Source organism: Tachypleus tridentatus, chromosome 3, assembly GCF_004210375.1.
Source record: "Tachypleus tridentatus isolate NWPU-2018 chromosome 3, ASM421037v1, whole genome shotgun sequence".
NCBI classification, from domain to species: domain Eukaryota; kingdom Metazoa; phylum Arthropoda; class Merostomata; order Xiphosura; family Limulidae; genus Tachypleus; species Tachypleus tridentatus.
This window is the reverse complement of record NC_134827.1, coordinates 101854147-101919652: the sequence shown is the minus strand read 5'-3', so window position 1 is coordinate 101919652 and position 65506 is coordinate 101854147. Positions and strand designations below refer to the sequence as shown.

General features: G+C 33.4%; 2 protein-coding genes across 2 annotated transcripts; both read right to left on the bottom strand.

The window, feature by feature from the left end:
• Nucleotides 1-4797: 4797 nt before the first annotated feature.
• On the bottom strand, nucleotides 4798-32958 carry LOC143247625 (protein GPR107-like). The gene is made up of 16 exons (XM_076495966.1): nucleotides 32633-32958; nucleotides 30249-30359; nucleotides 29513-29563; nucleotides 28724-28818; nucleotides 27756-27916; nucleotides 26678-27027; nucleotides 25982-26089; nucleotides 19224-19357; nucleotides 16314-16389; nucleotides 15692-15765; nucleotides 15052-15169; nucleotides 14280-14410; nucleotides 13329-13422; nucleotides 11117-11164; nucleotides 7674-7831; nucleotides 4798-5976 (listed from the first exon to the last, which is right to left on the bottom strand). Exons 1-16 carry the CDS (start codon nucleotides 32729-32731, stop codon nucleotides 5868-5870), a joined length of 1917 nt encoding a protein of 638 aa, XP_076352081.1. The 5' UTR covers nucleotides 32732-32958; the 3' UTR covers nucleotides 4798-5867.
• A 4568-nt stretch (nucleotides 32959-37526) lies between these two features.
• Nucleotides 37527-53989, bottom strand: LOC143247623 (uncharacterized). The gene is made up of 7 exons (XM_076495964.1): nucleotides 53762-53989; nucleotides 52725-52749; nucleotides 48280-48328; nucleotides 46138-46227; nucleotides 43708-43786; nucleotides 40323-40489; nucleotides 37527-40103 (listed from the first exon to the last, which is right to left on the bottom strand). The coding sequence occupies exons 1-7, from the start codon at nucleotides 53856-53858 to the stop codon at nucleotides 39975-39977; spliced, it is 636 nt and encodes a 211-aa protein (XP_076352079.1). The 5' UTR covers nucleotides 53859-53989; the 3' UTR covers nucleotides 37527-39974.
• Nucleotides 53990-65506: the final 11517 nt, after the last annotated feature.

Below are 65506 nucleotides of genomic sequence, written 5' to 3'. Positions count from 1 at the left end.
AGGGTATACATCCCCCCTTCATTTTAGGTGGGGGGTATGGTGCATACAATCCCCCCCTACAGTTTGGTCTGTTGAATTGTTTTATTGCATCACAGGCCTACAAATTGTGTGTTTGTTTTTGCGTTTCTCGTGTTCTTATCAATCGAATTACATAATTAGGCTTAGATGTAGGCTTTTTCAGTAGCCGAAATGTACATCTTTTATATCGGCGTGCTCTAAGCTTTTCGATCTAAGCAATAGTTCGTAAGTATCAGTCAGTAAGCCTAAGTATACATGCAAGTATCGTGGCAACAAGATTACTCTGTGACTGCATGTTTACAGCTTTCAGGTTCACATAATCAGAGATTACCAATTTGCAAATTGAACAGTCCACACAAGTGGTTGCATAAATCATCCCCTCCCATCGGGTGTAAAAAATCTACGCCCCTGATACGTAGTTAATTGATTGTTTTGAATTTTCGCGCAAAGCTGCATGAGAATAATGTCTCATAACTACCGCAATTTTTCTAAGTACGTAACAAAAGCGTTTACAAATGAATCCAAACTATTCAATGCGCCTCCCGCGAGAACGAAGCTTGTACTGATAGAACAATTAACATTTTTCTGTACAAAAACAAACAAGGTTATGTAATATGCCATTTAACAGATGAAAACATTGACTTCCTATTGGTTGAAAATGTGGTATTAAAAGTGAGAGAAGTTTTGTCATATTTTGAAACAGAGAACGTGACAAGAGAAGTGTGATTTTTAAACAGAGAACGTGACAAGAGAAGTGTGATTTTTAAATAGAGAACGTGACAAGAGAAGTGTGATTTTTAAACAGAGAACGTGACAAGAGAAGTGTGATTTTTTATTTGATGGCTCTCTAATGGACAAAATTGATGGATATGAAAGTTATGCTTTATCTGAACGAATGACAACATTATATAATACATAATTTATGTTATATTTCGTACTTCTTGGAGAGGTGATAAATAGAGAAAATGTTGAGAGAAAAAAATGTAACGTTTCTCATCCTGGGAGAAATTAAAGATTTTTTTTTTTTTAATATTGTCTTCTAAAATTAAACTTGTATACAACTAAAATATGGGTTATTAGTTACGACTTTATGATATACTAATTGATATTATGTGAAAAACCAAAAAATAGTTTACTTAAATTTTGAATGTAACTCGCTTTAAATCTCGTGACGTGCACAGTAAAGAATGGCCGGGTAATTACTGCTATAAAGGTACCAGATATTTGTCTCTTAAAAAAAACAACAAAAAACCATGTTGTGAAGAAAATTATGAGGTCTCACCAAAACGAAAAACACTAGATTAATTTGAAAAACGAAGTGTAGTGACCCTGTTCAGTTGCATTATTTTCTGACATCCGAGTTGTTTGGTATTTCTTGCACTTGAAGTTTCAGTGTATATACCAGGAACTATTTTGTTCAGGAAATGCCATGTATGGTACAATTAAGTGTTAGGGCTTGAAGCTGAATAATAGCGATATCAGAACAAAAACATACCATTTGCCTCATTTTCATTAGTGGATGTCTTTACAAAGAGTTAGGACTTTTAGTGCTGAATTTAGTTGCCGTTAAAAAGATTCTAACCAATATTTGCTCATCAAATTAAGTATTGGTTAGCTGCGTTTGCTAATCAGATCCACCAAGCTATTTTCTCTCCTGTTTAAAGAATAAGGCATGCCTATCATGAACTAACCTTCGTGATTCTCAGTCTTAAATAACAAGGCTTCAAATATAGTGATAAAACTAACGATAATTGAAATCGAAATCTGGCAAAACAATGCAAAAGTGAGATAAAATAATTCATGTACACTCACAGACACATGTATACATAGTTCAAGGGCCTATATGTTAGTTCATTTCGGCTATAAAATCCAATAACTACCCTTTAACTTAAAAAATATAATACTCAAAGCCAGCACTTACCATTCAACCATTTCTCAGGCCTTTCCATAAACTCCTTTAAATTTAAAAGTTAAACTACTAGCATCCACCATATTTGAAAGCAACTCATTCAAAGGGCTAACAACGACTCTCGTAGAAAAATAAAGCTGAAGTTGATTCTCACTCTGCCAAAATGCGTTTGCGTCCCCTACCTAACCTTACCATCCTCACTGTTTAATTACGGTTAAGTGCGGGGAAAAATGATGCATCTTCACTATCAAGTTCCTCAACACTCTTGAATTTAAACACCTCAATCAGGTTTTCTCTAACTCCTAAAATGTGTAAAAAAAATTAAATTACAAAAACTTGCAGTTATTTATTTAAATATGTATTACTAGTCCAGAGCACAGGCACTGTTGACAAAACCACTCTGCAAACCTTTCGTTTATTAAACTCAATAAAAATTATAAACTATTACCACAACATTTTTTGTTGTCGGAAAACCACGTAACGCTACACAAAGTTTATCCTTTCTTTATCTTCTTGAATTGGTTTGTTATGAACTTCGCACAAAGCTACTCGAGGGCTATCTGCGCTAGCCGTCCCTAATTTAGAAGTGTAAGACTAGAGGGAAGGCAGCAAGTCATCACCACCCACCACCAACTCTTAGGCTACTCTTTTACCAACGAGTAGTGGGACTGATCGTCACATTATAACGCCCCCACGTCTGAAAGGGCGAGCATGTTTGGTGTGATGGGGATTCGAACCCGCGACCCTCGGATTACGATTCGAGTGTTTTAACCACCTGGTGGTAGTAAAACGAAACTTACTTTATACTTTTATCAAACACCCCCATTTATTTTATTTTTTTACCCATCAATTTATTGAGCACACGTTCCATAGCACACGTTCAAAATAAGTTATGCTAAGACTTGCAAAGTAATAGATAACATATTTTAAATAAATAAATGACAAAATATACTATAGGTTGTCTCAGCACCAAAAATCTACACTGTGAAAAGCTAACACTGTTTTTCAAATACCAACCACATACATAGTTAACCACAAAAGTTTTTGGCACACCAAACTCACTCCAGTTTGAGCAACTTTTACATTTTTCTGCATCATGTAGGGTAAATCAAGCCAATGAGAAACTATTTTAACTTCTTAGAGAACACTTGAAAATGTACATCATAAGAAAACAACAGCAAAGCTTTACACTTTATGACAAACGACTGGAAAAAATATAAACGTCAGATTTAGTGAAGAACTCTTTCAAAGTTTATCTTATTTGATGATTCAGTTATCGGTAAGAATCACTGTCATTTGATGAGTCAGTTTTTGGTCAGAATCAGTCATTTGATGATTCAGTTATCGGTCAGAATCACTGTCATTTGATGATTCAGTTATCGGTCAGAATCACTGTCACCTGATGATTCAGTTATCGGTGAGAATCACTGTCACCTGACGATTCAGTTATCGGTGAGAATCACTGTCACCTGATGATTCAGTTATCGGTGAGAATCACTGTCATCTGATGATTCAGTTGTCGGTGAGAATCACTGTCATCTGATGATTCAGTTATCGGTGAGAATCACTGTCACCTGATGATTCAGTTATCGGTGAGAATCACTGTCATCTGATGATTCAGTTATCGGTGAGAATCACTGTCACCTGATGATTCAGTTATCGATGAGAATCACGGTCATCTGATGATTCAGTTATCGGTGAGAATCACGGTCATCTGATGATTCAGTTATTATGTCTCGGTACTTCTTGTTATTCCTTCCAGCATATTTCTATCATGAACCAAACTGGAAAGTAAAACCCCAAACAACTAACATGTTCTTAAAGCTAAAGCCTTTCTGACTCCACAATCTATGTAAAGACTTGGGCTAGATGTTTTTAGATTTCTTAGTCTGACATACCAATTGGTACTTAAGCAACAGTTGTTGAAATAATGGCTTTCAACTCAAAGAAACTGACTAACTTCACCACCACAGTCCATCTTTGCAAACACTATTTAGAGAAGCCTATTAAGGGATTTTATTTCACTACACAAATCAGACACATTCTTATAAGCTATAGTTTAAACAGTGTGTATATACAGACTGCGCACAACTAGCCTCTTACAAAAAGGTAGTAGTAATACAACTATAAATATTGTACACAAATCAGACAGTTTAATGTTTACAATATGATAAGAAGAAGAATCTTACCTACTCATTGTTTTCTCACAGATAAGAGAAACATTTTCAAGTTCTTAAATTTATTTGAACACGAGTTTCTCAACGGTTACTTAAGAAAACCAAAACTACAAGTAAGTTGTTAAATAAAAATTTTTTTTCTTTTAGAACGTATTATATACATATAAACTTACCTCGAACATAAATTTTGTATGCTATTTTAAATGTGGGAGGAAATTAATGAAATTATATTTCTTAGCTGGTTTCACTCATATCTTTATTAATTGCAGGTGGCCAGTGTCATTAAACTGTTACTCACAGAAGGGACATATGTGCAACCAAAATCTAAATTTAAAAATGTTCCTCACCTAATGGACAACTCATCAGTAAGCTTGGGGACTTACGACAGTTAAACATAATGTGGACTCAGTCGAACAGCATATCTCTGTTCCTTCAAACATGCAAAAATGTAAGAGTTTAAAACATAAACATTCAAAATGTTTTGCAATTTAACATGTCTTTCCAAGACAGAATGTTGATAGAAAAATTGTACATCAGAGTCTTTAAAGGTATTTTTATATTTAAACCCACTCAGTTCTCATCTAAAACTGCTAGCAAAACAATGTTTAAAACTATTCAGAATTGGGCTTCATATGTCATTGATACATTGTGATACATCCAGCAATACAGATTTAGAGAAAGGAACACACAACACAGTGTTGAACTCTTTTATTAATTCACTTTCACCTATTTCAGAATAATGTCAAGTGATGGTCAAATACACTGACCAAAACATAACTTTGGACAGTAAACATTTCAAAACAATAATTTACCTAATATCAACAAGTTAAGACAATAAATATTTATTGTTGTTCTGTTTTCAGTTCAGTACCTACATCTATACACAGCCATCCATTTAATCTCACTGCACTGGAGCAAAATATGACATACATAAAGTATTGTTCTCACAGTGAACAAGTGACCTGTCTGTACTCACTTGGTTGCCAACAGTATTATAGGAAAAATGTCTCCAGAATATTACAAAAACATTGGAAACTCTATATAGAGAGAATATAAAAATGCTCGATGTGTAAGACATTCTGAAGTATATCCAAAGAATTTGATAATATAAACTTAATACAATTTTCTACTTGAATTTACCGAGCATTATTACCTGGAGCTATCACACTTTCAGATCTCAATAGTTTCAAATAATTACTTACTTTATTACTGACTCCTGTATGTCATGTTTCAGATGGGTAAGCTTATATTTCAGAAAAAAATAACTAATCCTTTAATTGCAAAAAATGATGTCATAACTAGTTTTTGACTGCTTAATTACTGCATACAGTGACCTTACATTATTTAAGTTTTATAAATCTACTGTACATTATCAGACTGTTGACAAAATACAAAGCAGTAACGAAAAAATCTGGTGTTCAAAAGCTACAATCAACTATAAAAACAAAGAGGTTTATTAAGATGCTTGAGTGGGTCCCTATGTAAAGAGTCACATTAATAAAACTTAAAAAGGTTTTTACTACTGTGAAACTACCAAAATGAAAGACAATGCTTAATAATAGCTCAGTAATATTATATCATTTCATATTTTTCTTTCACTGTTGCTTTCTGTGGTGAGAGGTATTGTGAATGGGTATGAAACTAATTTCCAAACAACCTATTCAACAATTAACTGAATTTGTTTGTTAAACTGTGCATAATGGAATTTCATTAACAAAAACAAAACATCAAAATTTCACATGATAGGTTTGTATCTTTTAACATTAGTCATCTTCATGATTTATTTCTCGTTGAGAAACTCTCGAATTCCCACCATGGTTTCTTGATTCCACATTCTTGGAAATGCCTTCAGTCAGCCCCGTTTTAGTAACCCTAAGGAGAAAACAAAGCTTTCTAAGTGTTCTTCTCACACCCAACATTGCTCTTTAGGAGATTGCAAAAGGAATTAAAGTAGAACTTCTGATCTTTTAACTTCTGAAGTCCTTTAATTTCACGATCTGTTATAAGACAACTCAATAACTATAATTTCTAGACACTGATCTAAAGTATCAATGTCCTAATTATTGAAAAAAACAACAAACAAACAAAGCAGTAATAAAATCTATGTTTAGATGACATTTTTCCAACCACGATAACCTGTTTTCTCTGGTAAAAATGTTGTCTGTTTTTAGACTTTTCTTCACTAGTTACAAATGTTAAGTTCTTAAATTTAAGTAAACTAAACTCTTTCTTTGTTTTTATCTAAAGAACTATGAAAATTTGACAAATGAAGAATAAAACTTTGCTGGAAATAGCTGATGAACACTTTATTTCTAGGGCTGTATCCTTTACTTGAACAAGACTGGAATGAGTTAGGATGCCCCACTTCTTTTCATGATGGCCCAAAACCCTTCTGATATTGTTTAGCAGACTGTGCACTATTCAGAAAACATTCATGACAACAAGGGACTGGGGGGAGAAACTACATTTGTTTTTCTTAAAAAAAAGGAGACAAAATAGCCCACAAAAGGAGCGAGTCAATCTGTTTGCTGCAGGCTCGATCAGTATGACAGTGTTCATAACCACGTGCTAATCACTAGATCTACTATCTAGCAAAACGACAGCCAGGGGAACAGGCTTGGAGAAATCAGGACTAGAAACGTCTTTTCGTAGGAGTGTTAATATTTTCCATTGTGTTACCTTATCTAACACAAGTTTCTAATTTCTTATATTTATGTGACTTCTGTGATAATAAATAAGCAATATACAAGAAAAACAATTATAATACTCAAATTCAAAAATCTCTCAAACAACCCTACTTTCTCTTTCCACCACTTCAAACACTGGCTCTACCTAACAATTTCAAAAATGGTGTATAGAGTGCCAACAACCACTCTTTTAGGGAATGTAGGCTCCTTTTAATCTAATTAAACACATTTAATTCCACTAAACAATAAAGTATACGATACATTTAGCATTTCAATAATTGTTGCAATATTTAAGTCAAAAACATACAAGTTTATAATGTTCTTTTCTAATAAAAGTGTGTAACCATTCACTCATTAACTCTTTCATGGTGTTATATGGAACAGGAAGAAATGAACTTTTGCTGACAACTTAGTAACAGTTTTTACTGTGTTAAATCCAAATAAAGATAAGTCTTCTATTGGTGAATATTTTAAGAACCAACAACATACTGACTACAGTGACATTCTGATTTAAATACATCAAAAATTCTGGTTATATAAACCAGATGTTCAATACAGACAGGCCCTGAAAACAACGGACAGTTAAAAACCAAACTCTACATCATTTTAATACTTATAAATAGAAACCAATCCTCTTAATTAACTACAGTTTTCTAATTTTATACTAAAATAAACAATAATCTTTTATTTAATTTATCAAAATATGTTAATGCTTTTGTGAAGCCTAATCTGATTTGCAGACTAATCTTTTTTCTTCTGTAAGATGCGATATTTAATTTAAAACTGTTTAAAATTACATTAGCAACAGCAATACAACAAACCCACTTCTGGGTTCACTGCGATCTTAGGTTAGACAAACAGAGAAACCAGAGTTGTACTTACACCTCTTCCATTTCTAGATCTGGATCATCTTGAGATAGCCGGAAATAAGGGTTTCTGAGAGTAGGGCGGAAATTGTAACCAGTCAGAACAAAGAATGAAAGTGTGGCTCCTTCTTTAAAAAACTCATCCAGCCACTCATACTGGAAAGGCAGAGTAATCTGAGAAATGAAAAGTTAATATTGCAGTTTCTTGATAGAGAATACACAGTTTAAAATGTCCTTATCGGTCAGTGACCCAAAGCAAGTGTCTTAAAATATTAGAATCAAACAAACTGCATCAATTTCAAAGTTAACGAGTTTGATAATTTATCATTTTCAGTAATTACTGATCCCACTGACTATTTTTTTTTTATCACTAATAATACATACTAACAGAGACCTGCAAATTATTTAATATTTACATAAACTAGCAGACACACACACAAAACATTTGATATTTATATAAACCAGCAGAGATATGAAAAACATTTAATATTAATATAAACTAACAGAGACTTGCAAAACATTTGCAGTCAAATTAGTATCTTTATTGCAACATTAATTCTCTAAATAGAGGATTTATAAAATAATGCAAAATAATTCTGATTGCACAAACTGAAATCTACGAGTCCATTTGTCTTAGGCCTATCCTTAGTTAAGCCTTCATTAAGTACAGCCTATGTTCAGTTGAGATAAGTTAACACTGTAATTTGTGCAAATTACATTAGTTTTTTTAAAAGCTTGATAAATTGTTGTGCTTAAGTATATATACCTCTTTGTTAACCTGAAGATGACCTAGGAAAGTGAAAACATTGTTCTCTGCTCATCAATAAAAGTATTAATACCCATACCAGCCATTCTGAGATACATTTTTATTTCAAGTGGGTTTCTCATCATCAAGTATATAAACCTCCATCTTTTGTTTATCTTCATAGAAATGAAGTACACACATGTGAGCATTTAGATAGTAAGTTGCATGTGCACTTTTAGGACAGACAACATTCTGAGTATTATTATAACGTACGTACACAATGAATTAGTTGTACTTTTGATCTGGAGTTCAACTGATTATACTAAATTCATCCTAACATCAGCAACTTAGAGCTCATTTACAGATACTGCTCCTGTTTATTGTGTATTCTGGTTATAAACTTCAAGGTAAAGCACAGTACGAAGAGTTAGACATGTTTATGGACTTCACACTGTGCTTATACAATACAGAACACTTCCAGCATGTCTTCATTAGATGTTAGTCCTGTAGAATATTTTTAAAGTAAGTAACTGATGAGATTCTGTAGTCTTCTTAACACTATATGTATGAATTGGTCTATTGGATCTATAATGTACTGGGGAATTAATATTAATCTGAAGTTACCAAATGTACTCAAACTTGATGATAACAAACTCGCTTTTGGAAAAGTCTGGAGATGGCTTGAATGTGCAGCAAAGAAAATTTTGTTACAAATATAGAACATTTTGATGAGCTTGTTGAGATGCTACACGTTTCCAATAAAGTTTCCTTTCCCACCCATTCTCCAAACTTTATTTAAGAAGCACATCTTCATGAACCTTGACAAGCTTATGGTAAACACCATGAACCTGTGGTGTCAAAAATATCAGAATTTTTTTATGAAGTATTTTTACCTGACTGGTCTGTGAATGTACCGAGTTAGTTTGACCCAGACTGTGACTGGTCTAAGTGCAAAATTATTTTTCAAGCTAAGAATACAAATACATTTGCATCATGAAGTTTTCATACTTCGTTTGCATAACGTGTAGAATCTCCTAAATTAATATCAAAAGTTCATTCTAGTAAAGCTTTACACTTTATCACCTGGTTTGTGTATCCTAACATTAGCTGTAAAATGAAGTAAAAGTTGAAAAATACCAAATAAAACAAACAATACTTTCCTTCTTTTGACATATAATTTCCGTGTTTTGTGTATTTCTTGTATTCAAAGCTTTAACTGTTTATCTTTTCACATGAATTTTATGCAAATTTATGGTTCTGTTATTATACTTTGCTTGTAATATTTATGACCCTTGGCTAATTCCTTCCACTGTGTTAGTTGTTTTTGATGAGTGCAAATAATGAAAATGAAGCCAACTACCTAATTACAAGCACCAAAATGAAGTAACATCCAAACTCATCTGACAAGTATCAACTTTCTCCTTCTGTTCATTACACATGATCCAACAGCAAATACCAGAAAGAATTACAGATATATTTTTGAAAGACATCATTAAATAGCAGAGGCACAACACACAGATTTGGCAAGAAGCTAGGATTTATATTATGCTTGTCAATAACTATAATTGTTTAAATGGGTCATATAAGGGTAAAAAGGAAATTTAAAATGGGCAATTCAGAGCACAGGTACATCATGTGATACAAAGAAGTTGATAATTTGTTTAAACATTTCGTTTTGAAATTAAGAATTCAAAACTTACATAAAATAAAACTTTGAATTGTAAGCTATATACACTGATAAGAAAATTGTTTAATTGGATTTTTAATGTAATTTTGTAAAATAACTGACCCTTTGACTCAGGGGGATACTAGGGGGATTTAACAATATGGATGTAACTTTTTTTTTAACTGAAAACTTTTCCCTGTTACTTAAAACACATTATTATCAAACATTCTGTAGCTTTGATAAATAACTGAAACGTATTATCAAACATTCTGTAGCTTTGATAAATAACTGAAACGTATTATCAAACATTCTGTAGCTTTGATAAATAACTGAAACGTATTATCAAACATTCTGTAGCTTTGATAAATAACTGAAACGTATTATCAAACATTCTGTAGCTTTGATAAATAACTGAAACGTATTATCAAACATTCTGCAGCTTTGATAAATAACTGAAACGTATTATCAAACATTCTGTAGCTTTGATAAATAACTGAAAATTGTTGCATCTTTCTAATTCTTTTGTTTCTATTTTATTACTATCAGCACTATTTGTACCACATGCCACATCATACTAATTTTGATCCTGTTAACACAATACGGTTAATTGTTATAATAAAAAAAAACATTAGCAAAATGTTTAACTCTTTCAAAGTAGCAAAACTCTACAAGGAATTGTAAGCAGTCATGAAATCTTTCAACAGCATTAAAAATGAAAATTCAGTGTCTCTGGTTACCCATGCATGTGGTCTACACAGATTACTGGTTACCCATGCATGTGGTTTACACAGATTACTGGTTACCCATGCATGTGGTTTACACAGATTACTGGTTACCCATGCATGTGGTTTACACAGATTACTGGTTACCCATGCATGTGGTTTACACAGATTACTGGTTACCTATGCATGTGGTTTACACAGATTATTGGTTACCCATGCATGTGGTCTACATTATTTTAATCAAACAATACTCAGGAAATACTACATTAAAAGTACCCAGATGAAACATTCAATCATTTATCTACAGTAATAAAGCAGAATCGTACCTTGAGGAGATACACAATAATCCTGGTGAAGTAGATATAGCAGATAATCTGAAGTATAGAAATAAAGATGTTAGAGATCCATCTACAGAAACATTTCATCATTTTCTCTACTAACCAACCAAAAATCAATTATCTCTATCTTTTACAACAGAATTAACTGGTAAGTATATATACATATTTTTACTTTAATAAACATATATGCAGTATGTAAGGTTATAAAGCATCATAATAATAGATTTCTCATCTAAGTTACACAGCTGTATGTGACAAAGATCTTGTCCAGGAAAGCCTGACATTTCAGTATAATTTACCATGATTAGTTCACTGCTAGATACTACTTGTTTAACTTGCTGACTGCCGAGTTGCCATTAAGGGTAAGATACACCTCTGGTAGTTAAATGCAAGTGTGCCTTAAACAGCATACAGCTCACACAAGTTCCACGTGCACTAAAGCAGCTGCAGTCAAAGGATTAAATTATAATGGAGACCAACATCATAATTCATAATAAATCAGTTTTTTGGTTGAGGCCAGTGACTGATCCTCAGAAGAAGAGGAGGATGCATTTCTTCAAAAATATAAAGGAATTAAACTTTTAAATTAATACATACGTATATTGTTTGTTTTGGACGTTAATTCTTGAACTGTGTAGTTTCAATTTTATAAACAAAATGATAAAAAACAAATCTCCATGCTTTTGATGAAGGTGAAATCTTGTGGTAATGACCAGACATGCCACTTAGTTCTTTTTTCTTATCTGTACAAGACAGCCATTTAGTCAATGGAGCCAATCAGAATCTAGATTTAAAAAAACAACTGAAAATAATTCTAAAAATGTCTACAAGAACAAGACGTGCAGAAGATTGTGTGTTTGAGGACTGTTTATATTTAATGTCTCTCTTATTATTCAGTGTTTTTAAGGATATAAAAAATTAAAAATTGGATTTCATTATATGATGTGCAGTGAATGGGTTAAAAGATGTCACAATTTAACTTGATTTGAAGGTTAGTTTGGAATTTTTTTAGTTATAACAATATTTGGGCCTTGTCTAGTAAAATAACGTTAGCATAGTTTCATAGCAATGAAAAACTGACACCTCTAATTCACACATAAATAAACCAAGACATCTAAAAACAAGTACATATTTTACTGACCTCTATTTCTAGGGGTGAGGTTAAGCTATTGCCAGGCCCTACATCAATATTAACTGTGATTCACAACTAGGTGAGGCATATTGTGTTTAGGTACTTATTAAAAGCTAAGCAATGGTTATTTAAGAGTATCTGTCTCTTATATTGAATTGACAGCAATACACTGACACCCACACATGCTAACTTTCATCTGACAGAACAGTGGGATTTGACCATTTTTCTTGTATATTACACCCACGGTCCAAATTTGTCAAGCATGTTTTTGCAGAAATGAAATGTGAATCACAAAACCACAGATTCCCAGTCCAGCAGTGCTAACCACTGTCTCAGTATACACAAGTGACACAATCCTACAGAAATCTATAGATGATGTCTCCAGCAGTTTGAATGGTATGCCTTTACACAGAATAGCATAAATACCTGTTTCATTTTCTATCTGCTTCAGGTACATATGGTCGAAAAAATATTTTCAAGAGTTATTTGTGCACATGTCATGTATGCTGCTTTTGGGATGTCAATCCTTCTTGATTAAGAAAACAGGCAAGAAAACAACTCATAGACGAGTGGAAAAAGTCATCACTAACTACTATTACCTAAAGTGTAGTGACGACGTTTTTTCCACTGGTCTACGAGTTATTGTTTTCTGGCCTGTTGCAAAATGCTGCACTATGCTTACCACAGCAAAGGTAGACCTCTTTTTAGACTATTTTCTGGATGATCTATTTTCCTTTTTTCCCAACACTAATACGTTAAAAGAATATCCCCCATCTGAACATATTATTGTGATTTGAGCAAATGAATATTTTAAGCAAGAAATGGCTTTTGCCATTCCCAAAAGTGGTACATTTATCTTGAATTACACTATCTGCACAATATCAAAATGTAGTTCTGACACATTCCATTGTATCAGGACTTTATATTAAGTCATGCGACCCATTGATCTGTATATTCAAAGTTCTTTCAATATGACATAATACTATATATATAATTTATGGTTTATTGTTCTGTTCTGCCACTCGAATGTGACATCTTTATGTAAGAAACAATTATAAATTATCTAACCATGACATAAAAGTGCCTAAAGAGTTTGAGTTTCTGCAAGTTGACTGCAGCTTTTCCATCAGTCTGGGAAGCTTCTCGGAGGTGTCTGATGGACCTAAAAGTAAAAAGTTTATGCAAGTGTACACAAGTTAGGTCTTTTTATCTCTCATTTTAAAGATCAGCTAAAATTTTTTTTTAAACTGTGGATAAAGCAAAAACTTTGATATATAATTATTTTATGCTGTTATTTTTGAAGAGGGAGTGGTAACCTTAAAACATTAGCTGATAATAGTAATAAAAAGACATTTTAATGACAATATTTTGAACTTTTCTTGCAGTTTTAACTACACCTGTATGAACCTAATTACGGTTAAAAAAAAAAGTAAGAAAACCGTCTTAGTAATTATTTATTAGGTTGAAGCTAAGTACAGCAAATATCAATGTTAAATTAGGATAAAGTGTTTTCACTGAAAAACGTTGTAGAAATAATAGGTACACTTACTATTCACAATAAGGGTACAGATATTTTATTCAAAATTCTTCAAACTAATATTTATAGACCTGATAAGTCTTACTAGTTTTATATATGGATGGTAACTTTTATGAAAATATCTATAGTACTGAAGTTATGTGATTACATCAACTAATGCTTTGCCTAGTTTAAACGTACTTTAAAGAACGCCATGACAACAGTAGATGAGCAGGCAGTAGTTTACTGTTCCATAAAACTTACTTAAAATTAAATGAAACCAACCAAACATCTTCTTGAAAAAACAACAACACTTATTTATTGTACAGTTTACCAAGGATTTTCTCTGACACACTCTAGGGAACAGCTGAGTTTTGTTGAATGTTTTGTAGAAAGTTTGTTAGAAAAAACAATCACTACAATGAAGTTAAATATAAGATTTAAATGATTCTTGAAACTGCAAACATCCTTCAAGAAAGTAGAGCTAAGGAAGGAAAGCCTACCACACAATGGGAAAGAGTATGGCTCCACAGCACAACAGGTCGACTAAGATGAAAACTTCCCTCCAAACACTGTGTTGGACCTCACCTTCTTCACTCTCTTCCATGATAATTTCTGCAACATTGGCCAATACCTGCAAATATATATATATATATGTTTGTATGGAAAAGATATATGACCACTGCATATATACAGTTTCACAGCTTACATGGTAACACACTGTTGTGCACTATTACTAGATTTCTAAATCCTATAAATACGCTATAAGAAAAATACTGTCCCAGGCAACAGAAACTGTTATAGTAGCAAGGCAACAGCAGATGATTAAAGAGCAGTAATAAAAATAATTAAAGAAGTGAGACAGCAGCAGATGAAGAAGTAAAAACAATGAAAATCATCAAAGCACCAATGCAACAGGAGACGAGAAAGTAACAACAATGAAAATAACTAAAATTTTCAATTTTCACAATTTACTTGAAATTAAGCTTTAAGAACAAGAATTAAAATAGACTAACAATCAGAAAGAAAGAAAATACACACTTCCAAAGTAAAATTCCACCATATTTGAAGTATCTTAGCTGAAATCACCAAGCCAGGAATTAGAATAATGTTTCTATAGACAAGTGATGATTGTGCTTGAACAAACAAAACATAAATTAAGGGCAGAAACAATAAGGTGTGTGCTGTGCTTAGGTTTCACAGTAATTCTACATACAAAATGGTTGTGTGTTTAGGGACATATTTCACAATACCTATAGATATAAAATGCATCACCTGAAGAGGTACAATGATGGCAAAAATTTTTTTTTCCTTGTCAGCAAAGATATGCTTTATGAATGTCCAACCAGTGCCTATTAGTACCAGAGTGACAAACAGCAATGCTCCTTTCAAGCTATAAAAATAAAGACATTAGAACATGTAACTTTACAGCATAGCATAATACCTTCAGCATATCTGTATTGTCAAATCTAATACAACCCCTATTATTAAAGAGCTACAAATTTGCACGTAATAACCAATTTCTCATAAGCACGACAAATTGCTTTCATAAATAGACAAGTGCCTACCTTAACAAGGTTTCAAGAGATTCTTTCAGAGTGTAACACATGTGACAAATAATGGTTGATACAACATTTGGCAGATAATACAAAATGAATCATTATTAAATTACTGCCAAAAACAATGGTCGAAATCAAGAAAGATGGATATTCAATTTTGATCGATCTTGATCAATTACTTTGATTCTTCTCCTATTCACAAATTGAGTACAATAAAAAATGTTTTCAAATTAATTCACTTTGTGCATTGAATTTATTCATATATTTCAACTTTGAAAATAATTTTCTCACCAGATGGGGTAATAAAAATAACACAATGACTTAAGTACAACAAATGTTTAATTTTTGATACTTGCAGGTGTGTTATGTAGAACAACACGGCCCAAGTTTCAATGTGGAAACCTTCTCGTGCTATAAAGTAGTAATTTATCTGTAAAAACAAAGAATTAATAGATATTTATACAACAGTGAATCCTATAAAAACTATACAGAAATATCTATATAAAAATTATATATAATATCTGTATAATGATATGGAGATTTCCACTTTTATTTATTTATTTCATAACTTTTTTTAAATACATACAAAAAGTAAGACAGAAAAATGGTAAATAAATTTTGGCCACATTCCTTCCCAAGGAAGCATGCTACGTGTAGCACTGTGTGGGGATTTTCAAATCATCATTTTTGTCTGCTGGCTTTACATAATTTATACTAAATACAACAAATGTTTTTTTATAAAGACACAACAAATGCTCTTTTACATATTATAAGTAATTCAGTGATTGGTGCTTCAAATACAAACTAAGCCTAATTTAGTCTTCAATAACATTCTAAGTATTCTTTAAATGAGCTTGGAAGTAAGCCTTCCACTAGACTCGAGAATTAGCCACCTGAGAAATTACAAAGAAGTATCCCTTTTATGAACTGAGTTCTGTTTGTCTCCTTTATTTTAGAAATATAAAGTTACAAACTTACCCCATGAAAGAGAAGAGAAAAAGACTTCAGAAATACCAACAATCCCATTAAGTAATGGATTTTAAAGGCTTCTTCCCTGTGAAAAATAAAATTGATTAATTGACAAAAATCGTAAATGCCATTTACAAAAAAGTGAATACATTCATTTCTAACGTGCCACTGACCACATGAAACACTGAAAGACAATAGTAGTTTGTACAGACAAACAATTCCTGCATTGATAAAGTACTTATAAATTATTGGAAGAAGTTTTCAATTTAAAAATTATTTATTTGTTTGTGGACAAAAAAAAACAAAACACTTTACGAGGTTGCTACTACATGATGCTGGGTAAACCTGGTTAAATGTAGTGCTTATAAAAGATGGTTACATATTTATCCATAAAAACAACTTAACACCTGCCACACGAGCCAGTTCAGCATCTAGATGTGGATTAAAAAAACCATTCCAGAAAGGTTTCAATCCTTTTGATTACACAAAAAATGACATTTGACACTTTTTTTGAGATCTAGGTCACTGGACCAGACACTTGGATGAACCTACAATTTGACCCCAAGATCACAAGAGCCAATGTGGAGAAGTTATCTTCTATAGTAAAATGATGTAGCCATAAAACATGTTTGAAATGTTCTAGATGTGGTTGTGAATGTGATGGTTTAAGTGTAGGGTCCAGGTCAGATGAGGGAAGAACTTATTTAAAGATATCCCAATCAATTTGACATATCAGCTGAATCAGAGATTCATCTACTAATTACCACAGCAACAGCAAAACAAAACAATGGGCACAACAGTATTGTTATTTTCAAAGAAGGATTGGAATCATGTATATAAAAATTCATTAGATTTAATATTGTTCAAAACTAGCAGCAAAGTAAAACTCAAAGATGCAGCATTGAAGTTGGAGCAGATACAAGATGATGTCCCTAGCAATTCTCAAATTAAAAATTCCACTTCTGTGATGAAGTGTTAATATAATAAGTATGATTTAATCAGAGTATGGTAGTACCATCATATTATCCATATAGATTTAATCAGAGTATGGTAGTACCATCATATTATCCATATAGATTTAATCAGAGTATGGTAGCACCATCATTTTATCCATATAGATTTAATCAGAGTATGGTAGCACCATCATATTATCCATATAGATTTAATCAGAGTATGGTAGCACCATCATATTATCCATATAGATTTAATCAGAGTATGGTAGCACCATCATATTATCCATATAGATTTAATCAGAGTATGGTAGCACCATCATATTATCCATATAGATTTAATCAGAGTATGGTAGTACCATCATATTATCCATATAGATTTAATCAGAGTATGGTAGTACCATCATATTATCCATATAGATTTAATCAGAGTATGGTAGCACCATCATATTATCCATATAGATTTAATCAGAGTATGGTAGCACCATCATATTATCCATATAGATTTAATCAGAGTATGGTAGCACCATCATATTATCCATATAGATTTAATCAGAGTATGGTAGCACCATCATATTATCCATATAGATTTAATCAGAGTATGGTAGTAGCATCATATTATCCATATAGATTTAATCAGAGTATGGTAGTAGCATCATATTATCCATATAGATTTAATCAGAGTATGGTAGTACCATCATATTATCCATATAGATTTAATCAGAGTATGGTAGCACCATCATATTATCCATATAGATTTAATCAGAGTATGGTAGCACCATCATATTATCCATATAGATTTAATCAGAGTATGGTAGCACCATCATATTATCCATATAGATTTAATCAGAGTATGGTAGCACCATCATATTATCCATATAGATTTAATCAGGTATGGTAGCACCATCATATTATCCATATAGATTTAATCAGGTATGGTAGTACCATCATATTATCCATATAGATTTAATCAGAGTATGGTAGTACCATCATATTATCCATATAGATTTAATCAGGTATGGTAGCACCATCATATTATCCATATAGATTTAATCAGGTATGGTAGCACCATCATATTATCCATATAGATTTAATCAGAGTATGGTAGTACCATCATATTATCCATATAGATTTAATCAGAGTATGGTAGCACCATCATATTATCCATATAGATTTAATCAGAGTATGGTAGTACCATCATATTATCCATATAGATTTAATCAGAGTATGGTAGCACCATCATATTATCCATATAGATTTAATCAGGTATGGTAGCACCATCATATTATCCATATAGATTTAATCAGAGTATGGTAGCACCATCATATTATCCATATAGATTTAATCAGAGTATGGTAGCACCATCATATTATCCACATAGATTTAATCATGACATATTTTCATTAATATTTAGTTTTTGTTTTGTTTTAAAAGCTGTGTCAAGCTTTCTACATCAAATATCATTGATTTTATGAATGAACCCCCCTGCTGATCATCAGAGAACAACATTTCGACCTTCCTAGGTCATCTTCAGATTAGCATCTCTTTTGTTAACCAGAAGATGACCTAGGATGGTCGAAATATTGTTCTCTGCTTTATCAGTAAAAGTGTTAATACCCATACCACCCCTTCTGAGATACATTTTTATTTCAAGTGGGTTTCTCATCATCAAGAATTACTTCACCAGTGTCAAGTCCTCAAACACGACATTGTGCTAATGAGGGAAAGATGCAAAAATCAATTATTTCAAACAAGTCAATAAATGAAGAAAGTTATTGGACAAGTGGAAAAACTAGACTAATATTTTTTAACAGAACAACTTTAGTAGATCTATGTTTATCCAGGTTCTGTTGTACAAAAGTGCTCGGTGTTTCACTGATCGCTATTAATATTTGAAAAATTAAAAAAAATGGCAAGAAAATGTTTATAAAATGTGTTTAGTGAATCCATATTGTAAAATATAACTTACTTTTTCTTTCTTATAACATAAATCCAAAAACAGCCAAGACTAAAGAAAATCAAGGACAGTCCAAAATACAGTTGAGGCAAGGGAATCTCTCCAGCTGATAGGTAGATTCCTCGGTTCTCTTCTGTAATGACCATCTGAAAAAAATTCCAGTTAAACTAGAAGTTCAGAGCAGCACAAAGATACTGTCACTTCCAGTCTAAAATATTAACACATACATATATACAATACCAAATAAAAATAAACATACAGACGATACGAGTACAGGTGTAACAAAAAATGAAAAACTCATGGTAAATAATTTATTTACTACAAGTACAATATATTATTACAGAAAATGGAAAAGAAAAAGTGATAAGCTATAGAGTGCTATAGAAATTTGTTTAAACTGTAGAACACACTAGGATCGTGTGCAAGCTGTACAATACACTAGGATATTGTGCAAGCTGTACAATACACTAGGATCTTGTGCAAGCTGTACAATACACTAGGATCTTGTGCAAGCTGTACAATACACTAGGATCTTGTGCAAGCTGTACAATACACTAGGATCTTGTGCAAGCTGTACAATACACTAGGATCTTGTGCAAGCTGTACAATACACTAGGATCTTGTGCAAGCTGTACAATACACTAGGATCGTGTGCAAGCTGTACAATACACTAGGATCTTGTGCAAGCTGTACAATACACTAGGATCGTGTGCAAGTTGTACAATACACTTGGATCGTGTGCAAGCTGTACAATACACTAGGATCTTGTGCAAGCTGTACAATACACTAGGATCGTGTGCAAGCTGTACAATACACTAGGATCGTGTGCAAGCTGTACAATACACTAGAATCTTGTGCAAGCTGTACAATACACTAGGATCTTGTGCAAGCTGTAGAATACACTAGGATCTTGTGCAAGCTGTACAATACACTAGGATCTTGTGCAAGCTGTACAATACACTAGGATCTTGTGCAAGCTGTACAATACATTAGCATCTTGTGCAAGCTGTACAATACACTAGGATCTTGTGCAAGCTGTACAATACATTAGCATCTTGTGCAAGCTGTACAATACACTAGGATCTTGTGCAAGCTGTACAATACACTAGGATCTTGTGCAAGCTGTACAATACACTAGGATCTTGTACAAGCTGTACAATACACTAGGATCTTGTACAAGCTGTACAATACACTAGGATCTTGTAAAAGCTGTACAGTGCACTAGGAATTTTATACCTACTTTATGCAGAGCTGCACATTTAGTTTCATACTATTATAAATCAATGAATGATGAAGATGAAATATTGTTCCAAGTGTTCTGTTATTATTGTCCACAGTCCAGCAGACCTTTCAACTTCCTCAGTGCTTACAATAATCTTCAAACCTCATTGATGGTCACATCAGGACTTTGTACAGACCAAGTCATGGCTATGAGTTGGCACCATCGATTTATACAATAAAGATATCACTGCTCCACATCTGTAATATGCTTTGGATCAATGTTTCACTATAAGATGTATCACTGCTCAACATATCATGTCAATGAAAGAGTAAAATGACAGATAAGAACCTGCTTGAACCTACAGCAGTCAGTGTTCCACCAGGTATATGTGGATATCCAACATCATCAGCTGAGATGTCACACTCATACTAGTATTGATGTCCCAGCATACTTCTCTACAGATGTGGTATGCTGGCAGTGGTACTATTATCTTCTTTGCCCTTGAACAATGTGTCATTGATTGTTGATAAACAATTAGAACTTGGATTAATCTGTAAGACCACCTTTTATCATCAGTGTTATTATAGTTTGATGTCCATTTCAGAATTTGAATTTGGTTATTTCTCCAAAGTGATGATTTTTAGAGCAGCTGCATACTGAATGAGACAAGTATATTCTTTTGTGAAATTTGCCATTCTTATGGTAATGTTTACACTTGTACTCACAGTTAATCACTGGTTTGCTGTGCATCACGTACAGACTTACATAACACTACTTTTGTAAGTTTGGATTTTCTATCACAACTGATTCCATTATCAGAGATAACTCTTTCACTCACACTCCTCAGATACTGTGTAGCTCCCCTAAAACACAAAGTAGCCTTTACCGGCCAAAATCTGTCTTTCATATGTTTGTGATGTGGTGATTATGTCCTGGAAGACAGGAGTACATTTACCCTAATACTGCTGGGAACAGTGATCCTTTTTTTCAAATCAGAACTATACTAGTTTGACACTGTATGAATGAATGAATGACAATCAAACACAATGTGAAACTATCAAGATATGACTGTACCCTGGTCCTGTTCATTTTCATATAACAGGAAGGGAGAGAGGAAAAATACGATGACACTTGCATTGTATTTAGTGTTTTCATAATTGTTACCAATACTTGCATTGTATTTAGTGTTTTCATAATTGTTACCAATACTTGCATTGTATTTAGTGTTTTCATAATTGTTACCAATACTTGCATTGTATTTAGTGTTTTCATAATTGTTACCAATACTTGCATTGTATTTAGTGTTTTCATAATTGTTACCAACACTTGCATTGTATTTAGTGTTTTCATAATTGTTACCAACACTTGCATTGTATATACTGTTATAATGTAAAAATGATCTTTAGTATTTATAAAGTGACTGTCTTGGCTGTGATTTAGTGGACTAATATTCTGTAATATACAGTTAGATTTCTATTTCTATATATTGTGTTATTACTATTTCCAAACAATTTCTTAAGCCTATTTTTCTCAAAACACAGAACAGTAAATAAAGAAGTAAAGCAAACAATTATTTCCTCTCGTTACAACACCTGTATTTGAATGCTGCTTATTGTAGCTTGCTAAGCCTTACGAAATTTTACGGGCAGAAGATGTGAAATGAAATAATTTCTTTTAGGTTTTATTTATAAATTTGAATAAGTAAAAAATCATAAATTACTTCATTGATATCACAGAATTTCATTATAATTTATTAAGTTTAATAATGAAGCTGTATTTATGTCTGAAAAATATGAAATTTGAAACAGGCTAAAAAGTCAACTTACCGGCATGAAGGTTTGTCTTGAAAGAAAGAGAGAATGCCATTATATTTAAAAATTACTGACAAAATCAGAAAGAAGTCATTCTGATCTTCAATTTGTTATTCAAATGTCACATATTTAGTGTATATAAAGGATTACTTCCAAAAGTGTGAAGAGGTGAATGGGGCCACTGTGTTTAATTCACTTAATATAGTGATAGCTCAGCAAATATAAAAGATGAAAGGTTCTTGGTTTACATTCATCCTCATCGGTATTGGTAGTTTGTACAAAATTATACACTTTGTTCTGTGACATCACAAACATTTAATTTGAACCAGTGTTGCATTCAACATACCACCTGACACACAAAAATCAGTTTAGGTGTATTTATTTTATATTTGTTTTTAAATTAAGAAATTAAATAACGTATAATATGAAGATATGAATTATTTTCTGCACTTTGATACCAAAATTAATGACATAAATTCATAAAATAGTAGTTTAATAAAATTTTGAATGCCAGTCAACAAATACGATGACATGGCCTTTCACCTGTGACCCATCTGGAAAGATGTTCCCAACCAAGGTTACATGAAACCCCAAACCTCAGAATTAGATGTACGTTTTGGTGAGTTACAATGTACAAGTGTGTCAGCATTCTTGTACTATTGACTTATTCTAATATTATTTCTTTTGATTTGCCTTTTCTCCATTTTTAAACATATGACATGCATCACAACTATGTTACTGGCTCAAAGGTTAAACTGGGGAGGGAGACAGGGTGAGGTACATGACTTAAAAAATGTTTAAAACCACTGAATTATCCCATTTGATGCAAGTAGAGAGAGGAACTACTAATCATGAAATACTGATTTGAGTGCGAGTTAAAAATATCACCAAAATGACATTCTGTGACAGGTGGTTTGCTTAGTAGAGTATACGACCAACTAACTTTCCTCAATTCTAGAACAAAATAGAGTGAACACCAATGTTCCCCTAATTTTTCAATTTGTGTGCAAAATCAATTTTTTTCATGTGTGCCAACATCATGGCAATGAGCACTATCAGTTTTTTTTAGAAATCAGGTTAATTTTAAAACCATCAACCCTCGTGGATCATTAGACCACTTTGCAATGCCAACAGTTGGTCATTTTGGTTTTGAGCTTATCAACTACAAGAATCATTAAGGCCATAAACGTTTTGAGACTCCTCAGCATTCCTGAGGATGTGCAAAACTGAAATATTGAAGTGCACAACACTTGACTGATTGTTGTGAAGCAGTACAACATAGAGAGAACCTTGGTGGTCCCTAATTCCTGCTTTAATGAGAGCATTTCATACAATAATTTTGTTTTACTCCTCTCCATTTAGTTGTTGTTTGTTTGTTTTACAGCAAAGCCACACTAGGCTATCTGCTATTATTGCTGCAGGGAATCAAATCCCAGATTTTAGCATTGTAACTCTATAAACTTGCTGCTGTCCCATAGGGATACCTATCCAGTTGTTGTGTGCCTTAACTTATTAAAGGTGTGAAATGAATAAGACATATTTATTATGAGTTATATCAATTAATATGAATATTTCAGCTTTTTATGTTCTTTTTACATCAAATTTCTTAACCCTTTTGAGACAGGTCACAGTTCAAAGGTCATGTCACGGAATTTGTTGACTTGCATTCAAAATTTTATTGAACTACTGTTTTATGAATTTATGTTAATAAGACTGAAATCAAATTGTAGATTATAATTCAAACTTTAATATTATGTGCAAGTTAATTTTCTAATTTAAAAGTAAATATTAAAAGAAGACATCATAATATAAAGTCAGGTAATATGTTGAATGCAGCGCTGTTTAAAATTAGATGTTTGTGATGTCAAAATACCAAGTCTATATTATAGTTTAGTATAAAATAGTAACTGAAGTTACTAATATCAATAAGCTAGAATATAAAGTAAGAACCTCTTATCTTTTTATTTTGCTGAGATATGGCATTCTCATTCACCTCTATTTTTTAAAACCATCCCTTATATATACTCACTTCATGATATGACATGTGAATAACCAATCAATAGCTCAGAATGTCCTCAGAAAAGTTTTCTCAGCCACTTAAATCTGTTAAAAGGTTACCACGTTCTTTCAATCTAAGATTTCAAGGAGGTAGGTTGTGTCTTTATTCTGCCCTAAGTTTGATATTTTTTAATCTAAATACATCTTACTAAGTTTAATAAATTAGTGGAATTCTATAGTATCAGTGCAGTTATCTACAACGTTTTTGGTTATTCAACTGTATGTACATTAAACCTAAAAAAAACGTTTTGTTTGGTATCCTCCACAAGCAAAATTTTATAAGGCTTAGCAACAACCAAGAACACAGGTCATAGAGTGAAAATATAATTGTTTGCTTTACTTCTTGATTTATTGTTCTGTATGATGAGAAAAATAAGTTTAATATTCTATTTCTAAATAGTAATAACCTACGTATGTACATACATACTATGTATAATAATTGAAATGTGACTGTATGTTACAAAATACTAGTCCACTAAAACACAGCCAAGACAGGGAAGACTAATGGTCAATTTTATATAACTGGATATGTAACATGAGTTTACATGCACCACATCAATACAAGTTATGTGGTGTCAGCTAAGCGAGACTAGAAAGTCAATATAATAAAAAATAATAAATATATATGTGTAAATATATAGTGTCATGAGACTTATGCCACTTAGACTAAACATTTGTATTTAGTGTTATAACATGTAGTCATTCTAGCAAGAAAAAAGCATAATTTATATCTGTTTCCTACTATTTTGTAATTGCTATGTAGTTGGTCAAGTGACAGACCCCACATAGTTATAGAATAGAACATAAAATATTGTCTTATTGAAAATAAATGTTTGAAATGTATTTAAGAGGTTCTAGAAATTATGCAAATAATGTTTGAGATTTTGGTGACAAAGAATAATTTTTTAATCATAACATGAAATGCACTCAGACTGGTAATGAAACAGACTGTTTTCAAAAACAAATCTTTGCTAAAAATATTTCACTAAAAACATCTGATTTTTTATATACAAAATATTTACTGAAAGTCTACCAAGTTGTGAAAGCTACACATGCTGTATCAAATGTTATAGCACAAGTACTTAACACGTGCAAATGTGTAGACGAACCCGTGCGTATCATACCGAGTCTGACGAACTGGTGCGTATCACACCGAGTCTGACGAACTGGTGCGTATCACACCGAGTCTGACGAACTGGTGCGTATCACACCGAGTCTGACGAACTGGTGCATATCACACCGAGTCTGACGAACTGGTGCGTATCACACCGAGTATGACGAACTGGTGCGTATCACACCGAGTATGACGAACTGGTGCGTATCACATCGAGTCTGACGAACTGGTGCGTATCACACCGAGTATGACGAACTGGTGCGTATCACACCGAGTATGACGAACTGGTGCGTATCACACCGAGTATGACGAACTGGTGCGTATCACACCGAGTCTGACGAACTGGTGCATATCATACCGAGTCTGTAGTGAAAAAGTTAGTTGGTAATAAGATTAACTTTCAGAAACACAAAAATGTTTGTTTTTATCTAGTTTGTTTACAGGTCTCTAAAGACATTTATTACAAATCATAAATATTAGCAGTTGTTTCTTGAAACTACAATTTGGCAAATGCTGATAATGTATATAAAACTGTGCAGTAATTAAAAATGCACTTAGTACTTACAGTTAGGTTTACCACAGTGGGCTGATCTTGTGTTTCGTAGTTAGCACAGTTATGGAAGTATAAGCTGTAAAGTCCCTTGTCGATATCCTCTCCAATCAAAACAAAAAACTAAAGTAAAATAAATAGTTTAACATTATAATTTTGAAGTATGGAGTCATTAAAAACATTAATAAACTAATACATACAAAAAAATCAGTTGTGAATCTATGTAACACTATATTTTCTGAAGTTATAATAGCAAATCTGGAGTAACTGGAAGACTTTCTCCATAATAAATATACTTATTGAAACAACTACTAAACTGCTAGGTAATAAAATTAGCTCAAGTCCCCCACCCTTATACGTCAACAGTATTATTACATATTTTTCTAGCATTACTTTTTGTCCAACTTAATTAATAATCTAGTAACAAAGTATGTATGAAAGTAGCTAGTAACTCATGGATCTTCATAAAAAAAAACACCATCTCTCTGATTAAAATTAACACAGAGCCCACATCTCAACAGAAGCTAAATACAATCAAGACGGTAGCATTCGATAAGTAAACCACTTCTGAATGGAGGGTTTTGAATCAGTTTATTATCGAGAATAGATATGATCTTGTGTTTGTTATAATATTCAATTCATTCACTGTAATTGAGAATATTATACACAAATAACTTATAATTTAATATTATTAAAAGGAACTGATTTTACCTGAAAACTATAAACATTGCCTGTCTTGTTGACTGGTATCAAAACAGCACCAGAACACTCATTACTTTGAATATTCTTTCCCATAACATCTGTTTCAGTGAAATATTTGCCACCTGATGGCTGTTTCTGGCCAGTACTATCTTTAACAGCTTTTTCCTGATTGACCGTAGACTTTTTTGTGTTGACTGTTTCTTCGTTATCACCATTCCCAGCAACTTCCCCAGTGTTTTCAGTGTCTGATACTTTGTTCTTTGTTGTGTTTTGGCTGTTTTTGTCTTCTTTTTTATCATTGTCATCTTCCAAACGTTTTTCCTCATCAGATGCTTGGTTCCTTTCATCATCACTGTAAGCTGTTGGCAAAACACAACAATGCTACTTACAGAATTATTCAACGATGAAACATGTTTCACAGATACACACTTTTGTTTTGATTATTAAGAGAAAATACAGGTAGGCCAGTCATTCAATACTTCTACAAGCTACTTCATCTATAGCATGAAACACTGAATGCTCTTGGTAGATTAATGTAAACATAAATGTTTTTGAAGATTATGTTGATATATTTCAATTACATACTTGACGATTTACTTAATATGTATTCTTTTTTTCTAGCTGTTTGTCATTTTGAAATAAAAATGAAAATGCATATAACACAAGAAAGAAAAGATCACACTCGAATTTCATGTTTTGGCACCAAATATCATTCGAATAAGACAGTAATTATATCAGCAATAAATATCCAATATGTAATCCAAACTAAAATTTGTGTTAATCATGTCCAATAGCTTCAATACTGTCGAAAAAAAAAGACAAAACTGACCATAAAGTCACTAAAACTAAGAAATGGAACCTAGATAAATGGAAAAAAAAATAGACAAACAACTCTTAATAAATTCTAATTCAGTATTAACTGATTCAAACTATGGTATACTTTTTTTTTACTGACATGGGATAAAGTGAAGTTGGATTTAAATATGATGTATATAGCTTTTCTACTAATTAATACAATTTTGTTAAGGAAGGAAACTGTTCAATGTAAAAATTACATTATAAAAAACACAAACTTAAAAGCCTTTACACTTAATGGACCGTCTCCTTCGACTGATAAGAAGATAACTATCACTGGTAAGTTCTCCTATTCTTCTTCTCCTCCGACTAGAGATTAGATCTGTTGGATTCCATTTGGGATTGGTTCCGATACGTAGTGCTGAGAACATTTGGCTACAGTTAACTCTGAGTCTGAAAAACAAATAAGGGTTAACTACAAAAACGCATTTTTCTTGGAACTAAATCGCAAGAATCATTTGAAGTTTAACGTCAAAAGTTTTCTTTTTGTTCTGTAAAAAAAATACAACTGTGAAACAATTCAAGAATTTTTAACTGTAAGTACATGTTTCCAACAGCCGTTAAATGAACAATTAAAAAAAAAAGTTAGAGACAAAAATGCATTTAGTTTTCAATGAAAATAAATCTACTTTGCAACAGTATTTTACAAAAAATAGTCCAAATAATAAAGGATTTTTACATTAAAGAAATCCATTAAATTATTACACCTGACTAAATTTGTAGATCATATACGTGTTTTCCTGACATCATAAATCAACAATAATTAAAAGATGTAGCTAGCTTGGAAAGCAACATGCATTAACTATTAAGTACTTATACTAAGAAGCAAGATATGAATGCTTCTCCAATTTACATAAGCCCACATTAATTTAATAGTCAGCACTGATTGAAGTAAATTACTCAACATGGCAATGGTCTGTAACTTACATTAACACTTTGAGTATGCCTAGAATGAATTTTGACCATAACAAGACAAAATTATGGCAACTTAATAGAAATCAGCCACATGACTTACGATTTACATACATGCAAAAGAAACCATGTTTGCAGCAACTTCAGACAACGAAAATAACAAATTAGGTAGGCTTTACTTTATAAAATAATTTTTTTTTCTAAATAAATCACTATTTGATGTCATGCATTTTAAAAGTGAAAGAGAGCATGTCAAAGTACAACAGCTACACAAGCAGGTGTACTCACATTTTATTTTTAAAATCTAACACAAATGATATTAGATCAATCTTATTTTCTTTATACGAGGTATCCATAATAATACATTTCTTCTCATGGTTTTCCTAAGAAAAAACAGAAGAAACAAAGATGATTATAAACAAATATATCTTTCTAGTGATTATTACAGTTTATACGTGTGTATAATGTAAGAATTAAATGAGTTGAATTTTTTTTAACCATGTTCAAGGTTGATTAGAGATTTCTAAACAAACAGAATATTATTAGGTATGCATATACAATCCTTCAAAATGTGTTTGTGTTTTTCTTTTAGCAAAGCCACAACGGGCTACCTGCTGAGCCCACTGAGGGGAATCAAACCCCTGATTTTAGCATTGTAAATCCTTCAAAAAGAAACTAAACTATCTTCAAAAAAAACTTTAATTCAAGACAGAAAATATAAAAAAGAACAAATTCAAACCTCTTGTTGAAAGTATTTAGAAAAATGTTAAAATATATAAACAGAATAATTCACATTTTAGTTTTTCACTTTCTTTCCAACAGTTCAATTCTTGTCCTCAGTTTTTTACTTTACTCAACTATTTCCTAACTAAATGTTGCTCTCATAATTTCAAAAACTTAAAATAAACTATACAGTTTGAAATATTTAATTGATAGTAAATATCTAATTTACAGCAACAAATAATAAATTATTTTTGTTATTATCTATCTCCACTCAATGAATCTCCACTGAATTCCTCTGTGTTTACTTATAAGTAATTAACATTTAAACAAAAAGAAAACAAGCAAAAAACTCACCAAATATGGAGTTACACTATCACTAACTGTTCTGGTTAGACTAAAACCAACCTGAAAAAAATATTTGATATTAGTATAGACAAAATTATTTACTACATATTTAGAGTGGCATTTTAATGCTTTTTTTTTTTGGAGGGGGGGGGGACAGGGAGCTGAAAAACTTAACACTTTCACATCAGCAGGAGATGCAAATTAGAAAATTTTAAAAGATTAAATCATGCTATTTCAGATGAGAGCTGATGGGGCAGAGTTCTCCAAAGGAAGGTTGATTACCTACATCACTCTGTAGACATTTCTCATTTTTGTAAATTAATAGTAGAATTTATTACAGTTAAAATAGAAAAAAAAAGTATTTTCAAAGCAAAAGCATATATTCATATTTATATTTTTTACACAAAATCAAACAACAGTTTTATTGCAATGTAAAGATAAGACATATATTCATGACTATTTTTATTTATACTAGCTGAATTCCCATGGTGTCAGTGTATAAGATCTGCATGTGATGTGTCCATGACATCATATCTGAACCATGAGAATGGAGAAAAGTAAAAGTTCTCCATGACAGGAAATGGAGGTGAAATGAGAAAATTGTTACCCCATATTGCAAATCTACTTGCACACAGGATAAACATTTTATGAAGTTGGGGGTTGCACATCACATTATAAAAACATTTTTCCAGTATCATATAAGCATGAGTTCCATTATAGTATGAGATAAAGCTATGGAATTCACCTTGGCTTCTGGACTGGATGGTGTAAATGATAATTCATTCACTTGAACTTCAAGTCTTCCACCTTTCAGAAATCCAAACGTGCTGACAGAGAAATGTCTACGCTTATCATTCTGAAAAGATTAATTTACAAAATTTATAAATATACACAAAAATAATGAAAACACTTTTCATTCAATTTGTTTAAAAGTAATGGGAAACCTTCCACTCAACAAGTAAGAGATAAGTGTTTAATTTTAATTTAGAATATGATCTAAATATTGTTTCATTGTTACTTCATAGCAGAGAAAGATACTATCCTCTCCAAATAATTATATAAAATTATGAAGCAAGTTTTTTTAACAAAATGAATGTTGGAACTGATACAATCATCAGTGTACACTCGCAAACTGAATTTAACTCCTCTGTATCAGTACACAGATGTATAGTAATAAAGAAGTACATTATATTAAAATAATTTTGTAGCTTTAGCACATCATTACAGCACATGTCACTATGTCCATTCATACTCTATATCATATTTGTGCATTTCTAAAAAGAATCCATTACAAGACTGTCATGCCAAAAGCACATAATTACACCACAAGTCCTCTAGTATACCAGAATGACAGTTTCACAGTGCCAATTTCAACAGTCTAATCACACAGAAATCCATGGACACTGAGTCATCTTTGCATGGAATGGCATAAATATCCATTTCATTCTCCAGTTGATTGCAATTTGGAAAGGTTGAATGGAAATGTCCTGATATCATCTTGTGTACATGTGACTTATGTCACTTTCCCAGATACAGATGTTTCTATCTTGTGCACTGTTACCTGGTTCATGTGGATGAATTTTGCCCCTAACCTTTCTGTTCACAATTCTCATGTTTCAAAACACTGTACTTTGTTTACTATGGTGGTGGTATAACTTATTGTAGGTCTATTTCTGGAAGGTCCTTGTTTCCCAAGTTAACCCACATTCCTTTTTTTTTTTTCTTCCAATGCTAGTAAGTATAAGGATTATCACAATCTTGAAAATTCTAAATTTTCAATCTGAGTACATCTTAACAACCTAAATGTACAAATACTTTCTGTTGGAACATGTTGCTATACAACCATCTCAAAAGCAATCATTTGTAGGTACAAATACCAAACTGTCATAACATAGCTCTTATACAAACTGTTCCACCATGTCAGCTTCAGTTGTTTCATAACTTACTGGTTTGCATATTCAAAACTGTTTCTGTGGATCATACTCAACCCTCTCCAGAGCTATTATTTTCTTTTAGCTCAGTTATTTCTTCAGAAATACAGCATCACAAAACTACAAAGTGGAAATTGAAACACACACAAAAATATCCAGCATACAGTAATACCCCTCAAATAATTTGCCCAAGAGTTCTTATGCTATGACACTATATGCCAGAAATTTCAATGAAAACTTTCCATTAATTATTATAGTTACCCGAGTACTTCAAGGTATGGTAGTTGCTTCATAAGTTGAATCCTGGTACAAATAAACATGTATACAACATAATAAACAAAAACTATGATAAACGGTTTGATAATATTTCAATGTTTAATTTTGGATGTTCATTTGTTACACAGTTTCATATGCATCTGTTGTTAATACAAATGTCTAATCTATTATTTGACTACATTGGTGAAACATGATATGCAACACTTTCAAACCTTTAGATAACTAGTGTACATCATAATATTACAAGAATACACTCTGAACCAAGTAATAACAGGCAACTACAGTAAATTAACATACAATTACATCATAGCTATACTTCTGAATGTAAAGTTACAAATTAAGCTTTGTAATGTGTGATAAATAGAGTACTGTAAAATAACCCCAAGTGTCTCATATATTTTAGTACCAACCATAAAAATGATGATTACAAAAAGTTAAATATTAAATTAACATTGTTCACGTGTACTATGAGAACAATGTAGCATTGTTTTAACTGCTATTCATTAATGAAAACAAGTGGACTGGAAGAGAGATCACTAGTGTGTAATTTAATAAGGTTTTTTTTTATTCCTTGTCTCACATCCAATATTGTCGTAGACGACTAGTAGTGTGTAATACAAATGTTTATTTCTAAGCATAAAGCTGCATGACACTAACGATAACAGGCTATCTCAGTATCTGTGCTGATCCCCCCACACGTACTGAAGCCCAATTTGCCGCATTGTAACTAAGCCCAAAGCTTACTGCTGAGAGATGAGGGGATCCGACAACATACACACAGAGATGGTGTTATTAATATACCCGTTTTAAAATTTAATACTATTATCTTATCGTGCTGTTTGAATATTTGTACAAATTACATACATATGCCACTGTTATTTTATTAATACTGAATAATAACTGACACTTCTATTGTACTTACAATAAGCTTTAAATGATGCTTTCTTCCCTCAACTAGAAATAGAAATAGGAAGAAAATCAAAACTTTACACCAACGAAACAAAACAGCTGCCATCGTCATCCCTGTCGTCAATATTAAACACCAGATGTCACATGAAATATTATTTCATATTTATAATTTGTGTATTCAAATTAATGTGATCTTCTAAATATTAATAATGATATCAATATTTATTTTATATTTTTAAATTATTACTAAGATTAGCCTTTCCTAAGTTATAATTTAAATAGCTTCAATTCTTCATTAGTCGTATATATTTCTCCAGCTTTTTAACCACCTGGTGAATCTTTACTGGACTATTAAGCATCCAAACGATTTTACTGGTGTAACATTGAAAAAACTTACCAAATGTCAGTTCGATAACGTTCATTGTCTGTATTTTAAGTGTTCTTTGCAGTTTGTATTTTAGATAAGATAAGATAAATAAATGAGGAGCTTATCGATATTCTTCCTATATACGTGCTTTAGTTTTTGTAACAATTAATAATAAATAAATAAATAGAGATAAAAAACGTAGATCCACACCAAAACTGATTTTAAAAAGAGGTGAAACAAACACACTAACGCAAATTAAAGCTGTGAGGAATTCAGATAAGCTTCGAACAGAGAATTTAATGTTGTCCGTCCCATTTCTGTTCTAAATATAAATTATACATAAAAACTTATCGATATCACTTTACATATCAGCGCTTTGGTTGTGTAAACAACAACAACAATAATAATGTTTGTTGTTATGCGCACACCTATACCATGGGCCATTATGCACTGTCCATTGACATTATCGAAACGGATTTCTTTGAGTTATAAGCCCTAAGATTTATCATTGAGTCACTAGAAATAATAATAACAAAATAATTATTGAACCACACCAATATTTGCTTAAACAACATAAAAATATAAAAATAATCAATAGTTATTTTGCCATTTGTGACAAAATCTACTTGACTTAGTGCCGCACAATTCAGTTAGATTTGCTTGTTTGGACTACCTGTGCTGTGTCCACCATGGATATTGAAAATAGGATTTTAGCATTTTAAGCTTTCAGGATTAAAACAACTGGAGATAATTTATTGAATATTGTAGACCCGTGTTTTCTCAGGGGCACTATCTTCCCTTATAATAATAAAGTAAACTACATTGAATTACAGGAGATTTATCAGAAAGCGTATTATGAAGCGAAAAATGCTTTTATTACTTTTAGTGCGTTATGAAAAATGAAGAAACAACGGACAGTGTGTGACCGCGTGAAATAATCCTTATTCAGTACACAACAACAATAAAAAATAGTGTATTTGAAAAGGACGGCACCTTTACTGGAGATGGATATTAGAAATGTCAAGTAGAAGCTGGTGGAAATCTGTGAAGAATCTGTTCCACACTGAGAAAACATGATATACAAAACAACAGTGTTATTATTCTCAGGGTGCACGCATTACTCTTGTGTTTATTGGTCATTCCCATAGAAAAATAAAGTAATATTATCCATTTCTGAAAAGTATGTTCAACTTTACAAAAATATTTCACACAAGAAAAAAACGCGTGATACTCTAAGTGAATTATCTAGTGCAATAAGAAACTAGGGTGAAAGAAACTTAACTGATTTCTGTGTTTAAATTACATACATTTAAATGTATGGAAATTATTGAAAAATGCTATGTCAATTAAATAAGGTGTTAAAAGCTAGTAGTATGCTTGCATACTACAGACCCGTCCATTGGTCTTTTGAACTGTTAAATTGGTTAATTGCTATTATTTTAATTTATTAAAGAAAAATTTTCCACTAAAAGTATGAAAGAGAGTAAAAATCAATTATATTTTTTATTTTCATCAGTTACCTGGTATTACAAAGATTTTACTGATTGTTATCCAAACAGGGAAACTTTCAGTACGAAAAAGACAACTAAATTGAATACTAGTTTTTGTATAGATGAAAAGAAAGACTGAAAGGGAAGCATACCATAGCTATGCTACCTTTAGCTGAAATATTGCCTGCAAAAATTATATAGTTTTATGATAATTGACGGGTGTATGAAATTTAATTACAGGCTTTATAAGTGTACCATTTTCAGGTAAAACTTAAACAAACAGGTAATTTATGATGCCACAATAACAATAAATCCGTAATGATTTGTATCAAGCATGAATACGTTTAATATGTCCCAGAAGGAAAGAGTCTGATACAGTGTCGTTTCGTAGATTTAAATGCTTTATTTTTATGAACACAATCTTTTGGATGAAGGGAAACTCCAATAAGGGATGAATTGTAACTAGTACTGTTTCTCTCTCTCTCTTCATTTATTATAATAAATAATTGAAGCATTTGCCTTATGCTTAAAAAAATTACTGGACAACAAACGCTAAGAAAAATCAAATTATATTTAACATTGTTTACAATTTTGGGTTAAATTAATATTTCCATAATGCTCCCCCTCGCGTCAAACATGCTCGCCCTCACAGCCGTGGGGGCGTTATAATTTTACGATCAATTCCACTATTCGTTGATAAAAGAGTAGCCCAAGAGTTGGCGGTGGGTGGTGATGACTAGCTGCCTTCCCTCTAGTCTTACACTGCTAAATTAGGGACGGCCAGCACAGATAGCCCTCGAGTAGCTTTGTGCGAAATTCAAAAACAAACAAACAAAACCATAATGCTGCATTACCTACGTCATCATTAACGAAACTGTAAACCTGTTTTCTGATATTTCTAATAATCGATAAAATACTTGGAACAACAGGCTTGGTGAATTATGCAAAAAAGATAACAATCTCAAAAATATACGTACTTATGGTCAAACCAAAGGAAGAATTCTAAAGGCTAAATCAGCAATTTTCGAGGTTTCGTACATTCTGCTTGTCTATAATGTACCACTAAGTATAGAAACCTGTAGTAACTGCAGTTCTTAAAAAATGTACAAATAAATATATATTCATAAAACTATACTGCAGTGATATGGTTTATAATATCTGTATTTGATATTCAAATATTATAACTTAAGCTAAACTTATCTATAATATATATATAGAATATGAACATATCTTCACTCATTCACATGTTTCACCCACCGTTCAGTGACTTAGCGATATGTTTAAAGGCTTATAAAGCTGAAAAAGTCATTTTGATACATGCAAAGAGCAAAACACAGACAGTTTATTATTTAAATTTGCGGTTGACAATAACAAACTATAGAAACATTCATGTTTTTAACAGTTTTGTGAGGGAAACATTTTTATTCTCCCATTGTCGTTTTTTGATATTAAGTTCAAAGCTACACAAAGGGCTGTCTGTACTCTGCCCTCCATAGGTATCGAAACCTGGTTTCTAGCGGTGTAAATCCACAGACATACCAATGTGCCATTAGGGGCTCCCGTTGCTGCGATAAAACATGCTCAGCCTTCAACGGTATTAATTCTGCCATATAAACAGTTACACATACTCAGACACCTGAAACATGACAGTTACCACACATAACTAATCTGTTAAACGTTGATAACGTGTGGAAATAGAGATGTTGGAGACTCTGGTTTACCTGTTTTGATAATAGAAATTGATTAGTGGTACAGAAGACTTAGCATTCTGTTTGTTTGTTTGTTTGTTTTTTAATTTCGCGCAAAGCTACACGAAGGCTATTTGCGTTAGCCTTCCTTAAGACAAGAGGAAAGATAGCTAGTCATTACCATCCACCGCCAACTGTTGGGCTACTCTTTTACCAACGAATAGACACTCGACTCGTAATATGAGGGTCGCGCGTTCGAATCGCCGTCACACCAAACACGCTTGCCATTTTAGACTTAGGGACGTTATAATGTGACGTGGATTCGAACCCGCGACCTTCAAATTACGAGTCGAGTGCCTTAACAACCTGGCCATGCCGGGCGTATCATTCTGAAATATATAAACAAAGCTTAGAGTTTATAATATAACTCCAAGGAAAAACCACAACTACCAAAGTGAATCACTCTCTCTTTATGTGTTTCTGTCTGTCAGAAATCTTTTCCATGAGCCAAACAAGAACATTCCTTTTCACAATCAACAGTATTTTTACCACCCATTAGAAATGATATAACAATACCATTTATGTAAATTATTTATATTTTTAAACAACTATTTGTGTCAATATGTAAATTTCTTAGTCGATTTATTTTAAGTTAACTGTGTTTAGAAAATCCTATCAAACATACTATAGTATGGCTCAATACTTTATCTTTTAATCTGTTGACTGCCAAGTATTTCAGCTGCTACAATACAACTCTAATGCTTCTTCAATTTGTAACTTTTTCGTGACGACATTTTGGATCGAAAGTGAAACAATTTGTAAGTAGGTCAAATGCATGTGTGGTGCTGACGTCTAGCGTTGAAATTAGGTATTATTGAGAACGAATTAACTCGTCCGTGGCACTGTGTTACCGATCGGCTTGGACGAGTTGTCTCGTCTGCAGCACTGAACAGGTTAAACTGACTTCTACCTGAAGAACTCGTGTACGTGAAAAAACAAAAAGGAAGCAGCGTGTATTAATCCTAAGTACTTTATTAATATGAAATATGTTGTACTGAATAATATACAAATGGAAAAAGGGAAGTTTATTTTACATGATTATATTAAAATTGTCATCGTTAATAAGTACAACTGAATAAAGTTCATTTTCACAAAACGTAACGATACGTTTTTACATGCCAAGCTCAGTTGCGTAGCTAGGGTCTTCGGCGCCCATTGACAAAGTCAGTTTTCGCGCCCCTTCGTGACAAAATGTAAGCCATAATTCCTAATTACGTAACATCAATTTGGCGCCCCCACCCCCGATGCTGCGCCCAGGGACAGACGTACCCTCGTGCCCCCCCCCCCACAGCTACAAAAAAAACTCCTACCATAAACTTCCAGGAACACTTTGTTTTTCTGCTATCTACAAAACTATAAAGACATGTTCTAGGGGCGAAATTCTGTAAAGAATCTAGCAATCATACGTTGCTATAGTGACAGTGATATCCACGTTTGAATATTGTAACATATACACACAAATGATTTACATTGATTACTTCATATATTGAAAGTTGTTACAATTTTAAGAACTATTTGCATATGCTAATGCAGTGGAGCGTCGCCACAAATACAAAATATTGTACAATCATTAAAATAATTAGTAACTGCATATATAATTTAATGTGAATTACTGACCATTCGACAATGTTTTGACTTATGACATCTTGTTGGCAAAAAATTAAACGGATCATGCACTCACGACATAATCCCCTCTGAAGTCCAGACATGAAGAACCTTGAGAATCCATGGACATATACAAAAACTAAGTTGATCAAACATGTTTATTGAATTGTTGGAAGTAAAAAAGGTAATTTGTAACAATATTTCACAATATAAATTGATAAATGTCATGACTGCATAAAAGACATTGTAACGCTTTGTCTAAAGACCATAAAAATGCTAGTGTCTCATAAACTTTTTCGCTTTTCGTTTGTGTTTTTTGTCATTGTGTTTTGAACCATTAATAAATCCAGAATGTAGTTACCTTTACTTGTCTTTGTGACTTCTATATGTGTACCACTTGTGCGTTTCCACAGTTGTTCCCATTACTACTATATATGTATAGCGAAAGTAATATGCAGGCATACCTTGTGTCCGAAATTTTTGAATTTTTTATTTATCGAAAGGTGTGCGGTTTTCACATAGAGCATTGGTTTCAAAAGTCACTAAGTTTCTTTTACTCCAGCTGCTCATTGTTTTGGGTAATTCACCTGAAGTAACACTTTGTCTTCCTGAGGGATATATGACAGTACGTTTTAAAATTTTGTGTGAATGAAGATTATAATATTTTTCAATAGAAGGTCAAGTGATATCTTAAGGCTATAACCATCCATTATTTTTCAATGGGAGTGACCAACAGTGATACATATAGTGTACAGCTTGATAGAGATATCATTATAAAATTGTATATATGCTAATTATATGCTCTTTCAGTTAGCTTTCTCTATATCTCTCTCAAGCCTTCAGTTTGGTAAGTGAACTTTAAATTCTTTTTGAAAACAGTAATACTCTCTTAAGTTTAACAAGTACAGTTAGCTACTTAGTAATAAGCCACTTAATAATTTCTCAAACTTTAAAGACTTAACTTTCAACTAAAGGATCTTTCTTTCGTTTGGTGAACTTGCTTATCGCTGAGTGTTAGATAAAGACATTTTTCACTGTATAATTTACATTGTATTGTTGTGTCTAGTCTCTCTCTTTCTCAGGCACGGCTCCTGCTAAACCTTCCATGGTTCTGTGGATTCTATCTTGTCGCTCCTGAAGGAAATCAGTTATATACCTAGAGTGATCCATGTTAATTACGTTTTATTAAGGTCAGTTACTTTGGATTTTTTTTCTCTTTAATTTTCTTATATGACCCAGTATTTTAGCAGAAAAGAACTGTTTCCTATTTATAAAAACAAGTTTGAACTATAGGATAAAATATTGCTAAGAGTTTAACAAACTGTGTGGCTAACCAGTTAATTATAATAGAACTAACTGATGTGTCAGTTCAACGCACAGAGAAGACATAAAAGAACCAGGTTCAAACGCTGGTCTCTTTATGTTTCTTTCCTGGTTGCCTTAAGAGTGTCTTCTATTTGTAGAAATTATCAGAATATCACGAGGAACTCAAGGGGATGAAGTAACATAAGAACCAAAACGGAAGATGTCCCCCATATGTCACTTCCTGCTGTGCTCTAAGGATGCCTCTGAAATTTGGTAGAGATAAATGGAAAAGCGCAGGGGATACACAAGAGCTCCCGTGGGATGACGTAAATAGGTCAGACCAAACGCTACCTGTCATCAGAAAATTAAAAACTATACTTATTTGTTATTAATTTTGATTAACAAAGACACGCATTCTCGGCCCTGCTAGCGAATATTTACAATGCATAAATTAATAACGTTTCGATTATTAATCTTTTATATTAATAAATTAACAAGTTTTTACAATTCTGAAAGAATAAATGAGTAGAAAAGTAGGTATTACTACCAAGATAAATATTTCAAGTAGTTAAAAACATTCAAGAGTAAAATAATTTTCCTCACTCAAACAGAAGTTTTGGTAAATAAATGCCGTGATGGTAGCATATAATGTAATAATAATTTATCACAACACAAAAGAAATCTTCACAGTTTTTCTCTCTTTTTAAAAAAAATTATAAACATAAAAACAGTAATAAAAATTGAAATACTGCGTGAGATCTAAAAGACGTAATGAGATATTTTTAACGCACTTTTACAAAAGTGAATATTAATCTCTTATAGAGTGCGCTGATAGAAAAGTCACGTGACGTGGCTGGGTCGTCTTGAAGTGCTTTCGACTGAATCGTCTGATACCAGAGCCTTGACAATGAAGGAGTCAGCCTTGAACCCGCTGCAAAACTCTTTACAACTTATCTTTCCGTCCCGGTCCTGAAATAACAAGCAATAAGATGATTTAAATAATTGTATTACAATATTTTAAATTCAGCCATTTTAAATTTTTTGCGCTAATTTTGAATGAAGGAATTGTTTTTATCTTCAGATTTCATACAAGCTGAAACAGGAAATAAACGATAACGAAATTCTTGCCTATTTATAAATAGTACACTATTTAGTTTAAGAAACCTACGTTTAATCCTGCTTAATTACCTTGTCTAATTTCACAAATAACTGGTTTACTCGTTGTTCTGCTGCATATCTGGCATCCAAAGAGTTAGAAAATTTCCCGTGTAACCGATAGATGGCGGTAACGATGTCAAGCATTTCCATGTGGCTCACAAAGCCATCGTTATTCAAATCGTAGAGTTTAAATGCCCCTGTCAAAGCAAATAATTTATTAACGATTCTATTTTTTTTATAGTTATTTTATCAGAAAACCTGAGTACATAACCAACCTCAAAAATATACTTATCTCGTACAATTTCTAAACACGTGTGACTGTATTCGAATAATCAGTGTTACCTCCAACCCGTGATGACGAGAAAACCCACTTGTGGAGAAAAATATATATATTTCGACCTTCTTCGGTCATCGTCAGGTTCGCAAAGGTTGTTCGCTCCTCTAAATAAAATTTTTCTCAACCCAAACCAGCCGTTTTTACATATATAGTGTTACTTCTAGCTTTTAACAGAAATAGTCGAAAATAAATGAGTAATAGCGTTGTGCCCATAGACCCAAAACGTTTTCCTTCATTGCTTTAAGAATTCCAATTCCATATATAAGCATTTTATTAAATATATCAAAAATATTATTTGTCTGTATTGGAAACCAATAATTTAATCAAAATAACCGTGGAAATTAAATAATATGAAAAGTAAAATGTATCAAATTATTATTGTTTGTATGGTTATTATTATAAGCTCACTCTTAATAACAAAAACATTTGGTTTTCTAGCTGTGCCTCCAAATAAACTTAGCTGTAGGACACCAGTAGCAACAAACATTCAAATCTCATACACGAATATATGAAGTACTTTTACACCTTTAACCTTCTCGATATCCACACAAATATTAAACTCGTCATTTTACTGAACATATTAAGCACAGCTGTTCACTTGATATACATAAAAAACTCAACCCACAATCTCTGAACCGCGTGTTTGAAACCTGCCTTTTCAGACGTGAGAATGTAATTATGTGACTGTCAATCCTGCCATACGTTAGCATTGGGTCATGTTGACTAGTTGCTATCGTTTTAGTCTATCTCTTCTAAATTAAGGATGGCTATTGCAAATAGCCCTCGACTAACTTTGCACAAAATTCAACAAACAAACAAGTTATAAATACATACACTGCTGGTTAAAATCGTAAGGCCAATGAACACAAAAAAAAAAAATGCATTTTGCGTGGTTAGACTCAACCACTTATTTCAGTAGAGCTTCGAAAGATGAAAATAAGAAAAGGGAAAATAGAAATAAAAAACGTTTTTAGCATTTAATAGGGAAAATGTGAACACTATGAAATTAGCCTAAATACCAGCTGGTCAAAAGACCATACTGAAACGAAGTGTTAATCGGTAAATATTTAATCATTTGTGTTCAAGCATTAGCGTTGTCAACATCTCCCACTGATATCTCCTGTGTTACATTGAGTAAAAACATGGTAAAGGCTAAAAGGCTGACAGTGTTTGAACGTGACAGAATTGTCGAGCTGCAAAAGCAAGGTCTTTCTCAACTTACCATCACTGGTGAGATTGGGCGCAGCAAAACTGCTGTTGCAGATTTCTTAAAAGACACGGAACGAGAATTTCCGTTGACAGGAGGATTCAACGGGTTGTCAGCAAGACACCAGCCAATCGTCGAACCAGATTAAGGCCCTTACGGACGCAAAATGCAGCTCAAAAATAATAAGACGGCATCTTCGAGAGAAAGGCTTTAAAAACCGTAAACGTCTTCAAAGGCCACGTCTCCTTCCACACCATGAAACAACTTGGTTAAACTTTGCTGAGAAGCACCAAACATGGGACGTAGAAAAATGGAAGAAGGTTATATTCTTTGATCAGAAAAAATTTAACCTAGATGGTCCAGATGGCAAGAGAAGTGTATAGAAATGGACGTCAATTCCAAACAGTACTTGATCTTTGTGAAGCTATCGCCACCACTTGGAATAACATTCCTGCCAGCCTTCTGCAAATGCTTATATCGACCATGCCAAAGCGAATGTTTGATGTTATTCGCAATGATAGCCGTGCAACTCACTACTGAGACCTCTTGTTGGGCATTTCCTACCCTGTTTAGGACTTCTTTTTGGTATGGTCTTAAACTTTTGACCAGCTAGTATTTAGGCTAATTTCATAGTGTTCACATTTTCCCTATTAAATGCTAAAAATGTTTTTTTTATTTTCATCTATCAAAGCTCTACTCAAATAAGTGGTTGAGTCTAACAACGCAAAATGCATATTTTTTTCTTCATGTTCATTGGCCTTAAGATTTTGGCCAGTAGTGTATCTCCACTTGAAAGTACTTCGGGAAGAAGAAATCACGCTTAAATAATTATTGCTTGTTTGTTTTAGAAATTCGCGCAAAGCCACACGAGGGCCATCTGCGCCAGCTGTCCCTAATTTAGCAGTGTAAGGCTAAAGGGAAGGAAGCTAGTCATCACCACCTACCGCCAACTCTTGGGCTACTCTTTCACCAACGAATAGTGGGATTGACCGTAACATTATAACGCCCCAACGGCTTAAAAAGCGAGCACATTTGGTGTGACGGGGATTCGAACCCGCGACTCTCGGATTACAAGTCGAGCGCCTTAACCATCGGGCAAGTAATTATTACTGTTTGTTTTTGCAATAAACTTCACAAAGAGCTATATATCCATACCCGTCCTTAGATTTGAACTTGTACATTGCTAATTAACAGCACATACACCCTTCTTTTGGGCTTTCTCGTCTGACCGAACTGCGGAATTTGATCTTCACTATTATAAAAGAATCACCTCTCCCAGAATGAACTAGTGACTTACGTCAGTTGGTCATTCTACAAGTAAAGAACAGAGAAGACATAATTTCAAGGCATTGCTAAATGTCCACATAGTTTATCTACTCAGAGATATTATATATCATACAAACCAATGGTTCTCCAGCGACACTTACCTTGGAGAGTCGAACAATACCAAAGCAGACCAACATACGGTAATTTGTAAATACGACATAAATTATCCATGATTAAAAACTGCTGTGTTTTTTTTAAATATTCTAAGCCTACGTGCGTGTCCTACTGCATGGGATAATTGTTTTTGAAAATTTCCAGTGAGCCTGCCTGAAAGAAACAAAATAAATTCACGGTATGCTTCGTAACTACAATAATACCAAGCATATCTTTCTTCATGTATGACGTGTGTCTTTTCTTATCGCAAACCCACATTGGGCTCTCTAAGAAACCCATCGAGGAGGATCGAACCCCTGATTGGAGCGTTGTAAATCCGTAGACATATCGATGTACTAGCTGGGGGACTTCACGTAGGGAAGCTGCAACTTTTTAACTTTCATTATGACAGAAACAACAGCAAAAGTGAACTTTCATACAATTGTACTTACAGTTCAGTTTATCATCAATAGAGCCGTGTGTTGAAACTGAAATGGCAGAGATGAATTCTTTGAATGTGACGACTCCATCCTGAAAATTAAAAGAAACCATTAAGATCGTGTCTACTGATTTAGTCTTAGCTCTACCTCGTTTATAAATACCCAACTTTCCGAGTGCCAGGTTGAATTATATAGCTATGTAAGTAGTAAACGTTTCCGCATTTTTTTTTAATCAATCAACATTTAACCTGACACAGTTATTGTTATTTTGAATTAAGCACAAAGCTATACAATGGGCTATCTATGCTCTGCCCACCACGGATATCGAACACCGGTTTTTAGCGTTGTAAGTCCGCAGACATACCGCTGAGCCACTGGGGGCAACTTGACACACTACAGGATGACACGAGAAAGGTCCTGAGGGAGATTGACCCCCATGAAATTTTATATTGATTTAATTATTGAAAACAGTAGGTTTGTCTTTTCAGTACTGGTACCTTTATATGTTTTATTACATTTTAATGTTTATTATGTTAAGGAAAACACAGAAGCACAATTTTTTACCCTTTGCTACAAGCGAGTTTCTATTTCACCTGTTCAATGAACAGGTACTCTAGCTAGTGCATAATTAAAACAAAAGAGGGCGTGTTTAAACTTCCATTATTCTTCTAAAAATTAAGCTGGTAAATTCTGGAGGGTCTGAAAGATTCACGAACCAGAGTTTGGGAGCCATTAATTTAATAGTTTAATTTTTAGTGCTGAATGACAGAATCTACTACGTAATTAATGAAAACATGAGTAGGTTTTGTAATAAGTCCTAATTAGTTGAGCATCTTTCAAAAATGTCTTTAACGTTAAAACCTACTTTATAAATATGGACAGTGAGAAAATCATCTCCATTATTTAACGTTTTCACTAAATAGTAAAACAAAACAAAACAATACAACAGTTTATGTATGTATGTTTTTCTCATAGCAAAGCAACATCAGGCTATCTGCCAAGTTCACCGCGGGGAGTCGAGCACCTGACTTTAGCGTTGTAAATCCTGACTTTTCGCCGTACCAGCGGGGGACAAAGTTGTAGTTAAGAAACTGCTAAAATACCAACAAAATCAAGATTTAAAATGCAAGTTTTTAAAAACTTCACTCAGAAAGTTGACTAAAAACATGCCGTACGAAAACATTAAAAAAAATACAGTTTACAGTGACAGAACAGTTTACAATATACGTCAGCAGAACAGTTTACAATCTACAGCCACATGGATGAAACCTTTCTGAAACCTGAGGAGAGACCTTATATTTCAGTAGCTCTTGTATGCAAGACCGAAGCAGGGACGTAAAACCGGAACTAAAACAAAAGAAATGGTTACGACAACAACAACAAAACATGAAACATACAAAAGTGACGTCAGGTTTCTCAAGGTACTTTTACATAACAAACGAAAGTCGGGCACATATTCTACAAATGAACTTCCTGTCAACAGAGGTGTGAATGTTACTTCGAAAACTGCAAAATGCAAATTAACACAAAATGGGTTTAACTGCTGTGTAGCTGCTAAAAACAACAACACTCTGTCAATGAGAAATAATCAAACAGAAGGATTAACCAGAAACAATGAAGAGAAAAGGTGGATACATATTGTACTTTAGGGGTTTATAAGCCATTTTTAGTTTACTGTATAACATCCTATATCAAGTTAGGAATCTAAATAACATTATTATTACACTTCTTCTGCTTCGATATTCAATAATATACTGCAGACCAAACTGTTTAATGATTATATTACAAATTACCTTTTACCAAAGATAAAATTAAAAATGTAATCTCTGATGTAGATAATATACACTCGTTAATATAAGAATAGAACTTCGAACTGGACAACAAACAGCAATACGTTGTTTGAAGGCAGAGACACAACACTGATGTGAAGCGTAATTACTATATCTCAACCAACAATGTCGATGATCCACCCAACATTTGAAGGCACCCTGACTGCTGGCAGTACAGGCGGGTTCTGACTCGTTATTGTAATCGTCTCAAGAAAACAACCATGGACAATTTGACCTGCACGAAACCCTATATGAATGTTCTGGGGGTTGTATAAACTTAGGTTAAAATTAAGAAAGTCAAACGGCGACCAGAACAAGTTGGTCGAATCGTGGTCATTAACAGAAATCATTCAGAATAATATTGTCCAATCCTACATTTAAGAGCTTATAGTAATATTTTCTTATGGAAGCAAAGTGTAAAGCGTAAAGCCCACGAACAAAATCATAATTTACCGCGCAACATTTTCGCTTTTCTTTTGAGTATCTTTCTGAGATAACGCCTTCCACGATCTTGTTGTTACTACGTGTTAATTACGACTTTTGTGTTTGTATTGATTCTGTTTTTCCATAATTATTTTCATTACATAAATATATCCTTAGTTTCGTACATTACCTTGTTGGCATCGAACACGTTAAACATATAGTCAACAAATCGGGACGCATTTTGAGTCGGATAGAACTGTCCATAGATACTTCTGAAAACCTGGAAAATTAAAATAATAAATATGTAGTTCTTCTCGCCTGTGAATATAGAGCTTCAAGTCTTGTTTCAATATCATTTTTGTACAAGTTTCGTTTGTTTTAAAACTATTACTTTCATCACATTTTCATTTTGTTCCCACATTACATTGAATCCATTCGTTGTAATCATATACAATAATATTAAAAAAAGAATTAATATTATTTGTCTGCTCTAGCCTGATGGTAAAGGGACCAATGACTCCTAATCTACGTGTTGTGGGTTCGAATCTCCCTCACCGAACGTGCTCGCCCTTTCAGTCGTGGAGGCGCTATAAAGTTGAGGTCAATCCCACTATTCGTTGGTAAGATAACTCCAAGAGTTACCGGAAAGTGATGTTGATGAATGTCTTGTCTCTTGTCTATCAGTGCTAAATTAGGGACAGCTAGCGTAGGTAATGCTGGAGCAGCTTTGCGAGAAATTCAAAACCAAACTATTTCGTGCGAATGTCCCTGAAGAGGGAAACAAAATCAGTGTTTAAACTCACGTCTCCACATTAAGGTTTCATGTCTTGATTTCATGAATGTCTCTATGGCGTTTGACAGTTTAATACACACAGTAAAGGAAGAGGTCTGAACTAAACCTGCTGCTTACACAAGAACTAAACTCTGATGCAGCCGGTTGGCTGTACAAGGTAAAAACTGTATCAACAAATAATATATTTTCAATGAAACACATTTAAACTACCCAGTATGTTGTAACTAGTGTGACTTTATGTATAAGTACAGAAGTTTAAAAGTGACGACACGTGAAATGTACACTAAACAATATTTTTAATCTCAGCAGGAGAATGGAGAATTCTCGTCCTCAGACACCAGACAAATGATAATTTGTTTTCGGAATATACCAGTAGAAGTATACTGAAGTCATAATTTGAATATAATATGTTGATTACTGGCTTTTTCCCGTTTGTTTGTTTTGAATTTCACGAAAAGCTACACGAGGGCTATCTGCGCTATCTGTCCCTAATTTAGCAGTGTAAGACTAGAGGGAAGGCAGCTAGTCATCACCGCCCACCACCAACTCTTGGGCTATTTATTTACCAACGAATAGTGGGATTCACCGTCACATTATAACGCCCCCACGGCTGAAAAAGCGAGCATGTATGGTGCGACGGAGATTCGAACCTGCGACTCTCAGATTACGAGTCGAACGCCTTAATCCACCTGGCCATGACGTGCCTTTTGTTCCAAAGTGCTACTTTGTCATCTCTGCGTTATCACATATTTTACCAAAAGTATAACATCCAATGGCAACTACGAGCATAATGCGCGCTCCCTCTCATACATGCCTGAATGTCACCTCCCCGACTAACACTGTAAGCATACGAATCCTGTATCAATATAATAGAAAGGTGGCGAAATACTGTTAACATTTGGAATGAAGTACTTTATAGCACAAGTGGAACTGGGTCGTGTACTCAACTGGCAATGTAAAGAACTGTATAAGCTAATGAGTTGAGACGGCTTTAATGTACTGTGAAAAACCAGTAGCTGAACAATATGATAATAATAAACAACGAAACCGTTGTTTGAAAATTTCACTCAAACCTACGTTCAGCCGTCCTTTGTTCTGAACTCATATACTAGAGGGAAGGGAGATAGGTAGTGAACACTACTCGTTGCAAACTCTTGAGACACTAATGTCTGATTACAATAGCGAGTTTGATTTTCACACCTATAACGCACTAACAGCATCAATTTTGAAGCGCGTTCTTTGCAGCAAGATATCACAAACCCTCAAGTCTATAGACCGGGAACGCTGACCATTAGGTTCATACACAACACACTTCTAACGTTTTTACACAGATTATCTGTTGAGAAGAAAAGATACTGTTGATAGTAGTTGTCTATAACCACTAACAATGACTTTGGCATCTGAACATTTATATTTCATCTTATATCACATTGAATGTACACTTTTGACATGTGTTCTGTTTAAGAGTAAATTTTTTTTAAGAAAAAATATAATTTTTGGTAGTTCTTTCCTTAAGCGTTACTCAAAAGAGAATCTTACCTCTTTTGACATGTGTCCATCAGGACAATCTTGGATGAAATCCTGATACCTGTGAAAGAAAAACAAACCAATAAAAACATGTTTGGAAATCCTATAAGAACATAAAATGTTTCAAAAGTAAATCGTGTTATTCTTTGAAAAACAAACACATAATAATTAACCTCACTTCGTTACTGTTATTCTTTGAAAAACAAACACATAATAATTAACCTCACTTCGTTACTGTTATTCTTTGAAAAACAAACACATAATAATTAACCTTACTTCGTTACTGCTGCTAACTACAGGTTTTTGTTCTAAATATTCTATGAATGGATAAAGCGACCAGTTTGGTTTATTTACTATTCCAAAACGTGATTAGGCCAACAGTTACACCTAGCCATCTAGCATAAGAGGAATCCATGTAAGAATAAGATGGATACAAAAACTCCATCTGAAAACAGCATGGCGCTCCAATAATAATGAAACCAGAGATCTGCCACCTAGGGATGGAATGTTCCAGTTATAACGAACACTTATCACCTAAGAAAAGAACGTGTCTTCAGTTATAACAAGCAGTAAAAAAATTAACCATTTGAGAACTTGATGATCCCTTAGTCGTAAAAAAATAGATAATTGACTTACTTCGCTCAATAGAACGAAAGAAAGAGAAATCTATATCAAAGAATAATACAAGTCTAGACTCCAAAATTAACATTCTATTTTAAAGATGCATTATGAACTATCTCAAGGACGGGTGTCACGATTTTTGGGCCAACGAAAACAGTATTAAAATTGGTGGAAACAAAACTATTCTTCAGATTCTGAAAGATCTGTTTGGTCTCAAAAGTTAATATTAAAAACTCATAAATTCGTGTATTCAGAAGTTATGAAAATGCTATTTTACGGTGGGTTACTAATAAGTGAAATTCACCGCTGAGCAAATGTTTTAGTTAACGTTCATTATGTGTACGGTTTATATATCTTAAGAAACTTTTGTTATTCGACTTGCAAGTTTCACTAAATCAACATCAGTCATTCTTAATCGATTTAACCTGTTGACTGCCAAGTATTTCAGTTGCTACAATGCAACTCTAATGCTTCTTCATTTTGTAACCTTTTTCGTGACGCCATTTTGGATCGAAAGTGAAACAATTTGTAGGTAGGTCAAATGCATGTGTGGTGCTGACATCTAGCGTTGAAGTTAGGTATTATTGAGAACGAATTAACTCGTCCGTGGCACTGTGTTACCGATCGGCTTGGATGAGTTATATCATCTACGGCACTGAACAGGTTAATATAATATAACAGGTTAAAATAATGAATTTTAAAAGTAATTCATTAATTACGTTTTGAAACTTTATTTTTTCACTTTCATACCATGAAGTATATTTAATTTCATGGAAAATACTTACAAACAGCTTACATGTTGTTTTAGTGCAAAATCTCCAAAACTGGCTATCTAGATATTCTCAACGCAATGATCAAACCCTAAATATGGGCGTTATAAATCATAAGTTTACTGCCGAGCCACCAGGGGCAATTTGTAAGTAATAATTAAAATGTAATTTATTATTTATGTTTATTTTTACTTAAGTTTATGTTTTGTGTCAACTGTATTATCCTTACTTAAGGCTCTTTATATTCCCGACTACTTATGGCAACACAGATAAATCTACTACAGACTGTCTCTCCTACAGAAAATACATAGAAGGTGGTGAAGTACCTGTCTGGGTAGCTATTCATTATGGTGAAAAACTGCTCTTCATATACTCTAAGAAAACGTTAATGACACCTCCTACAGGCGTCATATTGGTTTGTTGTTTGTTTTGAATTTCGCGCAAAGCTACTCAAGGGCTATCTGCGCTAGCCGTCTCTAATTTAGCAGTGTAAGACAAGAGGAAAGGCAGCTAGTCATTACCACTCACCGCCATCTCTTGGGCCACTCTTTTATCAGCGAATAGTGGGATCGACCGTCACATTATAACGCCCCCATGGCTGAAAGGGGGAGCATGTTTGGTGCGACAGGGATTCGAACCCGCGACCCTCAGATTACGAGTCGAACACCTTAACCCACCTGGCCACATCATATTGGAAACGATATTTCTGTCATATGCTAGGGCAAGGTTTGGTAATAACTTTGTTTTCCAGGTTGACAATGCCACTGCCTACAGTGTGCATATTGTACAGGATTATCTCAAGCAGAAAGATGTTACCAGACTGCCATGTCCAGCAAAGTCTCCAGATTGTTAATCCCATTGAAAACTCTTTGGGCCGGAAAATTTCTAACACGACCCTAAACCAGCTACTGTAACTGAGTTTCAGCGCTTTCTGGTAACAAATTGGGATTATATCAAGATGGATTACATCAATAATCTCGTGGACGTCATGTCACGTGACCTTGCTGAGATATTAGAGTAGGAGGAGGACCAACCAAGTACTGAATGTTTAATATGAACTGGTATAAGGCTATAGACGCTATTTATAATAATTTGGTGTTATATTTTGTCATTATATATGTTTTGGTAAGGTTTTGTTGTAATAGCTGAAATACACATCTTTCTTGAGGTGTTTGACAAAATTCTTTGCTGTTCTTATGAATTGGTGTCAAGAGACACCTGTGTCATTATACAACTTACATATCCAAATGTTTAATACAACTTACATTTCACACTCGCTAAGTGTATTTGTATTCCAAATTAATAATAATGATATAATTGATTACAAAATATGCAAATCTTTTGGTCAAGACTGTATGTGGGTAAGCCAAGTTAGATGTTTACGTATACATACATTTTTCTGACAACCCTAAAACTGGGAATTCTTAGTAGATTTCGTAAATTAGTGTTGTTGTTTTTTGAAAGTCATGTTTCCTCTGGTCTTAGTTAGAAGCCCCTAGTGGCACACTGCTAAAATCCTGGTTTCGATACACGTAGTAGTGGGCAGAGCACAGATAGCCTATTGTGTAGCTTTGTGCTTAGTTCTAAACAAACAAACAAACTTAGTTACAAGTGCAAGACTGGAATACGTCACGTTTACATAAAATACATTGTGCGTGCAATCATGATGGGACTTCTGCAGGAGACCGGAAATAGAAGTTGTCCATAAAAGGTTAAATCTCCTGAAAGGAGGGAAAGGAAATATATGAAGCGGAAGCAATGGTAAGGATAAGATAGTTTGTTATTATCATGTGATTGAAAGAGTTAGATACGATTGGCCAAGTTTGGTTTGGAATTTCGCGTAAAGTTACACGAGGGCCGTCTGCGCTACCCGTCCCTGACGTAGCAGTGAAGAGCTAGATGGAAAGCAGCCAGTCATCATCACCCATCGCTAACCTTTGGTCTGCTCTTTTACCAAAGAATATTGGGATGGACTGTGACATTATAACACCCTCACATATGAAAGGGCGATCATACTTGTTGAAGGGAGGATTCGAACTCGCGAACCTCTAATTACGAGTAGAGTGCCCAAGCCACCTGGTTATGAAAGTCACCTGAGTAAAATATGTTATTCAACTCATTATAGGTACATTGCTTGCTTGCTTGCTTGTTTTGGAATTTCGCACAAAGCTACTCGAGGGCTATCTGTGCTAGCCGTCCCTAATTTAGCAGTGTAAGACTAGAGGGAAGGCAGCTAGTCATCACCACCCACCGCCAACTCTTGGGCTACTCTTTTACACCCCCACGGCTGGGAGGGGAAGCATGCATTATAGGTACAACACAGTACCTTGAGAACAATAAGTTTTTTAGTTAAGGGTTAATAAATTTCATAAGAAACAGATGAAGAACATTTGTTGCTGTTTCTACGAAATGCGCAGCATTCTAGATTTCGCGAAAATACTAAAAAATCGTTATTGTAGTGCAAATCGAGATCAAAGTGTAATGTCTCTGAGCAAAATTAGTGCTGCTTTGGGATGCTTTTCATCAACATCAAAACAGGACATTGGGGTGTAGGGGGTTCGCTGTGTGTGTGCGTTTTTTGTTTGTTTGTTTTTAATAAAAGAATTGGTTCTAAACTTAAATTTTACGTTTTATATGAGAATATGATCTAGAGAATTCTCTCATGTTTAAAGTTGTCAACAAACACGTTAATTTCTGTACGATATTTTGAGGACTTTAGGGTTAAGTAAATTCGAAAAACCTCATTAAACTGACGGTTTTTATCATAACGTTTGGAAGTTTTGTTTCTGTGGTCCTGGAAGAAGCCAATATAAAATGAATAAATACATTGAAGAATGTTTTGAAAAGCCATAACAGTCTCAGTCGGGATTATTATCGTACTATGGATGCATCATAAGAGAAACAGTCAGATCTTACTATTAGACTAGAAAAGAGAAAACAAAGAGTTGGCGGTGGATGCCTCTAGTCTGTCATCTCAAAATTAGGGACAATTACACACACATAACACTTATTTATGCTTTCACATCTTTATAAACTGAAATTTTGTATGAAGTTTCAAGAACTTACCACTTGCGAATCTGTTTTCCTTCATCTGAAAGAGAAAATACAACAAGATAACAAAAGGAAATACTATCTTACATGCATATGATATAAAATATTATTAACAGTGTATTTGAAAAAACACTTTCCACGTAACTGAAACTGCAAAAAACAACAGCGCAAAAAACGGTTTTTAATACGTCATTATTTTTAAAAACTCTGAGTAAGTTATCTATTGCAAGTTATGGAAAAAAGACATTCAAGTGTGGCTCTGACTTCTGTTATAATTACGTTAAAATATATTTTCTTTCCATTTTTTTTAAATAATTAGACCAGACGTATCCATTGTAAGGAATAGAACAAAAGGCTTAACAGTGTAACATTATTGTAGTTAACTATCACAACTTAACAATCTACTTTTCTGTGCTTATGGTTTTCGGATATCAATTTTAAAACGTCTAATGAATTAAGTTACAAGTACAAAAGAGCTAAAATAAGGTAATTTGAAACGAATGAAAAGAAAACAACAACTACAATGTGAATTATTTAAAACGTTGGAACATTATATTTACTTTAGTGAAATATTTTGAATCTTATAAAGAAGATACAGGGATCGGCATAGCCTAATAATTAGTTTACTCGAACTGTGAATTCGCAAAAACGCGTTCCGCACTTTGGGTCCATGGATACCTGACAAGATAAACGGTCAAACCCAAACCACTATTAAATTAGAATAGTCTAAGGACTGGCAGCGAGAGCTGTTGACTAGCTGTCCTTTCTTTGGTCTATCAATTTAGGGTTTGTGCGAAAGTTATGCAGAACAAAAACCAAAAAGAACGTGTATATTGTAGTGTTTATTAAGCGCAAAAATTTGTTATTTGTTTACCCTTTTATAGTAAGGCGGGTCTTTTCAGTACTTGCTCTAAAGCTATTGTTTTACAATTTTTTTTGTAAAATTGCGCCATCTTGTTGATGTATCGAGAGGTCCTCATATTTTAAAGTAAACTACTTCGATATGATAAAGTTTTCATGTCATCATAACAACCACCAGCTGCACCACTTACAGTGAGTACTGGACTTCAGCTCTTGCAATTCCTTCTTACTCAGTTTACAGACATTTCTTCTTTTGCTCCTGAAAAGGAGAGAAGCTGCCGTCCCCATAATGCTTACATTCCAATAACGGTTGAGTTGCTCAAGACAAACAAATAATTAACCGGATGCGACCTTTTCTTCACCCTTATTAGTCAGGAAGGGAACGTGACACAATCCTTTCAACTTCTAACCAACCCGATCTTGTGCTACCTCTCTCAACGCCCTCTATAAACATTCCGTTGCCGTGGTAACGTATGAACGCAAGTCATTTTTTTGTGTTTTTGATACGTACTTTGCGGCTTCTATAAACGTAGAATCAAATATTGTCGCAACCGACAAAAACAGACAGATATTCCGAAAAAAGTTCCCGCCACTAGTATTGACGTTTGTTTTGTTTCTTTAGTGATAATAATGTTGATCATACTATTATACCGAGAATTTTGATATAACCTCTCAAAATATCAGAGCGTTTTAATTAATTTAACAATGATATAAGACTCTGGAATTATTATAAATATAGCTCTAAATATTTTCGTCTTATTTCCAGAATATTATATTACACACATGCTTACGTTCATGTCATATAATGCACATTAGGCCTACGTGTATAACTACTTTTACGTTCAGAATACCGTCCCTTTGGAGTATCGAGTTACAACAGTAAGCAGGATTAAGTGTTGGTTGATACAATAATTTGGTTAGTTTATTGTTGCAGGCAGAGCTGTAACAATAAATGGGTTGGTTACTCAAGATTTCTCAATCTGTCAGTATTTCAAAAACAAAAGAAAAATGTAAACAATAATTTTAAAAAATGTATTGGACGGTTGGTTGGTTATTGTTAAGCAAAAAACTATACAATGGGCTACCTGTACTATGCCTACCACAACAATTGAAACCTGATTTTTTGTGTAAGAGACCTCGGGTTTACTGCTTAGCCACTGAAGCATACTGAGCGGAAAAGAACATTTATAACAGAGACAATAACCTATTTAGGTAGGGACTAGAAAGGGCTCATTCCCAGGGCCCACTGACAATTTCACTCTATGTAAAATTGCATGGGCTGTAAGGCCCACAAAAATTATTAGCCCCTGGGCTCATACAATCTTACTTCCACCACTGGATACAGATCTGGAGGTATCTCTTGTTACTTAAAACTCAACTGTTAGGTTAAGAACTAATTATTGTTTCTTTTCCCATAAAGCTGCTCTAGGACTAACTGGGCTAGCCATCCCTAACTTAGACGTTATATACCACAAGAGTTGACGACTACGTTTAGCACTATTTGACGTAGACGTTACGTACGATAAGAGCTGATGAGTACGTTAGCACTACGTGACGTAGACGTTACGCACCACAAGAGCTAATGACCACGTTAGCACTACGTAACGTAGATGTTATGCACCACAAGAGCTAATGACCATGTTAGCACTGTGTAACATGCACTGGTTTATAATATTATAAAAACGAAGTGGTGACACTGAATTTAATATTTTTTAAATATTGTTATTAATTTTCGGACATCTAATGTAGTGGCGTAAAGAATGAACAAATCAAAATATTTGTTATAAATATCCTGGAGGAATTGAAACGCTACAATTTAGTATTCGATCCCTGTGTTGCACACAGCACAGGTAGCAGAATGTGCAGTTTTGCGCATAAGTGAAAGAAACATTTATTATAAAATCTCTACTTAAAGTTTAATCAATTAATTTTTGTGATCAGGTTTCGAAACATTACTTCTATTATCTTCTCTCAGTTGTTAAATAACAATGAAAACGTAAGTTAATTAATTTAGAAATTACTCGAGGTAAATAATTCACAGTGAAACCAAAGTATACATGACTGGCCATGTCGTAGTTCTTGGTAATTGAGTTACTAAAATAAAGAAAATTACCGTAGTCAACTGGTCGAAATAAATGACCTGATTCATAAAAAGCATCTAATTTAAACGTTTTTTTTTTAATGAAACGACCCCTTTGGCTGATATTGAGCCAAGTTATGATCACTCTCGCGGGACGATATCCACTGTTAATAAATTTACCGTTTCTAAGGGCGTTACATGATGTCTGCTTGATAATTTATCGATATAATTTTCCTTAACTAGAATAATCCCGTTAAACCACATTTTGGGTGTGGTTGGCAACGAGAATGAACCAACTCGTGTATCTTGCTACAGAAACTCGACATTTCGTATCAAACAAAAGCAAAAGGTCAAATCGATAAGAATCCGTGCGTATGTGACATATCAGTTTTTTGTTGTACTTCTATGTATGCAACAGAAAATTGACAAAACACTTTCTGGCGATAAAACGTGTAATAAATATAATTTTTAAGCCTAAAAAAATGCAAAACTATCACAAATTTGTGAGTCAGAATCGACAAGGATTTTTATGAGAGCTTAGGTTTAAATAAGAAAGTATTTGTTTAAGATGGAAATTTGCAATTGCAGTGAAATCAAAACTTTTTATTAAATACAGTTAAATTTTATATAAACATGCGAGCAATGAAAAATGCAACCAGCCTTGACAAAGCTATAAGATATCATAAACTCATCAAATTTTGAAACGCCACCAAAATAACCACCTACAACCAGTTTAAACATTTCAACCAATGTCGGGGACCTCGGGTAAGGAAGGAGTAAAAAAAATATCCCAAGAACAAAAACATGTGTGAAAAAAAACGAGAAAAAGGAAACCCAGTAACATTCCCAAGATGTTAAATATAAACCAAATAGTAACAACATTTGAGAGGGTAATATTTCTAGGTGCACTCCTCCTCGGTTTGAAATACTGGCTGTGGCCCTGATTTTACCACCTTCAAGCTGATTTAGTAAAACACATTTGAAAATACAGTAAAATTAATAAGTAAAAATTTGACTTGTAAAATTTCCAAACCACATTTTATTTTGGTTGTTGTTTGTTGGATCTCGACTTGTGAACCTGAAAGAGTTTACTACATATGTCACAGAGGTCACCACTGGTCGTGGTGATTCCCATCAAGTGAAGCTTTAAGTGCCAGCCTAACTACAGATGCAACAAATTTTATTGATCATAGAGGAGTCGATCCTCCGGACAGCCCAGTAGCAGACATCAACATTTCTAAATCCCCTGAAAGCAGTCTGCCCTTACAAGGAAGCAATAAGATCCACTTCTGAAGTGCCCCATTGAAAGTGTGATCTAATAAATTATTGACATCTATACTAAATGTGCTCACACACCTCTGATGGAAATCCAAAAAATCTTTACAAAATTTAAATCCTCTTGAGAGTCAAACAGGTCTCAATAGGTTCAGAGCAGAGCAGGCCCTCAGATATTCTGCCTTTGGAACAGTGATTATTGTAACAGATGTCCCCACTGTGGTTGTCTAGATGAACCAGCTGTCTCAGGTTATGGCATCATCTTAACCACAGAGAGATTAAGAGGGACATCATTGTCTACCACCTGCTTTCCATCTAGCAGAGATGATATCAGAGTTTTATACTTTCACTTTATACTTATAACAGTTGAATCAATATCTACAAAGTGGACTCAAAACACTAGACTGCCAAGAGTGAAGTTCCCAACTAAATCACCAAAGGCTATCATGAACTGACCTTTGCTAATGCAGATCCACATGTACAAGTGGCACTGAACTGCTATAAGATTGCTGTCAAATGGGCTGAAACTTGTGTTTTCTATAATTAGAAAGAAGAATGACTGTAGTAGAGAACTACACGTCAATCACAGCTCATGGAGGACACAATGCTTTCAGATTGACCTGGTAATAATAATCATGTAGTAATTTCTACCATAAGGGCTTCTATAAATTTTACAATAATAATAGCAACTAATAATAAATAGTCTTGGTTATAAGTAACAGACAACCCACAAAAGCTTCTATGCCCACTATGCCCTAAGTCATCAGCTAGATAGTCTTCCTGCTAGTAGTATTTTCAGTACTTAACTCATGAATATCTGATGAGATTTAGCCTGCTTAGAGATATTAACATGCACTGAATATCTGCCGAGATTTAGCCTGCTTAGAGATATTAATGATATATAATGGTCACACGTAAATCTGCATGTACTCTTCCTATTACAATTAGTCCGTGTAAGTATTACTATCTAAGAAATTTAATTTTTAATACAGCTAATATTGTACAAAACTAAAATACATATTGAATTATTTAAATGTAATGTAGTGAAATATTTTAGATTACCAAAACACTTATAAACTTACTTCTAAATTTGTGTGTGGAATGTTTTATCTTGATGTCCACAGATTAACAGGTCAACCTTAGTGAATATAAGACTATAAGTGTATATGGTGTAGTCCTGTTCATCTCAATCCATTGTAGTGTCTGAGGTTGACCTTGCTAAAGAAAGTTTCCCTTATGATCCGACCTGAAATCGGAGTATTGTTAAAAAAGGAACAAGCTAAAAAGGGTCCTATCTGAAGATAGGAAATCTTATGGACCACCGCAGTGGTCAGTTAGAAGCAACTTATACTCAAGGATCTGCTGGTGCGGGCAAAGTGAAGAAAAGCATTGTGTTTGCTCTAAGTAATTACTGTACATTTTGTTGTAGTTTAATAGCATGTTGTATTTATATCTATGCACTTTGCTTTTATTTTGTAAATTCAGTTGGTTTTAAAGTTAGAATTAATGTCGGCTCGAACATATGTCTTAAATAAAAGAAGGGAAAGTGTGGTATGTATTTCCTTCTTTCTTATTTTACATTTACTTAAAAATAATTACTTATTCCAAGTTTTTATTCTAGTTATCTTTGTTATTTTTTTATCCTTTCCTTGGAGATAACACTTAGTTTATTTATGGTTGGTTGGTTAGTTGGCGTTTTATGGCGCAAAGCAATTAGGCTATCTGCGCCGTCTATTTTGAGAAGGAGTACATCTGTAAAGCTGAATCAAAAGGTCGACAGTAAGTGTTCTTAAATATTAAATCAGATGATGTGATAGTATCTCGACGTTACAACTCTCTTATGTTTAAATGAAAATCACCAGGTGGTGTGTGGGCAATCACGTGATGATTGGTCATTCCTATCACAATTTAAGGGGATTATATCCTCAGGATATTATCTGAGTTGTCAGTGGAAAAATCATAGTTTACTTTCACCTATTGTGTAAGTTTTACAATAATATTTTTTCACAAAAATACAAAGTTGGTACCTTAGACGAATGATCTAGGGCAATAAGCAGTCTGAGCGCAAGGAATTTAGCATTTTTCATAAACTATGTTAAGAAATAATCGGTCTTAGAAGAATATAAATGTTACATTCCACTAATTACCTGCTTAAAATGTTATTTATTTTATTTAGTATCAGGCACACCCTAATGTAAATCAAGGCATAGCATTAAAAATCCAATGTTATTGTTGTACTGGTTTCTATCATTGGGCGAGTTAAAATAAAGTCCAATCCATTTGAGAAAAGGGAAAGCATATCATTATTATGGCTCGGTATGGCCAAGCGTGTTAAGACGTGCGACTCGTAATCTGAGGATCGAGGGTTCGAATCCCGGTCGCACCAAATATGCTCGCCCTTACAGCCGTGGGGGCGTTATAATATGACGATCAATCACACTATTCGTTGGTAAAAGAGTAGTCCAAGAGTTGGTGGTGGATGGTGATAACTAACTGCCTTCCCTCTAGTCTTACACTACTAAATTAGGGACGGCTAGCACAGATATCCCTTGAGTAGCTTTGTGCGAAATTCAAAAAAACAAACAAACATTATTATTTTAATCACAAGATCTACAACCTTACAGTGCAATTGTACTTCACAAATAAAACTGTCACTCATTCTCTCGTCACATTTCTTCTTGCATCTACAACATAAATTCAAAACTGGCTAAATACCAGACTCACTAACTCTGAAATCAAATAAAAATACTCTAGCAGACTCACCAACTCACTTTTGTTTTTATATTATTACAATATTTTATTCAGGTCCTCAAAAAACTCGGAATTTCGTGATCATCGCATCATGTCAAATTTCTAGTTCTCACATATTACATCAAGCCAAAACTCATCCTAGTAAATAATCAAAACGTCTAAGTTAAAATATTAAAACATAGTTTGCGACAATATAATTGGCGTCTGATTTCAGTTTATGAACTAACTTCAAAATATCTTGACTCGCAAGGGCGTAGATCCTGGGGGGATGGACGGTATGCATCCCCCTTCATTTTAGGTGGGGGGTATGATGCATACAATCACCCCCCCTACAGTTTGGTCTGTTGAATTATTTTATTGCATCACAGGCCTACAAATTTTGTGTTTATTCATGTGATTCTCGTGTTCTTACCAATCGAATTATTAGGCCTAGATGCAGGCTTTTTCAGTAGCCGAAATGTATATCTTTAATATAGGCGTGCTTCTATCGCTTATATTATAGTTCGTAAGTATCAGTTAGGTGGCCTAAGTATACATCCAGGTATCGTGGCAATAAGATTACTCTGTGACTGCATGTTTACAGCTTTCAGGTTCACGTAATCAGAGATTACCAACTTGCAAATTGAACAGTCCACATAAGTGGTTGCAAAAATCATCCCCCCCATTGGGTGTAAAAAATCTACGCCCCTGATCTTGAGAAGTGATTAAAAAATGTCTTTGAATCTGTAACACAAAATTCGTTAGTTTTTCACGACGAACACCTTACTTTCCAGAAGTAACAGATAAAAAAAGAAACTACTAAACTAATATTTCACAAAGTTTAAAGAAAAGTAGATACACAGTAACTTTGATCTAAGGGATTATATTCAATTTCTAGATGGACTAAAACACACACTAAATTACCATGGTATTTATCGATGTATTATAATTATTTACTGGCTTCTATAATAAAACCGATAAAAGTATTATTCTGGATGTGTGGTCAGAAGACAAAAACGTTTGTTTGTTTGTTTGTTTGTTTTTACTTCAAATTATTTGGACAAATAATGAAAATAAATAATTTATGGATTTTCAGTAAAACAAGTAACGAAGAACTACGTATATTTTTAATCTAATGTACGGAAATAAAGTCACTAATATAACTTTCATTAATCACTACTTTGAAATACTCGTGATGGGCAATCTGTAATGTGCAGCGAGGAACAAGTGAGAACGAAAGGTTTAGACCACCGTGGAGGGTCGATAATCCATGCTATTATGGTTAGCGCTCACGAACACGCATGGATTCTGTACACTGATTTATTTAGTGTATAAAGATTTTTTTTTTGTTGCTAAGAGACATTCAATGCAGTTCAACTTTGCTTGCCTTTTGTCGATCTTTTATGATTAATGGAATCTACGTTTTTGTAGCAACATTATGCGTAAAAATAAAATCTTATAGGTTGAATAAAAATAAAACATTCAACCAGAAGTAATACATCTCAAAACAGTAGTTCAAAATACCCTATACAAATATAGTATGTCTTCTACAACCATCTACTATAGCTCAAGCTGTGCAAATGAATTTGAAATTTTTACATTTTTTAAATAACATTTACATTTTTTTGGTTGTTTAATTCATTTTAAATTCAAGCTCAAACACGTATTAACTTAATGTGGTAAACTTACTATAAAACAAATCTAATAATTTCAAAGCTCAAAAGTGTTACAGCAACTAGTTATGGCATGTTTAAATATTATCTCATTTTACACATGCAATTCAAAATAAATGAAATGTTCCCATGTGTCTCAGCTATATTTTTTGCGGAATTATAAAGCCAAAATCAGGGTTTCGATACTCATGTTTGGCATAGAACAGATAGCCCAGTGTGTAGCTGTGAACTTAATAATAACAAAAGAATATACAGAATAAAAGAAAAATAGTCAAGATATAATAATTACGAAAGAATGCAAGATGATAAAAACAACATAAATGTGGAATTTTAACTTGGGAGTATATAACCTTCTAATTTGATTGAATGTTTCTTCCGTTGACTTATCAATTAAAACAAAGGTATTAGCACTACTTCTCAAATTTCTAATATTACAGACTCAGAAAAAGTCCTTTTAATTCAGCCACTTACAACGTTCAGTGTCGTATCCAGAGTAAATTTGTTATACATATTATATCGTCTTTATAAATTACAGTACAAATTTAATAACAATTTATACCTACTTAACAAATAAATATAGCTTAAGTATTGTAATATTTCAAGCTACTGCATAGAATAAAAATTACTGTGAACAGATAGTGACGTATATTAAAACCTTACATTATCTAACGTTGTTGAGACGTTGGCCTCGTTAGACGTCTCCAGATGACGTAATCTTGTTGAAGGCCTCTTGCCAAATATCGAGACTTGGTTTTATTTACACTTTGTCTAGTAATATGATTATTACCAAAAGGAACCATGGAGAAACCATCAAATAAATGTTAGTAAGTTCACTGCCAGCTTTATAGCTAAAACTATATCCATTACAGCACTCCAAGTGTGAAATCGTTGTAAAACATGGAATAATCTTAATTGACATTGAAAAACGAGGCAGGTAACGAAACGCCTAATATGTATAAGATATTAACTCCGTTTTATTTCACCATATAGTAACCTAAATTAATTTAGGTCCGTGAATAATGTTGAATAAGTAAAACAGCTGTCCACATCAGAGGGTACGACCAATTAACTAATGCATAAGGCCTCTACGTCACATATTCAATTTTGAATTTCACCTCTGGTGAAAAAAATAAATAAATCTTTGACACATACATACAAAGCACCTGATAGTAAAAACCCACCAAGCGGGAATCGCCAAGTATACGAAAAATCTGAAATACTGATATAATTTATTTTTTATTTTACAAATGGATTAACGAAGGATGTAAAATATGAAAATTGGTAAATATAGAAAATGCTTACAAATAATTCCCTTCTTTTTCTTTTCAATGTAGTTTCAAGTGAAGATCTTTCGACTTCACTCAACTCTTAACCCTTGACCATTGCAGATATATATGTAACAACAGTCAACAAAAATGTCAGTGTTACTAGGAGTTTTGACATTTCTTAAAATAAATATTCTGGTTTCTACAGATATATTTTTTGCGAATATTTTATAAAATTAGTGCCACGACTTTCAATAAGGTTTGTGAAATAGTTCGTTAATTATTGCATGTTAAAAAAAAATTCTAGCCGCATTCATAAAGGGGTATTTTACTGCTGAAAGGATTTGCTTTACGTGTCGTTGTTTTGTATATCTGATGAATGCTTTAGTGAATGAAATGTAATGTTTCTTACTCTCACGAAGGTGGTGAAATATGCATACTGAATGAGTGATGAATCAAAGACAATTATGTATATTGTGATAAGCATACAAGCTATACACTGGGGAAGAGGTAGTAGACAAGTTAGTTTTTTTTAAATTTACTTTCATAAAACAATATCAACATTTTATATTATACTGTAATTAGTGACTGCAGTCTCATCTGTTACTGTCAGACTTGATGCATGTTCGTAACTTTCTTATATCTAATTCCACAAGCTGGCGAAAGATGATGGACTAAAATGTTTTAACGATTTTATTACATACATTTAGTAGTTAAAGATTTAGTTACACATAATATATCCAAACAAATTAGCTTTTTTTGGTCGTTTTAGAGCAAAGCCACATTGTGCTACCTACTGCGTCCATCACTGGGAATCGAACTTCGGATTTTAGTGTTGTAATTCTGTAAACTTACCACTATCCCACAGGGGTACTGTGTGTGTGTTTCTTATAGCAAAGCCACATTGGGCTATCTGCTAAGTCCACCGAGGGGAATCGAACCCCTGATTTTAGCGTTTTAAATCCGTAGACTTACCGCTGTAACAGCGGTGTACCACAGAGGTACTACTGATATAGTAACATGAATCAGGTATAGGCTTACGGACACACAAAGCTAAAATTCGAAGTACAGGGTATTCGGAAAGTCAATGTGCACTTATACAAAACTGCACAGTGACTTTCCGAACAGCCTGTACAATCCCTTTTTGTGGACAAAACTTGTATATGTACTCTGTGTACCTTTGCTCTAAAACAAACGCACAGATAAGACTCTAACAAATATCAAAAAATTTAAATGATTATGTCCTTAAAATACTTGTCATAAGGAAATAAATTTTAATGAAAGTGGCATGGAGAATAATAAGTTTTAAAGATAGTTTTACAAAAAAAAAACACACCATAATACACATATTTCCTGCCAATTACAAATTACAAGCATGTTCGAAAAAACAAACAAACGTGTTTTAAATATAGTTGTTGTCTGTCATATACATAACTGTTCAATTGATTTCTCGTTTCCAAAGCAGTAAAACCAATAGGTCTAGTATCAGCAGTAAAAGTACTCCATATTGCGGTTTTTAACCAGTTACTCCATTATAAATTTATTTTCTTGTCTTTAATAGCTTGTTTTTTTAAATCCGCAACGAACTAATTAATGAAATTAAACAAACCGAGGTTAATGTAGTTTTTATCACTATTATTAGGCCTATTGCTTCGCTAGTTTTAGATATTTGACACCGAAAGCCTGAAATGAATACCAACAAAATGAAGTAAGTTTAACAAGCAGTGATAAATTTAGTCTTGTTTACTTATATTAGATTATGACTCAGTTGTTGGGTATTTTGTCATAAATTTCGGCAGAGACAATTATTGTCATAGTATATTATATGATCAAGCTAAAAAGGTTATGCAATTGTTTCTGAATTTCGCACAAAGCTACGCGAGGGCTATCTGTGCTAGTCGTTCCTAATTTAACAGTGTAAGACTAGAGGGAAGGCAGCTAGTCATCACCACCCACCGCCAACTCTTGGGCTACTCTTTTACCAACAAATGGTGGGATTGACCGTCACATTATAGATTATGTTATAAAACAAAGAACGTGCAGCTAAAAAATAATTATCTTCGAAACTGCTATACTTCTAACGTCACTTGGGCACTTTCTGAAGACGTTTACCTCATTACTCGATGACCTTAAGATAATATTGATAAAATACGTACAAACTACTAAAATGTGTCAAATGATACTTTACCTATATTTCTTCATTCATATGGCGCGTCGACACAATACTTGAAAAATAAAGTACTGTAGACAGGCTTTCAGAACTAATGGTGGCAAGATAAATATTTAGATGTTACTGTTCCTTTTCATTTTGTAGATGGCACTCTTTGTAATAGCCCCACTTATGGAACCATTACAATTTTTTTGTGTGTGATTTTTACACTGAAAGAGACTTTGAGGCAATACACTCGAGTTATCTCTATCTCCTTTCCTCTTAATGTTTTCCAAAGTTCACAGTCAAATGTGCCCATCGTCAAATTTCGATGGGCTGTTTGGGTACCTCAAAATCGAATATGTTTGACGAAGAGTTGATAAAATGTATCTCAGAATTAACACTTTGGGTATTAACACTTTTACTAGTAAAGCAGAGAACAATGTTTCGACCTTATAAACCTGAAGATGACCTAAGAAGGTCGAAACGTTATTCTCTACTTTATTTTGGTAAAAGTGTTAACACCCATACCAGCCGTCCTGAGATACATTTTTACCTCCAAAGGGTTTCTCGTCATCATGAGTTGACAAAATGATTTGGAAGTATGTCCGAGTGCTTTGTTTTACCATTATTATCAGTACTCATTCTCATTTTTCTAGCCCTAAATTTGTGTGATACATCTTTTTCATATTTTCAAAAGAAATTCATACTTTAGCTGCAATAAACCGTTATTCTTGAGTTACTTTCAGTAAAGAACTGTTTTT

Excerpts from the sequence above, each read along its gene's own strand:
- LOC143247623 (XM_076495964.1), bottom strand. The coding sequence starts at position 53,858 with ATGGGGACGGCAGCTTCTCTCCTTTTCAGGAGCAAAAGAAGAAATGTC. Across the intron at positions 48,329-52,724 it reads GGAAAACAGATTCGCAAGTG|GTATCAGGATTTCATCCAAG; the intron begins GTAAGTTCTTGA and ends TTTCTTTCACAG. Across the intron at positions 46,228-48,279 it reads ATGGACACATGTCAAAAGAG|GTTTTCAGAAGTATCTATGG; the intron begins GTAAGATTCTCT and ends TTAATTTTCCAG.
- LOC143247625 (XM_076495966.1), bottom strand. The coding sequence starts at position 32,731 with ATGACGATGGCAGCTGTTTTGTTTCGTTGGTGTAAAGTTTTGATTTTC. Across the intron at positions 29,564-30,248 it reads CATCCAGTCCAGAAGCCAAG|GTTGGTTTTAGTCTAACCAG; the intron begins GTGAATTCCATA and ends TATTTTTTTCAG. Across the intron at positions 19,358-25,981 it reads CCACTGTGGTAAACCTAACT|ATGGTCATTACAGAAGAGAA; the intron begins GTAAGTACTAAG and ends AATTTTTTTCAG.